The sequence below is a fragment of the Salvelinus namaycush genome, unplaced genomic scaffold (assembly GCF_016432855.1).
Source record: "Salvelinus namaycush isolate Seneca unplaced genomic scaffold, SaNama_1.0 Scaffold46, whole genome shotgun sequence".
NCBI classification, from domain to species: Eukaryota; Metazoa; Chordata; class Actinopteri; order Salmoniformes; family Salmonidae; genus Salvelinus; species Salvelinus namaycush.
In genome coordinates, this window is record NW_024061153.1 from 281376 (window position 1) to 342323 (window position 60948).

The following is a 60948-nucleotide window of genomic DNA, read 5'->3' on the forward strand; positions in this document are numbered from 1 at the left end:
TCCTCTTTTACTCGAAAAGGTTCTTCCTCTTCTTTCAATTTTACGGCATCTTCCTCCTTTTTGATTCTGAAAGCTTCTACCTCTTTTTCCACTTTGACAACCTCTTTCCCATCTTCCTCTTTCACTGTAATATCATCCTCTTGTTTCTCCTTTTTCATTCTTCAAGCTTCTTTGCCTCCTTTCACCAGTTTCTTTCTCCGTCTAGATTTGTGCGTTTATGCTAAGGGAAATTAACCTAGTGCAGTATCAATGTAACACATTTGCTAATTTAACAAGTAAATTACGTTTATAAATGAACCAGTAGATAGGTAAACAGAATTATGTTCGAAACACTAAGAGTAATATACACAAGAATGGTCTAAAGAGTTTTCGGTTTCCTAGCAAAGCACCGCGTGGTTAAACCAGAAGCCTTTTGTCGCTGTTGAAGAAGCCTCCTGTCCCGTCCACTAGATTATACGTCACGCAAGAAGCATCACCTGAAAAACTCGCCTTCTGCTGACTGGAGTGGGTAACGCAGTTTGGAAACAATAGTTACTTCACTTTTGTATTGGAAAGAACGTCATAATAATTTAACAATAAGCTGATATATTTTCTCTTACGTCTTACAAATAATACCGTCCTGTATACAGACGTAGAAGCTCAATAGTGTAATAATAATAGCGACCCTGGGTTTATAATCGCGAAAATCGACCCAGCCGCACGAGCATGCTTTTGCGGCACAGTCGATAGCGCGCCGGACCTCTGGCTAGAAGGTCGAGGGTTCGAGACCTGCTCGCTACTGTTTCATTACAATATGAATATGTAAATGTTGAATAAATACTTATATGATTAGGTAGTGTTTTAATACACATTTGCTCTGTTCATTTTTTACATTCGTTTTTATTTAGATGTGACGGTACTATTCCCTTAAAGCTACGCTCTTTAAGATACAAATCATCCTGTAAACCAGGGGTGGGCAACTCCAGTCCTCGGGGCCTGATTGATGTCACACTTTTTCTCCCTCCCTAGCAAACACAGCTGATTAATCAAACTGCATTCTAAACTGAAGATTATGATTAGGTGGTTATTGGAATCAGGTGTGTTAGCTGGGGCTGGGGCAAAATTGTGACACTAATCAGGCCCTCGAGGACTGGAATTTCCCAACCCCGCTGTAAACAACAATGCATCACATTCAAATAGCACTTGATTATCTGTAGTGCTATACACTGAGTCTACAAAACATTAAGAACACCTGCTCCTTCCATGACATAAACTGACCAGGTGAATACAGGCTAAAGCTATGATCCCTTATTGATGTCACTAGTTAAATCCACTTCAATCAGTGTAGATGAAGGGGAGGAGATGAGTTAAATAAGGATTTTTAAGCCTTGAGACAACTGAGACATGGATTGTGTATGTGTATCATTCAGAGGGTGAATGGGGAAGACAAAATATTTAAGTGTCTTTGAACGGGGGATGGTAGTAGGTGCCAGGTGCACCGGTTTGTGTCAAGAACTGCAAAGTTGCTGGGTTTTTCCAGCTCAACAGTTTCCCATGTGTACCAAGAGTGGTCCACCATCCTAACAGTGCCGTTTAAGATGAGGCAGAACGATTTGTTTTTTCATGAGCATGGCCTTATTTCTATTACCGCATATTAGATGACTGCCAATCATATTCCATTCACCCTGTTCAATGTAACAGGTTTAGGTTTAGACTACTACATGATACTAACATTTTCCCTATACCTATCATGAGGTTTCTACAACCTGCCTATGAATTAAAGTTTACAACGTAGGTACACACAGGGCGAGAGAAAAAAATTGAGGTGACAGACAGTGACACATTCAATACCGCCTTGCACACTCTTGCCTGCATCTAGCTGATATACGGTGTAATCATTAGTCCAACAGTTGCAAAAGAGAGTTTCTATTGGACAAATTCAGGTATGTTTATCCCCGTTTTGTTCTGTTTAAGAAACGTTTTTCAACAACAATCGGAGGAATGTGTGATCTAAGTTGAACTTTAAGTATCCTATATTTGATGTGATATATTCCTTTCGAGACAGGATTGTGTCACGGCACAGATCTGGGGAAGTGTACCAAAACATTTCTGCCACATTGAAGGTCCCAAAGAAGACAGTGGCCTCCATCATTCTTAAATGGAAGAAGATTGGAACCACCCTTCCTAGTGCTGGCGGCTCAGCCAAACTGAGCAATAGGGGGAGAAGGGCCTTGGTCAGAGAGGTGACCAAGAACCCGATGGTCACTCTGACAGAGCTCAAGAGTTCCTCTGTGGAAATGGGAGAACCTTCCAGAAGACCAACCATCTCTGCAGCACTCCACCAATTAGGCCTTTGTGGTAGAGTGGCCAGACGGAAGCCACTTCTCCGTAAAAGACAAAAGAAAGCCATCTTGGAGTTTGCCAAAAGGCACCTAAAGGACTTTCATACCATGAGAAACAAGATTCTCTGGTCTGATGAAACCAAGATTGAACTCTTTGGCCTGAATGCCAAGCGTCACATCTGGAAGAAACCTGGCATCATCCCTACGGTGAAGCATGGTGGTGGCAGCATCATGCTGTGGGGATGTTTTTCAGTGGCAGGGACTGGGAAACTAGTCAGGATCGAGGGAAAGATGAATGGAGAAAAGTACAGAGAGATCCTTGATGAAAACCTGCACCAGAGCTCTCTCCAGTGATGTTCGATCCGGTTCAAGTCCGAGCTCTGGCTGGCCCACTCAAGGACGTTCCGAGACTTGTCTCGAAGCCACTTTTGCGATGTCTTGGCTGTGTGCTTAGGGTCATTGTCCTGTTGGAAGGTGAACCTTTGTCCCAGTCTGAGGTCCTGAGCAGGATTTTATCAAGGATCTCTCTGTACTTTGCTCCGTTCATCTTTGCCTTGATCCTGACTTGTCTCCCAGTCCCCTTTTAAATTATACGAGAAAAGAATATTCAATTGTATTTATATCAGCAAGCAAGACTAAATTAAATAGGACTATTTATATAATGAATATGAATTCGGAGGGCAGAAATTATTAATTATTAAAGCATTAGATCTCTAACAAAAAGCTTCAATCATACAAAAGTTATACTTTTATTCCGACCTGGTTCTCTATCAGATTAGTAAGAATGTCTCACCCGATGTTCAAGAATGGCCTTTTTCTCTTTATTCAGATTACAACCTCTCACTTTCAGTTATTTGAAAATGAAATCATCTCCAAAAGATCATTATTTTTTAAAACAAGCCTTAGAAAGTTGGTTGCAATTTCAGTTTAATCCACCAGAAAAGACCAAACAAATAATTTTAAAAAATGGTTAAACTCAAATATAGTAACTGATCAAAATAAATAAATAAAATTCATTACATAAAAAAGGTATAATCTTTGTAAATTATACCATCAATAGGACTGGTGGAGTTGTCACATATGCAGCTCATAAAAATATATGGAAATGTCTGCTCTACCCAAAATTACAACCAACTAATTGCAGCATTACCACAAAAATGGAAGAGACAAGTGGAAGGGGGGAAAAGGAAGAATCTTGTCTGTCAGCCCTGCTTTAAAGACCAAACTTGGTTCATGAAAATTGTGAATGACACCAGATTCAAAACTTTGAATTTTTCAATTGAAATTATTACACAAAATATATATGGGGATACAACGAACCTCTGCAGATTTAGCTGCGAAGAGACAGAATCATTAGATCATTTGTTTTGGTACTGTCCATATGTTGCTTGTTTTTGGTCGCAGGTCAAGGAATGGCAACATTTACCTGGAGCTAACTCTGCAGACAGCACTACTGGGTGATTTGAAAAGTCAGAGTCAATTGATTAATAAAATAATAATACTTTTAGCAAACATGTTTATTTTTAATTTACAATCTGTAGCAACGATGAGAATATAAAGGTCAATAACTTTTGTGAAACAGCACAGTTAAAAATATATGGCAAATAGAAATCAAACGGGGTGGTCTTCAGAGATAGATGGGAGAGGTTTAGGGTAACTGAAGGATAGGACTGGATGGTCTTCAGAGATAGATGGGAGAGGTTTAGGGTAACTGAAGGATAGGACTGGATGGTCTTCAGAGATAGATGGGAGAGGTTTAGGGTAACTGAAGAATAGGACTGGATGGTCTTCAGAGATAGATGGGAGAGGTTTAGAGTAACTGTAGGATAGGACTGGATGGTCTTCAGAGATAGATGGGAGAGGTTTAGGGTAACGGTAGGATAGGACTGGATGGTCTTCAGAGATAGATGGGAGAGGTTTAGGGTAACTGAAGGATAGGACTGGATGGTCTTCAGAGATAGATGGGAGAGGTTTAGGGTAACGGTAGGATAGGACTGGGTGGTCTTCAGAGATAGATGGGAGAGGTTTAGAGTAACTGTAGGATAGGACTGGATGGTCTTCAGAGATAGATGGGAGAGGTTTAGGGTAACTGAAGGATAGGACTGGATGGTCTTCAGAGATAGATGGGAGAGGTTTAGGGTAACGGTAGGATAGGACTGGATGGTCTTCAGAGATAGATGGGAGAGGTTTAGGGTAACTGAAGGATAGGACTGGGTGGTCTTCAGAGATAGATGGGAGAGGTTTAGGGTAACTGAAGGATAGGACTGGATGGTCTTCAGAGATAGATGGGAGAGGTTTAGGGTAACTGAAGGATAGGATTAAAAACAAACTAAATGTAACTATTGTAAAATACATTGTGTCCGTAAAATGTACATAGTATGTAGAAGCTGGACGTAGAAGGCTAATAGTTGTTGTGCATTAGTTTACTCTAATTAGGGGATGGATGGTAGGGTTAGTGGAAAACATGTTTTTATATACACACAGTGCCTTCGGAAAGTATTCAGGTTTTTAGAAATGTTTGCAAATTATAGAAAATCAAAAGAAATACTTTATTTACATAAGTTTTCAGACCCTTTGATATGAGACTCGCTCAGGTGCATGCTGTTTCCATTGATCATCCTTGAGATGTTTCTACAACTTGATTGGAGTCCACCTGTGGTAAATTCAATTGATTGGACATGATTTGGAAAGGCACACACCAGTCTATATAAGGTCCCACAGTTCACAGTGCATGTCAGAGCAAAAACCAAGCCATGAGGTGGAAGGAATGGTGTGTAGAGCGCCGACACAGGATTGTGTCGAGGCACAGATCTGGGGAAGGGAGACACATTTTTTTGCAGCATTGAAGTTCCCAAAGAACACGGTGGCTGTCGCCAAGACCATAAGCAAATAGTTCAACTGGGATATGACTACTGAGGTTTGTGCGTACAGCCCAGTGCATCACTGGGGTCAAGTTTCCTGCCATCCAGGACGTATATCAAATCCAATTTTATTGGTCACATACACGTTATTAGCAGATGTTATTGCAGGTGTAGCGAAATGCTTGTGTTTCTAGCTCCAACAGTGCAGTAATATCTAACAAGTAATATCTAACAAATTGCACAACATATAGCCAATACACACAAATATAAGTACGAATAATATAAGACTATATACATAAGGACGAGCGATGTCAGAGCGGAACGGACTAGGATACCGTAGACTAGTATAGAATACAGTATATACATATGAGATGAGTAATGCCAGATATGTAAACTTATTAAAGTGACTAGTGTTCCATTCCTTAAAGTGGCTAGTGATTTCTAGTCTATGCCTATAGGCAGCAGCCTCTAATGTGCTAGTAATGGCTATTTAACAGTCTGATGGCCTTGAGATAGAAGTTGTTTTTCAGTCTGTCAGTCACAGATTTAATGCACTTGTACTGACCTCGCCTTCTGGATGATAGCGGGGTGAACAGGCAGTGGCTCGGGTGGTTTATGTCCTTGATTATATATTTTTGGGCATCGGGTGCTGTAGGTGTCCTGGAGGGTGGGTAGTTTGCCCCCGGTAATGCGTTGGGCAGACTGCACCACTCTCTGGAGAGCCTTGCAGTTGTGGGTGGTGCAGGTGCCGTACCAGGCGGTAATTCAGCCCGACAGGATGCTTTCATTGTGCATCTGTAAAACTTTGTGAGTGTTTTAGGTGACAAGCCAACTTTCTTTAGCCTCCTGAGGTTGAAGAGGCTCTGTTGCGCCTTCTTCACCACACTGTGTTCTTGGGGTCCTTCTATGCTGCAGAAGTGTTTTGGTACCCTTCCCAAGATCTGTGCCTCAATCCTGTCTCGGAGCTCTACGGACAATTCCTTCTACTTCATGGCTTGATTTTTGCGATGACAGTCTCATAGCAAAGGGTCTGAATACTTACTGTTATGTAAATAAGGTATTTCTGTTTTTTATCTTTAAGAAATTTGCTAAATTTTCATAAAACCTGTTTTTGTTTTCTCATTATGGGGTATTGTGTGTAGATTGCTGAATATGTAATTTTTTTAATCCATTCTAAAATAAGGCTGTAACTTAATACTTTCCGAATCCACTGTACAAACATCACATTGAATATTCACCTCACTTTTGAAAAGCTCCATGAGGAAGAAAGGATTCCCAGATTATCTTTTAGATGTTCTGTCTTCAGGATGTTCTGGGTTGATGGCTGCTGGAGAGGGGAGGGGCAGTTGAGTGAGCTGGGGCCTTTTATTGCCCTGCCTCTGGGAGCCTGTCAGCTTGTGACATGATGAGAGAGTGAAAGAGGGTCTACCTGTAAGATAGTTAGGCAAATTTAACAATGACTTGCAGACAGTGAATATAGAATAACTATGAGAAAAAATGAATACAGATTATACCACCACCCAAAACGGCACTTCAGAGACTGTAAGGGCAAAGGGGCATGTGCTCTACAAAGGGAGAGCCCTATCTGTTCACGTCCTGTCTGTCCTTAAACAAAGTGGGCACTGCATCATGTGGAAACAGCAACACTCACCTAAATAGCCCATATGCCACTGGGTGAGAGAAGTTTTCATTATTTTTGGTCAGCATTATGTGATGTGTTATTATGTGTTCTTAGCGATGAGCCTTGGTCAATTTAGCTCGGAATATGCCACCCTCTTCAATCTGTCACCTAATCCTGCCTAATGGGCAGGTCAGCCCTGGAGGAAAGTATTGGCTGTAAGAAGGAAGAGAAAACATAACATCTGGTTGTTTTTAAATGACTTCTTATGACATTGCTTGCCAGAATAAACATTGTAATGGAGATTTTTCTCCAGTCTGCGTTACCCACTCCAATCAGCAAATGGCAATATGAGTATTTCAGGTGATGCTTCTTGCGTGACGAATAATCTAGTGGACGGGACTGGAGTCTTCTTCAACAGCGACAAAAGGCTTCTGATTCAATCAACGCGGTGGTTTGCTAGCGAACATAAAACTGAAACATTGAAGCGTTTAAAGATAAACTTCTCCTTTAAACTTCTTAAGGCTAGGAACCCCTAGACAACATCAACTAAAATGGCAGAGCGCGAAATTCAAACATATTTTGGGGAATATTTAACTTTCATACATTCACAAGTGCAATACACCAAATTAAAGCCGATTTCAAAAAGGTTAAAGGTCACTTCAGAATACAGCTGTTACTCTACACTATCCCTAGACAATCCAGTAATGAGAGAAAATGTATAGAATATTTAGGGCTCTATAACATCTCTATCTAATTTTTTAAAACCTAATTCAATTTTCTCCATTTAGGTTTTCCAGGTTTCTGATTTGTCCCTGTTTTTCTGTTTTTCTCTCTAAATCACACTGTTAATAGAAAAACAACAACATTGGATGTTCTAAGTCCACAACAATCCTTAAACCACATCAAGAGACCACATTTGAAGTCTGAGAAAAATCTAAGAAATTTTCATTTTTGGGTGTAGATACCCTTTAATGCAAGTGTCACCAGCAAGAGCCTTGCTTGGTTAGTGGTGTCTCTGTAGCACACATGTGATTGCAGAGTCTGCTGAACAAATCACAACTGGATTGATGCAAATAGTCATGATATCATTCTGCCAGGTAGGCATAGACTACTTTGTCGTTAACATTTAATTGACAAGGTTTGTGGGAAAGCTTTTTAATCAACCAGAAGATGGTTGTCATTAGCATCATCGCTAACAGCTACACATAGTGGTAGACAAACACTCATGATGGGCATTTCTGTGGTGTTTCCTCTTCAGAAAGTTGAAGGAAAATACAAAATCATTTAGGTCAATTTAACGACGACTTGCGGGCAGTAGGTTCAGAATAACTATGACAAAAAATGAAAACTCTTCAATCTGTCACCTAATCCTACCTAATGGGCAGGTCAGCCCTGGAGGAAAGTATTGGCTGTAAGAAGGAAGAGAAAACATAACATCTGGTTGTTTTTAAATTACTTCTCATGACATTGCTTGCCAAAATAAACATTGTAAATATTACTTTTCCAATCTGCATTACCCACTCCAGTCAGTAGATGGCGATATGAGTATTTCAGGTGATGCTTCTTGCGTGACGTGTATTCTAGTGGACGGGACAGGAGGCTTCTTCAACAGCGACAAAAGGCTTCTGATTCAACCAACGTGGTGGTTTGCTAGCGAACATAAAACTGAAACATTGGAGCTCTTTAGACCAATCTTCTGTATATTACTCTTAGTGTTTTGAATATAATTCTGTTTACCTTTCTACTAGTTCATTTAAACGTAATTTGCTTGTTAAATTAGCAAATGTGTTACATTGATACTGCACTAGGCTAATTGCCCGGAGCATAAACTAAACTAAACTAGACGGATAAAGAAACTCTGGTGAAAGGAGAGGAAAACGCTTGAAGAATGAAAAGCGAGGCTATCACATTGAAAGAAGAAGAGGATGATATTACAGTGAAAGAGGAAGATGGGAAAGAGGTTGTCAAAGTGGAAGAGGAGGAGGTAGAAGCTTTCAGAATCAAAAAGGAGGAAGATGCCATAACATTGAAAGAAGAGAATGTAGTGAAAGAAGAGGAAGAACCTTTTAGAGTAAAAGAGGAAGAGGAGGCTATCTCAATAAAAGAGGAGGAAGACGTTTTGGGAGTGAAAAAGGAGGAGGCTGAAGATCAGATTACCACCAGTGAGTACTGTCTTAAAAACGGGGGCACAAACTATGCAGTTTTTGAAATAATGTATTGTTTTAACGGGGCATTCTACTTCAGTTCTACACTTGAATATGTTGTTCAGTACTGTAGGAATTGTTTAAGGGGCAATCTGCCATTGGTACATATGTTTTTGGGACTTTGATTATTGAATTCACATTCTCTATGTGGTCTACATTAAAGTTCACCTCATCTAATATAACAGGCTTTTAAAATCTACTTAAAATATCAAAGGGATGTTAAAGGCACCCATTTTTTGTAATTGACCCTATGCATTTGCAACACAAACAATATTTGACAAAATCATGATGAAAGTGGCCATTTTAGACATATTCATGCCTCTTGATTGTAATAGATGGTCATAAGTTTACGTCTGTTTGCTGTTCTCGTTCACACAGGAGAGAGACATGACTATCGTGGATCCTTTGGGGAGCCTCAACAACATCCTGATGCTGACGAGTCAGAGAAGAGTCTCTCCAGATCAGAACACCAGATGGTACAGCATGGTCTGGTCTAGCATACAGCTTGCTCTATCTGGGTCTGGGCTGGGTTTCTGTAAAGCACTTCATGTCAACAGTGACATCAGCATCCATAATGATATGTGTCTGTGTCCCCTCTTTATGGTTACCAGGACAACGCTAGCCCTTCCTCCCTCCCGGAGTCCCCATGTCGTGCCTCTCCCGGTAGCGCCTTACTGCTGGGTATGAAGAGGTTGTCTGTGCAGCTGGTGGACTGCAGGAAAACAACGGGGCTGAATGGAACTGTGAGAGGAGGAGAAGAGAAGAAAGGATCAGATTTGACACATCAAAGTAAGTGCTGTAGTTTAGTTTGAACAAATACAATAGATCTGCCCACTGGTATCTGTTACCAGGACAACCAGCAGAGTTCTGTTAGTTGACAGGAAGATGGACTGGTATCTGTTACCAGGACAACCAGCAGAGTTCTGTTAGTTGACAGGAAGATAGACTGGTGGATGTGGATGTTATGAATATCATAACACTGAAAAAGGATTCTGCCAATGAAAAGAGAGAAACCAATAGACCTTATAAAACCTTGATGAAAGTTAGCTTTAGAGAGACAGTTATAAGATGATCCTATGTAAGGTGCTCGTTTTTCAAAAACATTTTCTCAAAATATTATGGATGTTACATTGTCTGTCCCAGTCAACCCCCCTATCTTTACAAGACTGTAGAACAGGAAAACTAAACTCCAGACACTGTTAATTAATTAACTAATACTGGGGGAAAGCTGTGATCAGGCTGACCACTCAAGAGAAAGCTTCAAACTGTAACCAGTGCCGTCAACCTTGTTCAGGTTATCAATCAACCTACCAGGGTAGTTAAAAACAGTACAGAAATTAAATCATCAACATATTTTGATCATATCTTTACTAATGCTGCAGAAATGTGTTTTAAAGCAGTTTCCAGATCCATCAGATGTAGTGATCACAATATAGTAGCCATATCTAGGAAAACCAAAGTTCCAAAGGCTGTGCCTAATATTGTGTAAAAGAGGTCATACAATACGTTTTGTAGTGATTCCTATGTTTTTGATGTAAATAATATTTGTTGGTCCGTGGTGTGTAATGATGAGCAACCAGACGCTGCCCTTGACACATTTATGAAATTGCTTATCCCAGTTACTAATAAGCATGCACCCGATAAGAAAATGACTGTAAAAACTGTTAAATCCACGCAGATTGATGAGGAATAGAAAAATGGTATGGTGTATATGCAGTGGTTCCCAAACGTTTTATAGTCCGATACCCCTTCAAACATTCAACCTCCAGCTGTACCCCATCTAGCACCAGGGTCAGCGCACTCTCAAGTGTTGTATTTTGCCATCATTGTAAGCCGGTCACACACACACACTATACGATACATTTATTAAACATAAGAATGAGTGTGAGTTTGTCAAAACCCAGCTCTTCCTATAAGAGTTCTTATAGCACCAGCGCACAAATAATATAATAATAATAAATGATTTTCCTCTTTATTTAACAATCTTACATATTAAACCTTATTTGTTCTTTGACATTTGTAAATAACTCACCACAGGTTAATGAGAAGGGTTTGCTTGAAAGGATGCACATAACTCTGCAATGCTGTATTGGAGAGAGTCTCAGTCTTAAATAATTTTCCACACAATCTGTGTCTGTATTTAAAATGTGTCAATACTTTGCGCCCTTGATAACCAGCGCGCTTCTGTATTTTGTAAAAGCGTTACATGGTCGCTGCCCATATCATTGCATCGTGCAGAAAATACAAGGGAGTTCAGTTAACCATTTTCACTGTAGTGTCCTAAACGTCTTTTAAGCAGTCAGGTATTCCCTTGGCAGCAAGAGCCTCTCGGTGGATGCTGCAGTGTACCCAAGTGGCGTCGGGAGCAACTGCTTGCACGCGCGTTACCACTCCACTATGTTTCCCTGTCATGGCATTTGCTCCATCAGTACAGATACCAACATCAGCAGCAGCTACGTTTGGATACATTTGGACCGTTAGTGGAATTCCAGCAAGAGAGTAACGGTTAATGTGATTGGATGTTTAAGTATTTGATTAGGCTACCTGTATTTGACATTGTGTTGTTATTTCGCTGAACACTAGATGGTTTAATTTGATTTTTGGCAGTGAAATGAGGCTACTCGGGTGAGAAAAAAACCTCACCCAAATGTATAGCCCCGTTGGAAAATATAAATGGACTGTTTGAAAATGTGAATCACATTTTTATTTGGCGTATCCCAGTTTGGGAATACCTGGTGTAGATGGAGGCAAAAAAAGAGATGGCAAATAGGTCTGACTGCACAACTGATTGGCAAACTTATTGCAAATTGAGAAATCATGTGACTAAACTGAATAAAAAGAACTACTACACTATAAAACCAAGATAAATGTAAAGTAAGTGTGGAAGAGGTGAAACAATTGTTTATCAACAATGACAAGTCACCGGGGTCTGACAACGTGGATGGAAAACGATTGAGGATAATAGTGGATGATGTTGCCACTCCAATTTGCCATATCTTCAATTTAAGCCTACTAGAAAGTGTGTTCCCTCAGGCCTGGAGGGAGGCAAAAGTCTTTCCGCTACCTAAGAATAGTAAAGCACCCTTTACTGGCTGAAATTGCTGACCAATCAGCCTGTTACCAACCATGACACTTTTCAAATCAAATCAAATTTTATTTGTTACATACACATGGTTAGCAGATGTTAATGCGAGTGTAGCGAAATGCTTGTGCTTCTAGTTCCGACAATGCAGTAATAACCAACAAGTAATCTAACCTAACAATTCCACAACTACTACCATAAAGATATATGAATGAGTGATGGTACAGAACGGTATAGGCAAGATGCAGTAGATGGTATAGAGTACAGTATATACATATACATATGAGATGAGTAATGTAGGGTATGTAAACATTATATTAAGTGGCATTGTTTAAAGTGGCTAGTGGTATATTTTTACATAATTTCCATCAATTCCCATTATTAAAGTGGCTGGAGTTGAGTCAGTATGTTGGCAGCGGCCACTAAATGTTAGTGGTGGCTGTTTAACAGTCTGATGGCCTTGAGATAGAAGCTGTTTTTCCAGTCTCTCGGTCCCTGCTTTGATGCACCTGTACTGACCTCGCCTTCTGGATGATAGCGGGGTGAACAGGCAGTGGCTTGGGTGGTTGTTGTCCTTGATGATTTTTATGGCCTTCCTGTGACATCGGGTGGTGTAGGTGTCCTGGAGGGCAGGTAATTTGCCCCCGGTGATGCGTTGTGGAGACCTCACCACCCTCTGGAGAGCCCTGTGGTTGCGGGCGGTGCAGTTGCCGTACCAGAAGGTGATACAGCCGGACAGGATGCTCTCGATTGTGCATCTGTAGAAGTTTGTGAGTGCTTTTGGTGACAAGCCACATTTCTTCAGCCTCCTGAGGTTGAAGAGGCGCTGCTGCGCCTTCTTCACAACGCTGTCTGTGTGGGTGGACCAATTCAGTTTGTCCGTGATGTGTACACCGAGGAACTTAAAACTTTCCACCTTCTCCACTACTGTCCCGTCGATGTGGATAGGGGGGGTGCTCCCTCTGCTGTTTCCTGAAGTCCACAATCATCTCCTTTGTTTTGTTGACGTTGAGTGTGAGGTTATTTTCCTGACACCACACTCCGAGGGCCCTCACCTCCTCCCTGTAGGCCGTCTCGTCGTTGTTGGTAATCAAGCCTACCACTGTAGTGTCGTCCGCAAACTTGATGATTGAGTTGGAGGCGTGCATGGCCACGCAGTCGTGGGTGAACAGGGAGTACAGGAGAGGGCTCAGAACGCACCCTTGTGGGGCCCCGGTGTTGAGGATCAGCTGGGTGGAGATGTTGTTACCTACCCTCACCACCTGGGGCGACCCGTCAGGAAGTCCAGGACCCAGTTGCACAGGGCGGGGTCGAGACCCAGGGTCTCGAGCTTGATGACGAGTTTGGAGGGTACTATGGTGTTAAATGCTGAGCTGTAGTCGATGAACAGCATTCTCACATAGGTATTCCTCTTGTCCAGATGGGTTAGGGCAGTGTGCAGTGTGGTTGCGATTGCGTCGTCTGTGGACCTATTGGGTCGGTAAGCAAATTGGAGTGGGTCTAGGGTGTCAGGTAGGGTGGAGGTGATATGGTCCTTGACTAGTCTCTCAAAGCACTTCATGATGACGGAAGTGAGTGCTACGGGGCGGTAGTCGTTTAGCTCAGTTACCTTAGCTTTCTTGAGAACAGGAACAATGGTGGCCCTCTTGAAGCATGTGGGAACAGCAGACTGGGATAAGGATTGATTGAATATGTCCTTAAACACACCAGCCAGCTGGTCTGCGCATGCTCTTAGGACGCGGCTGGGAATGCCGTCTGGGCCTGCAGCCTTGCGAGGGTTAACACGTTTAAATGTTTTACTCACCTCGGCTGCAGTGAAGGAGAGCCCGCAGGTTTTGGTAGCGGGCCGTGTCAGTGGAACTGTATTGTCCTCAAAGCGAGCAAAAAAGTTATTTAGCCTGTCTGGGAGCAAGACATCCTGGTCCGTGACGGGGCTGGTTTTCTTTTTGTAATCCGTGATTGACTGTAGACCCTGCCACATACCTCTTGTGTCTGAGCTGTTGAATTGCGACTCTTTGTCTCTATACTGGGACTTAGCTTGTTTGATTGCCTTGCGGAGAGAATAGCTACACTGTTTGTATTCGGTCATGTTTCCGGTCACCTTGCCCTGGTTAAAAGCAGTGGTTCGCGCTTTCAGTTTCACGCGAATGCTGCCATCAATCCACGGTTTCTGGTTTGGGAATGTTTCAATCGTTGCTGTGGGTACGACATCGTCAATGCACTTTCTAATGAACTCGCTCACCGAATCAGCGTATTCGTCAATATTGTTGTTGGACGCAATGCGGAACATATCCCAATCCACGTGATCGAAGCAGTCTTGAAGCGTGGAATCAGATTGGTCGGACCAGCGTTGAACAGACCTGAGCGAGGGAGCTTGTTGTTTTAGTTTCTGTTTGTCTTCTTATGGACAGAAGTCTGTGTCTGGACGGTAGCGTCCCACCTGGCCAACATCCGGTGAAATTGCAGAACGCGAAATTCAAACTACAGAATTATCAATATTTAACTTTCAGAAAATCACAAGTGTAATACATCAAAATAAAGCTTAACTTCTTGTTAATCCAGCCATTGTGTCAGATTTCAAAAAGGCTTTATGGCGAAAGCACACCATGCGATTATCTGAGGCCAGCACCCCGCGTACAAAAGCATGAAAAACATATTTCAACCAGGCAGGTGCGCCACGAAAGTCAGAAATAGCGATATAATAAATGCCTTACCTTTGATCTTCTTCTGTTGGTACTCCAAAAGGTCCCAGATACATCACAAATGGTCATTTTGTTCGATAATGTCCTTTATATCCATAAACACTCAGTTTAGCTGGCGCGCTTCAGTCAATAATCCACCCAGTTTCCCTCCATCAAAATGCATACAAAATGAATCCCAAACGTTACTAATGAACTTTTCCAAACAAGTCAAACAACGTTTATAATCAAACCTTAGGTACCCTAATACGTAAATAAACAATACAATTTAAGACGGAGAATCGTTATTGTCTTTACCGGAGAAAAATACCAAAGAACGCGATCTCTTCCACGCGCTTGGAAACACTACAGCCAAAATGGGAGCCACCGAGAAAAGCTACAATTTCTGTCTCATATTTCCAAAAACCAGCATGAAACTCTTTCTAAAGAAGATCTGTAGCTCTTAAACTGACAGCGCATGGTGAAGGCTCCATGCAGGATTTCGCCACAATTTCTCTGTATAAAATGGCCCATAACTTTAACACTAGCAGAGATCCTGGAACTTACAGTATATTATATTCAACAATATATACAAAAATCAACATTTATATTTTCAATATTCATGTAAGAAATGTTTGAATGAAATCCCGAATACTACTCATATTACAGAGCAAGTGGTAAAGATTCATATTACACCAATTGTTGATTTGTAGCCTGTAGCATCTAATGATGAAACATTATGGAGTCTTAAAGGAGGACTGTAGCATCTAATGATGAAACATTATGGAGTCTTGAAGGAGGACTGTAGCATCTAATGATGAAACATTATGGAGTCTTGGAGGACTGTAGCATCTAATGATGAAACATTATGGAGTCTTAAAGGAGGACTGTAGCATCTAATGATGAAACATTATGGAGTCTTGAAGGAGGACTGTAGCAGCTAATGATGAAACATTATGGAGTCTTGGAGGACTGTAGCAGCTAATGATGAAACATTATGGAGTCTTAAAACTTCTTATGGCTAGTGGAACCCCTCGACAACATTCCTCCTGAACAGGCAGAGCGCTAAATTCAAAAATAGTTTTTAGAAATATGTAACTTTGATGCATTCACAAGTGCAATACACCAAATTAAAGCTTAACTTCTTGTTAATCTACTCATCGTGTCCGATTTCAAAAATGCTTTACAGCGAAAGCACACCATATAATTATGTTAGGTCAGAGCCTAGTCACAAAAACACACACAGCCATTTTCCAGCCAAAGAGTCACAAAAAGCAGAAATATAGATTAAATTACATTTATCACTAACCTTTGATGATCTTCATCAGATGGCACTTTTAGGACTTCATGTTACACAATACATGTATGATTTGTTCGATAAAGTTCATATTTATATCCAAAAATCTGTTTACATTGGCGCTTTATGGTCAGTAATGTTGTGCATCGAAAACATCCTGCAAATTTTATGAGGCATCAATTTACAGAAATACTCATAATTAACTTATAAAAGTTGATACAAGTATTATGCACAGAAATATAGATATACTTCTCCTTAATGCAACCGCTGTGTCAGATTTCAAAAAGGTTTACGGAAAAAGCAAACCATGCAATAATCTGAGTACGGCGCTCAGACACAAGCCATGCAGATACCCGCCATGTTGTTGAGTCAGAAATAGCGTTTTAAATATTCGCTTTGATGATCTTCATCAGAATGCACTCCCAGGAATCCCAGTTCAACAATAAATGTTTGTTTTTGTTCGATAAATACCTCCTTTTGTTAGCGCGTTTGGTAAACAAATCCAAACTCACGAGGCGCGGGCAAGTCCAGGCGAAAGTTCAGATGAAAAGTTCAAAAATGTATATTACAGTTCGTAGAAACATGTCAAACGATGTATAGAATCAATCTTTAGGATGTTTTTAACATAAATCTACAATAATGTTCCAACCAGAGAATTCCTTTGTCTTTAGAATTGCAATGGAACGCAGGTTGCTCTCACGTGTAGGCGCGTGATCAGCTCATGCCACGGCGCTCAGACACAAGCCATGCAGATACCCGCCATGTTGTTGAGTCAGAAATAGCGTTTTAAATATTCGCTTTGATGATCTTCATCAGAATGCACTCCCAGGAATCCCAGTTCAACAATAAATGTTTGTTTTTGTTCGATAAATACCTCCTTTTGTTAGCGCGTTTGGTAAACAAATCCAAACTCACGAGGCGCGGGCAAGTCCAGGCGAAAGTTCAGATGAAAAGTTCAAAAATGTATATTACAGTTCGTAGAAACATGTCAAACGATGTATAGAATCAATCTTTAGGATGTTTTTAACATAAATCTACAATAATGTTCCAACCAGAGAATTCCTTTGTCTTTAGAATTGCAATGGAACGCAGGTTGCTCTCACGTGTAGGCGCGTGATCAGCTCATGCCACTCTGGCAGACCTCTGGTTGAAACAGCTCTCATTCCCCCCTCCTTCACAGTAGAAGCCTCAAACAGTGTTCTAAGACTGTTGACATCTAGTGGAATTCTTAGGAAGTGCAATGTGACCCCATAGACACTGTATATTCGATAGGCAATGAGTTGAAAACTACAAACCTCAGATTTCCCACTTCCTGGTTGGATTTTTCTCAGGTTTTACTATTTATTACTAATGATATGCATATATTAGCTTCTGGGCCTGAGTAGCAGGAAGTTTGCTCTGGGCACACTTTTCATCTGAACGTGAAAATGCTGCCCCCTTATCCCAAACAGGTTAAGTACTGCAGTGCATCTCCTCCTCATGGACTGCACCAGATTTGACAGTACTTGCTGTGAGATGTTACCTCACTCTTCCACCAAGGCACCTGGACATTTCTGGGGGGAATGGCCCTAGCTCTCACCCTCCGATCCAACAGGTCCCAGACGTGCGCAATGGGATTGAGATCCGGGCTCTTCGCTGGCCATGGCAGAACACTGACATTCCGGTCTTGCAGGAAATCACGCACAGAAGGAGCTGTATGGCTGGTGGCATTGTCATGCTGGAGGGTCTTGTCAGGATGACCCTGCAGGAAGGGTACCACATGAGGGAGGAGGATGTCTTCCCTGTAACGCACACCGTTGAGATTGCCTGCAATGACAACAAGCTCAGTCTGATGATGCTGTGACACACCGCCCCAGACCATGACGGCCCCTCCACCTACAAATCGATCCCGCTCCAAAGTGCAGGCCTCGGTGTAACGCTCATTCCTTTGACGATAAACGCGAATCCGACCATCTCCCCTGGAGACAAAAAGGCGACTTGTCAGTGAAAAGCCAGTCCTTTCTGGTCCAGTGACGGTGGGTTTGTGCCCAGAGGCGACGTTGTTGCCGGTGATGTCTGGTGAGGACCTGCCTTTCAACAGGCCTACAAGCCCTTAGTCCAGCCTCTCTCATTCAATTGCGGACAGTCTGAGCTAGAGGTCGACCGATTAAGCGGAATGGTCAATTAATTAGGGCCGATTTCAAGTTTTCATAATCGGAAATCGGTATTTTTGGGCGCCGAATTATTATTATTATTATATAAAAAAAATTATACCTTTAATTAACTAGGCAAGTCAGTTAAGAACACATTCTTATTTTCAATGACGGCCTAGGAACGGTGAGTTAACTGCCTTGTTCAGGGGCAGAACGACAGATTTTCACCTTGTCAGGCCGGGGGATCCAATCTTGCAACCTTACAGTTAACTACTACAACGCAATAACGACCTGCCTCTCTCTCGTTCCACTCCACAAGGAGACTGCCTGTTACGCAAATGCAGTAAGCCAAGGTAAGTTGCTAGCTAGCATTAAACTTATCTTATAAAAAACAATCAATCATAACCACTAGTTAACTACACATGGTTGATGATATTACTAGGTATTATCTAGCGTGTCCTGCGTTGCATATAATCTGACTGAGCATACAAGTATCTAAGTTTCTGACTGAACGGTGGTAGGCAGAAGCAGGCGCGTAAACATTCATTCAAAAAGCACTTTCGTGCGTTTTGCCAGCAGCTCTTCATTGTGCGTCAAGCATTGCGCTGTTTATGACTTAAAGCCTATCAACTCCCGAGATGAGGCTGGTGTAACCGAAGTGAAATGGCTAGCTAGTTAGCGTGCGCTAATAGCGATTTAAAAGTCACTCGCTCTGAGCCTTCTAGTAGTTGTTCCCCTTGCTCTGCATGGGTAGCGCTGCTTCGATGGTGGCTGTTGTCGTTGTGTTGCTGGTTCGAGCACAGGGAGGAGCGAGGAGAGGGACGGAAGCTATACTGTTACACTTGCAATACTAAAGTGCCTATAAGAACATCCAATAGTCAAAGGTTAATGAAATACAAATGGTATAGAGGGAAATAGTCCTATAATTCCTATAATAACTACAACCTAAACTTCTTACCTGGGAATATTGAAGACTCATGTTAAAAGGAACTACCAGCTTTCATATGTTCTCATGTTCTGAGCAAGGAACTGAAACGTTAGCTTTCTTACATAGCACATATTGCACTTTTACTTTCTTCTCCAACACTTTGTTTTTGCATAATTTAAACCAAATTGAGCATGTTTCATTATTTACTTGAGGCTAAATTGATTTTATTGATGTATTGTATTAAGTTAAAATAAGTGTTCCTTCAGTATTGTTGTATTTTTCATTATTACAAGTTTAAAAAAAAAAAATCATCTGATTCATCGGTATCGGCTTTTTTTGGTCCTCCAATAATCGGTATCGGCGTTGAAAGATCATAATCGGTCGTCCTCTAGTCTGAGCACCGATGGAGGGATTGTGCGTTCCTGGTGTAACTTGGGCAGTTGTTGTTGCCATCCTGTACCTGTAAGTGTGATGTTCGGATGTACCGATCCTGTGCAGGTGTTGTTACACGTGGTCTGCCACTGCGAGGACGATAAGCTGTCCGTCCTGTCTCCCTGTAGCGCTGTCTTAGGCGTCTCACAGTACGGACATTGTAATTTATTGCCCTGGCCACATCTGCAGTTCTCATGCCTCCTTGCAGAATGCCTAAGGCACGTTCACGCAGATGAGCAGGGACCCTGGGCATCTTTTTTCTGTGTTTTTCAGAGTCAGTAAAAAGGCCTCTTTAGAGTCCTAAGTTTTCATAACTGTGACCTTAATTGCCTACCGTCTGTAAGCTGTTTGTGTCTTTACGACCGTTCCACAGGTGCATGTTCATTAATCGTTTATGGTTCATTGAACAAGCATGGGAAACAGTGTTTCAACCCTTTACAATGAAGATCTGTGACGTTATTTGGATTTTTACGAATATTCTTTGTAAAACAGGGTCCTGAAAAAGACCCGTAATTTTTTTTGCTGAGTTTATTTTGTATATGTTTTATGTTGAAAAGTGTTTTTTTCTCAGACATAAATAAACAACTCCAGGTGAAAGACTAAGGCCAAAGCTGTAATAAAATAACAAATTAACTGGCAAAGCAGCAGAGCGAGGCCCGCATCCAGCAACGTCACGAGTCACATTTTGCAGCTGTTTCAGTACAGCACTACAGGGAGAGAGAGAGGGAGAGGGCAAACTCCACTGGACTAGTTTCAATGTATGGAATCACTTATGAGTTTCTGGATTTTGGTTAAACTTCTCCTTTAAAGCATCAGACTCCATAGTAATTCATCATTAGAAGCTACAGTCCTCCTTTAATGCAGCTGGTGGCCACACCAGATACTGACTTACTTTTTATTTCCCCCCCCCCCCCCCCCACTTTGGTCAGGGACACATTATTCAATTTCAGTTAGTCACATGTCTGTGGAACTTGTTCAGTTTATGTCTGTTATTGAATCCTGTTATGTTCCAACAAATATTTACACATGTTAAGTTTGCTGAAAATAAAAGCAGTTGACAGTGAGAGGACGTTTCTTTTTTTTGCTGAGTTTAGATTGACGAGGGGGGGAAAACAATTGAATCAATTTTAGAATAATGCTGAAATGTAACAAAATTTGGAAAAGGTGATGGGGTCTGAATACTTAAAACCTCTCTGGGATATGTGGGACGCTAGCCTCCCACCTGGCCAAAAGCCAGTAAAAATGCAGTGTGCCAAATTCAACTAAAATACTATAAATATCAAACTTTCATTAAATCACACATGCAATATACCAAATTAAAGCTACACTTGTTGTGAATCCAGCCAACATGTCAGATTTCAAATGGGCTTTTCGGCGAAAGCAAACGATGCTATTATCTGAAGATAGCACCATAGTAAACAAAGAGAGAGAAGCATATTTCAACCCTGCAGGCGCGACACAAAACGCAGAAATAAAAATATAATTCATGCCTTACCTTTGACGAGCTTCTTTTGTTAGCACTCCAATATGTCCCATAAACATCACAAATGGTCCCTTTGTACGATTTAATTCCGTCGATATATATATCCAAATGTCCATTTATTTGGCGCGTTTGATCCAGAAAAACACCGGTTCCAACTTGCGCAACGTGACTACAAAGTATCTCAAAAGTTACCTGTAAACTTTGCCAAAACATTTCAAACTACTTTTGTAATACAACTTTTGGTATTTTTTTACGTAAATAATCAATAAAATTGAAGACGGGATGATCTGTGTTCAATACGGGAGGAAAACAAACTGTAGCTAGCTTTCTGGTCACGCGCCTCTATCTAACAGTACATTTCAAGTTACCCTCGTTCTGGATGGCCGTACTTCTTCATTACACAAAGGAAAAACCTCAACCAATTTCTAAAGACTGTTGACATCCATTGGAAGCGGTAGGAACTGTCCCTTAGAAATCTGGATTCAATGAAAAATAATTGAAAAGAGAGTGACCTCAAAAAAAACAATCTGAATGGTTTGTCCTCTGGGTTTCGCCTGCTAAATAAGTTCTGTTATACTCACAGACATGATTCAAACAGTTTTAGAAACTTCAGAGTTTGTTCTATCCAAATCTACTAATAATATGCACATCTTATCTTCTGGGGATGAGTAGCTGGCAGTTGAATTTGGATATGCTTTTCATCCAAACGTAAAAATGCTGACCCCTATCCTAGAGAAGTTTTTAACGAATGCACTGTGTGTGTGTATACTGAACCAAAATATAAACAAAGATTTACAGTTTATATGAGTCAGTGATTTTAAATAAATAAATGAGGCCCTAATCTATGGACTTTACATAACTGGGCAGGGGCGCAGCCATTGGTGGGCCCTGGAGGGCATACGCCCACCCATTGCGGAGCCAGGCCCAGCCAATCAGAATTCGTTTTCCCCCAACAAGGGCTTCATTACAAAGAGAAATAAACTCGGGTGGCTGGTCTCAGACGATGTGGAGGTCCTGGGCTGGCGTTGTTACATGTGTTCTGTGGTTGTGAGGCCAGTTGGATGTACTGCCAAATTCTCTAAAATGACGTTGGAGGTGGCTTCTGGTAGAGAATTTAACATTCAATTATCTGGTAACAGCTCCAGTGGATATTCCTGCAGTCAGCATGCCAATTGCACGCTCCCTCAAAACTTGAGACATCTGTGGCATTGTGTTGTGTGACAGAACTGCACATTTTAGTGGCCTTTTATTCTCCCCAGCACAAGGTGCACCTGTGTAATGATCATGCTGTTTAATCAGCTTGATATGCCACACCTGTCAGGTGGATGGATTATCTTGGCAAAGAATACATGTTAACTAACAGGGATGTAAAAAATTCTGCAATCTTTTTTTTCAGCTCATGAAACATCCAACACTTTACATGTTGCGTTAATATTTTTGTTCATTGTAGTTACTTTTAGGAACATCTTCCCAAATATTTCACTTTATTTTTTACTTTTCCCAAAATATGACATCAGCGATAGTCAAAATGTTGAAAATCTGTGAACGTCTAAATAAGAAATTGGGCCATTTAAACAGCAGGCGTCGAACCCTTTCGACAACGGGGAGATTTTACTGATGTGCTTTGTGTCTTCGACGTAAAAACAAGTTTTGGACTTCCACTTAAAATTACTTATTTACTTGTTTTATGTTTAAGGAAGTGTGTACAGTTGTGGCCAAACGTTTTGAGAATGACACAAATATGAATTTTCAGTCTGCTGCCTCAGTTTGTATGATGGCAATTTGCATATACTCCAGAATGTTATGAAGAGTGATCAGATGAATTGTAATTAATTGCAAAGTCCCTCTTTGCCATGCAAATGAACAGAATCCCCCCCAAAACTGGAAGCTTCAAAAGGAGGGTGGTGCTTGGAATCATTGTTCTTCCTCTGTCACCCATGGTTACCTGCAAGGAAACACGCGCCGTCATCATTGCTTTGCACAAAAAAAGGCTTCACATGCAAGGATATTGCTGCCAGTAAGATTGCACCTAAATCAACCCTTTATCGGATCATCGATAACTTCAAGGAGAGCGGGTCAATTGTTGTGAAGAAGGCTTCAGAGCGGTTTAATTGTTGTGAAGAAGGCTTCAGGGCACCCAAGAAAGTCCAGCCAGCGCCAGGACCGTCTCCTAAAGTTGATTCAGCTGCGGGATCGGGGCACCACCAGTACAGAGCTTGCTCAGGAATAGCAGCAGGCAGGTGTGAGTGCATCTGCACACAGACTGATATTCTGCAAAAGGTACAGGGATTGGACTGCTGAGGACTGGGGTAAAGTCATTTTCTCTGATAAATCCCCTTTTCGATTGTTTGGGGCATCTGGAAAAAAGCTTGTCCGGAGAAGACAAGGTGAGCGCTTCCATCAGTCCTGTGTCATGCCAACGGTAAAGCATCCTGAGACCATTCATGTGTGGGGTTGCTTTTCAGCCAAGGGTGTGGGCTCACTCACAATGTTGCCTAAGAACACAGCCATGAATAAGGAATGCTACCAACACATCCTCCGAGAGCAACTTCTCCCAACCATCCAGGAACAGTTCGGTGACGAACAATTCCTTTTCCAGCAAGAAGGAGCACCTTGCCATAAGGCAAACGTGATAAGTGGCTCGGGGAACAAAACATCAATATTTTGGGTCCAGGGCCAGGAATCTCCCCAGACCTTAATCCCATTGAGAACTTGTGGTCAATCCTCAAGAGGCGGGTGGACAAACAAAAACCCACAAATTCTGACAAACTCCATGCATTGATTATGCAAGAATAGGCTGTCATCTAAGGTTGTGGCCCAGAAGTTAATTGACACCAGGGTGGATTGCAGAGGTCTTGAAAAAGAAGGTCAACACTGCAAATATTGACTCTTTGCATCAACTTCATGTCATTGCCAATAAAAGCCTTTGACACTTATGAAATGCTTGTAATTATACTTCAGTATTTCATAGTAACATCTGACAAAAATATCTGAAGACACTGAAGCAGCAAACTTTGGAAATTAATATTTGTGTCATTCTCAAAACCTTTGGCCACAGCTGTAGCTCGCATTCTGTATCATACAGCTATGAAAGTTATATATTTAGAACCACCTGCTCGATTGGAATTAAGCGACGTCTGTGTCTTGAGTGTCCAAGAACGGTTTAGTTTTTTGTGTTCTGACTTGTAAAGCAGAATGAATAAAAAAGTAATGTTAACATTATCAGTAATTACCAGGAAACTCTACAACATTTGTTTTAAAATCACACCAAGATTGTTAAAACTGGCCTTAGGTTATTGAGCGATCTGATTAGGATTTACCCTCGTAGCAAGGCCTATTTATCATGTGGAGATTTCATTCAGGTCTCTTTTTTTAAAAACACATTGTCTTTGGCAGGAGAAAGACCAGACTCAGAGGAACCAGAGCCAGGGACGTCCAAACCAACAAGAAGACACCAGTGTTCCCACTGTGGAAAGTGTTTTAAAACACTTGCCACACTGGGAGCAGTGATAAGGCTTCTCCCCTGTGTGTATTATCTCATGAACTTTCAGGTTACTTAAATGGTTAAAACTCTTTCCACACTGGGAGCAGTGGTAAGGCTTCTCACCTGTGTGTATTCTCTCATGTTGTTTCAGGTCCCTTAACTGGTTAACCAGTTAGGGAACCTGAAACAACATGAGAGAATACATACAGTTGAAAAGCCTTACCAGTGTTCCCACTGTGGAAAGTGTTTTAACCAGTTATGGGACCTGAAACAACATGAGAGAATACACACAGGGGAGAAATCTTACCACTGCTCGCAGTGTGGAAAGAGTTTTAACCGGTCAGGGTATCTGAAAAAGCATGAGAGAATACACACAGGGGAGAAGCCTTACCGCTGCTCGCAGTGTGGCAAGTGTTTCAGCCAGTCAGGGGAGCTGAAACGGCATGAGAGAATACACACAGGGGAGAAGCCTTACCACTGCTCCCAGTGTGGAAAGAGTTTTAAAGATTTAGGGAGCCTGAAAAAACATGAGAATGCACACAGGGGAGAAGCCTTACCACTGCTCCCAGTGCGGAAAGAGTTTTAACGATTTAGGGAACCTGAAAAAACATGAGAGAATACACCGGGGAGAAGCCTTACCGCTGCTCCCAATGTGGAAAGTGTTTCAACCAGCTGGGGGTGCTGAAATGGCATGAGAGAATACACACAGGGGACTTGCTGTCTTGTATTGTTGACTGATAATGATTACCTGTTTTTACCATATGAACTTGAATTGTACAAAGTATACTAAAACATATATTTGTATGTTTTTATTAGAAAACATGAATTGAATATGGAGTTTGAATATAGAGTAGGTCAGATTCCATGTGTTTAAATGGTCCTTTTTTAAACTCTGTGTTTGTGTTTATCTGGGTGTCTTTCCTCCAGCACTACAGATATAAAGTGATATTTGGATGTGATGCATTTGTTCCGTTGTTTACATTTGCAATGTTGGCCCACTGATGATTTAATGAAATGAAAATGTTCACAGACTCTGCAATGCAAAATGTTAATTGTATGTGTCCACATATCTGAGTATGTGACTTGTGGTGGATGAATCAGAATTAGTTGGGTAACATAGATAATTAAGATGTCTTATCTGCATAATATGCTTATGTGATATACTTGTTATTAGAATGTATCCCTTCGGACTCTGGTGTTGGCAGTTGCACTTCTTCCCTCAGCTGGGGCTCAGTCACCTGGGGCCCAGAGAGGTGAGAGGTCAGGCTTGTCTCTCACATGTCCCTGGTGCTATGCAGAATTTCAGGAAGGGAAGAGGACAGGAGGGAACATTGTCTTCATATGTGAATGTATCTGTTAAACTATGTGAAGGGATGGTGTGATTAATGGGGAACCAATTACTGGTTTCCACAATGTCTGTGCGCAAGTCACTCCCTCCTTTGGCATTGGGGGGAGGTGTATGGCAGTGTCTGGAACCATTGTATGTCCTCTCTGATGTTGCACTTATCCTGGGATAGTGTATGACCTAGAGGCTCACTCCCCTCAGTGAGCTTGTCCAGGAGTGGGGTCAAGAAGGGGTTTTACTTCAGATGGGAGTATCTAGAGTTGACAATTGATAGAGTTGACAATTGAGTTATGCCATTGGATGAGTTGGTGTTTTTGTGCAATGAAGTACCAGGAACGAGATTAGAACCTCGTCTTAGGGACCAAACTGAATGATAAATTATGGGGAATGCTATCTGGCTACGGGATACTCCTTTCTCATTATAAAGTCTCACTTTGTGAACTGTTCCTAATATCTGTGGTTTGTTATGTCGACTAGGGGGGTGGATCTTTGCTATAACAGATCTCAGTAGCCATTGTCTTACCACTCTCAACGGTTCATTAGAAATAGTGAATTGTTGAAAGTCATTGCAAAGATCTTATGATTAAAGATGTAGTTTAAGTATAACTCTGATTGGTGTGTGAAGTTTGTCTCTCCTCATTTGGTAATACAGAAATTAACCACCACAGACGAACCTTGTGAAACTGACCTATTATAATCTCCTGTTCCTGGGAGTATCATCCTGCGTTGCAAACTAGCTGCCCCTGTGTCTTTGTATGAATAAAGTCCCTCCCAGGAACAGGAAACTATAAAGATATGTGCTCATCACCTAATGCTTCAGGAATTCAAACTGTCTACACTGCGCTGTGTAACTGTTATTCTCTCTGAGCTCAGAAATAAAGAATCTTGGTTTGACTTGGACTCCAGCAGATCCTTATTTTATAATATCCACCACAACTCTCCCACGGATTGCTGTTTCATCATTGTCTCAAAGAAGAGTTCCTCGTTCCACTTTCCTGGGTGCAAGCTTCCACTGGTTGAATAAACGTTTCCACGTCATTTCAACAAAACACCTTTTGTTTCATGGACTTGCAACCTAAATCCAATGACAGGTGACATTTTATGTTGATTTCATGTTGAATTGACTTTAGTTGACGACTCTAAGAAATGTAAATAGAAACTAGATGTTGAACTGATGTTTGTGCCTAGTGGGCTGGTTTGAATAAGCTGCAGGTGTTGGATCAATATCCACCTTAGTAGCTAAGTTTCCATGTAATTTGCAACAGTTGTTCATGTGAATATTCTAAAATCAGCATTAAACAATATATGCATTTTTCCACAAGAAATGTTTTTATCAGACAGACTTATTGCTGATCAAAGGCTTTACGAGACCAAAAAAATACTTTTGCTGTTGAATTCCCATGTGCCGAATGGAAAAATACAAGTTAAAACCTCTTTGGGATAGGGGGGCGCTGTTTTCACTTTGTAAAAAATCGTTCCCAAATTAAACTGCCTCGTACTCAATTCTTGCTCGTACAATATGCATATTATTATTACTATTGGATAGAAAACACTCTCAGGTTTCTAAAACCGTTTGAATTATATCTGTGAGTAAAACAGAACTCATTTTGCAGCGAACTTCCTGTCAGAAAGTGAAAAATCTGAAATCGAGGCTGTGTTCCAGGGCCTCCCTATTCATTTGCTTGAAATCTATGGATAAACATGCACTTCATACGCCTTCCACTAGATGTCAATAGGCAGTGAGAGGTGAAATGGAGTGTATAGCTTGATCTGAGGTCAAAAGAGAGCTCTTGGAATGACATGACCCCAATTTCCTTTGTTCAGGAAGGCGCGGGAAGGAACTCTGGATTGCCTTCTGAAAAGCTTTCGTTATAGACGGCTATTATCTCCGGCTTTGATTTTATTTGATAAATGTGATAATATCATCGTAAACTATGTTTTTTCAATATAGTTTTATCAGATTATTGAAAGTTTATCGGGAGTTTTGGCGTGTTCCGTTCTCTGCGTTTGGTGACGATGGACAGCTTCACTTGGCTAGCTTTGGTTGCTAATTCGACAGACGAAGAGGACATTCTAAATCCAAACACCGATTATTCTGGACAAAGGACCCCTTGTACAAGATTCTGATGGAAGCTCAGCAAAAGTAGGACCCATTTATGATGTTATTTCGTATTTCTGTCAAATGTTTAGTATTATTTTCCGCCCTGATTTTGGGCGCTGTCTCGCTATAACGTAAGCTGTATGTCGTACTAAAGTTATTTTTAGAATTCTAACACGGCGATTGCATTAAGAACTAGTGTATCTATCATTTGCTTTACAACATGTATTTTTTAGTAAAGTTTCTGATGAGTTATTTGGTCAGAATAGGTGAGTGTCAGAAAATATCCGGAGATTCTGGAAAAAAGTTGCTACGTTTTCACAATGTATAACCACGGATTTCAGCTCTAAATATGCAAATTTTCAAACAAAACATAAGTGTATTGTATAACCTGATGTTATAGGACTGTCATCTGATGAAGCTTGTCAAGGTTAGTGAAAAATTATATATCTTTTGCTGTTTTTTTGCGATCGCTAACTTTTGCTGCTGATAAATGGGTTGTGTTTTTGGCTATTGTGGTAAGCTAATATAATGCTATATTGTGTTTTCGCTGTAAAACACTTAAAAAATCTGAAATATTGGCTGGATTCACAAGATGTTTGTCTTTCATTTGCTGTACACCATGTATTTTTCATAAATGTTTTATGATGAGTATTTAGGTATTTCACGTTGGTCTCTGTAATTGTTCTAGCTGCTTCGGTGCTATTTGTGATTGTAGCTGCAATGTAAAACTATGATTTATATCTGAAATATGCACATTTTTCGAACAAAACATAGATTTATTGTATAACATGTTATAAGACTGTCATCTGATAAAGTTGTTTCTTGGTTAGTTTGGTTGGTTCTTGGTTAGTTTGGTTGGTTTTGTGCAAGCTACCTGTGCTGTGAAAGAAACGTCTGTGCTTTTTTGTATTTGGTGGTGAGCTAACATAAATATACGTGGTGTTTTCGCTGTAAAACATTTAAAAATTGGACATGTTGGCTGGATTCACAAGATGTTTATCTTTCATTTGCTGTATTGGACTTGTTAATGTGTGAAAGCTAAATATTTCAGTTTTTATTTTTTTGAATTTCGCGCGCTGCCTTTTCAGTGGAATGTGGGCGGGGTTCTATCTGATGTCATAATACACCCCTCTGATAATCAAGTGATATTTGGAATGTCTGAGTAGTTCTATCTGATGTCATAATACACCCCTCTGATAGTGATACATTTGCTCCATTGTTTCCATGTCAGTTGGTTTCCCACTCTGATGATTTATATCTGACAGAGGGGCTTTAAAGGAATAGTATGGTGACATCTTAGCGGGGCTTTAAATAAATAGGATTATTCATTAATTTAATACTCCTATAGCAACAATACACTGCAGCTTTGACATCAAGAAGAGATTGGGCTGATGGGTGTTGGGTGCTACTATACAGGTAAGGCTGTCCAATATGAATGTGAATGTTCAATACACACAATAGGTTGATCAGTAGCCAGTTAGTTAGCTGCTACGTTTTTAGCAACACAACTCGCTATCAACAAAGTCAAAATGCCCTCCAGGCCTGGTGGTGGCAGCAGTGTACTACATCAACTGTTTACCAGAGCTTCCTGAGGGGAAAACAATTAGGCTGTATATAGCTTGATTTTGGAGCCAGCAGCATACCACCCTACTTCCCACAGCTGGCTTGCTTCTGAAGCTAAACAGGGTTGGTCCTGGTTGGTTATGCAAACATTTGTTTATTAGATTATGTTTATCATTAAGAATATTGTTTTATTTCTAAATGGTCACGCCTTGCTTTGGTCATGTGTTCTCTTATGGGTCAATCATTTTAATTAGAATATAGCAATTACGGTGTCTCCTCAATCACTTCCAGTGCCTTTGGAAAGTATTCAGATTGGGGACATTGCCTTGTGTCGGGTGCCATCTTTCAGATGGGACGTCAACTGAGAACAGCATGCATGGGAGGAAACTGTTTACAATTTGGCTCATGCATCCCCCCTTCTCTCCCCTGTAACTATTCCCCAGGTTGTTGCTGTAAATGAGAATGTGTTCTCAGTTGACTTACATTGTTAAATAAATAATAACCATGTTTCCATCAAAAGTTGTTTAATTAGGATATATACAAATATGATGATGTCATAGTGAATTCATGACATGTGAATGAACAAGCCTTTTCATACTTTATAACATGGCTATATACAATGCCTTCAGAAAGTATTCAGACCCCTTGACTTTTTCCACATTTTGTTACATTACAGCCTTATTCTATTGTGTATTAAATCATTTTTCCCTCTCATTAATCTACACACAATATCCCATAATGACAAAACAAAAACAGGTCTTTAGAAATTGTTGCTAATGTATAAAAAAATGAAAAATAACATTTACATAAGTATTCAGACCCTTTACTCAGTACTTTGTCGAAGCACCTTTGGCAGCGATTACAGCATTGAGTCTTCTTGGGTATGATGCTACAAGCTTGGCACACCTGTATTTGGGGAGTTTCTCCCATTCTTTTCTGCAGATTCTCTCAAGCTTTGTCAGGTTTCAGGTTGGATGGGGAGTGTTGCTGCACAGCTATTTTCAGGTCTCTCCAGAGATGTTAGATCGGGTTCAAGTCCAGGCTCTGGCTCGGCCACTCAAGGACATTCAGAGACTTGACTCGAAGCCACTACTGCATTGTCTTGGCTGTGTGCTTAGGGTTGTTGTCCTGTTGGAAGGTGAACCTTCGCCCTCAGTTTGAGGTCCTGAGCGCTCTGGAGCAGGTTTTCATCAAGGATCTCTCTGTACTTTGCTCAGTTCATATTTCCCTTGATCCTGACTAGTCTCCTAGTCCCTGCAGCTGAAAAACATCACCACAGCATGACGCTGCCACCACCATGCTTCACCCTAGGGATGGTGACAGGTTTCCTCCAGACGTGACGCTTGGTATTCAGGCCAAAGAGTTCAATCTTGGTTTCATCAGACGAGAGAATCTGGTTTCTCATGGTCTGAAAGTCCTTTTGGTGCCTTTTGGCAAACTCCAAGTGGGCTGTCATGTTCATTTGACTGAGGAGTGGCTTCCGTCAGGCCACTCTACCATAAAAGCTTGATTGGTGGAGAGGTGGAGAGATGGTTGTCCTCCTGGAAGGTTCTCCCATTTCCACAGAGGAACTCTAGAGCTCTGTCAGAGTGACCATCAGATTCTTGGTCACTTCCCTGACCAAGGCCCATCTCCCCCGACTGCTCAGTTTGGCCGTGCAGCAAGCTCTAGGAAGAGTCTTGGTGGTTCCAAACTTCTTCCATTTTAGAATGATGGAGGCCACTCTGTTCTTTGGGACCTCCAATGCTGCAGAAATGTGTTGGTACCCTTCCCAAGATCTGTGGCCCGACCCAATCCTGTCTCGGAGCTCTACAGACAATTCCTTCTACCTCATGGCTTGGTTTTTACTCTGACAGTCTCATAATAAAGGGTCTGAATACTTACTGTTATGTAAAGAAGGTATATTTTTTATCTTAAATAAATGTTTCTATAAACCTGTTTTTCCTTTGTCATTTAAATGTTTTATATTTAACTAGGCAAGTCAGTTAAGAACAAATTCTTAATTCTTAAGCCCATAACCATGTGTGTGAAGTGTAAACAACAAAGGGCACCCCCCCCATAAAAAGATCCCGCAACAGAAAGCTGCACAATATGTTGAGTAAAGTATTTTGCTTACCATGACAATATCAAACCCTACTTCATGTGTTTCCACTATCATGTATCCTACCATGACTATATCCAACCCAACTCCATGTGTTGCCACTATCATGTATCCTACCATGACTATATCCAACCCAAATCCATGTGTTGCCACTCATGTATCCTACCATGACTATATCAAACCCTACTCCATGTGTTTCCACTATCATGTATCCTACCATGACTATATCAAACCCTACTTCATGTGTTTCCACTATCATGTATCCTACCATGACTATATCAAACCCTGCTCCATGTGTTATCACTATCATGTATCCTACCATGACTATATCCAACCCAACTCCATGTGTTGCCACTATCATGTATCCTACCATGACTATATCCAACCCAAATCCATGTGTTGCCACTATCATGTATCCTACCATGACTATGTCCAACCCAACTCCTTGTGTTATCACTATCATGTATCCTACCATGACTATATCAAACCCTACTCCATGTGTTTCCACTATCATGTATCCTACCATGACTATATCAAACCCTACTTCATGTGTTTCCACTATCATGTATCCTACCATGACTATATCAAACCCAACTCCATGTGTTGCCATTATCATGTATCCTACCATGACTATATCAACCCCTACTTCATGTGTTTCCACTATCATGTATCCTACCATGACTATATCAAACCCTGCTCCATGTGTTATCACTATCATGTATCCTACCATGACTAAATCCAACCCAACTCCATGTGTTGCCAGTATCATGTATCCTACCATGACTATATCCAACCCAAATCCATGTGTTGCCACTATCATGTATCCTACCATGACTATGTCCAACCCAACTCCTTGTGTTATCACTATCATGTATCCTACCATGACTATATCAAACCCTACTCCATGTGTTTCCACTATCATGTATCCTACCATGACTATATCAAACCCTACTTCATGTGTTTCCACTATCATGTATCCTACCATGACTATATCAAACCCAACTCCATGTGTTGCCATTATCATGTATCCTACCATGACTATATCAACCCCTACTTCATGTGTTTCCACTATCATGTATCCTACCATGACTATATCAAACCCTGCTCCATGTGTTATCACTATCATGTATCCTACCATGACTATATCCAACCCAACTCCATGTGTTGCCAGTATCATGTATCCTACCATGACTATATCCAACCCAAATCCATGTGTTGCCACTATCATGTATCCTACCATGACTATATCAAACCCTACTCCATGTGTTGCCACTATCATGTATCCTACCATGACTATATCAAACCCTACTCCATGTGTTGCCACTATCATGTATCCTACCATGACTATATCAAACCCAACTCCATGTGTTGCCACTATCATGTATCCTACCATGACTATATCAAACCCTTCATGTGTTTCCACTATCATGTATCCTACCATGACTATATCAAACCCTACTCCATGTGTTGCCACTATCATGTATCCTACCATGACTATATCAAACCCAACTCCATGTGTTGCCACTATCATGTATCCTACCATGACTATATCAACCCTACTCCACATGTTACCACTATCATGTATCCTACCATGACTATATCAAACCCTACTCCATGTGTTGCCACTATCATGTATCCTACCATGACTATATCAACCCTACTCCACATGTTACCACTATCATGTATCCTACCATGACTATATCAAACCCTACTTCATGTGTTTCCACTATCATGTATCCTACCATGACTATATCCAACCCAACTCCTTGTATTATCACTATCATGTATCCTACCATGACTATATCAAACCCTACTCCATGTGTTTCCACTATCATGTATCCTACCATGACTATATCAAACCCTACTTCATGTTTTTCCACTATCATGTATCCTACCATGACTATATCAAACCCACCTCCATGTGTTGCCACTATCATGTATCCTACCATGACTATATCAACCCTACTCCACATGTTACCACTATCATGTATCCTACCATGACAATATCAAACCCTACTCCATGTGTTGCCACTATCATGTATCCTACCATGACTATATCAACCCTACTCCACATGTTACCACTATCATGTATCCTACCATGACTATACCAAACCCTACTTCATGTGTTTCCACTATCATGTATCCTACCATGACTATACCAAACCCTACTTCATGTGTTTCCACTATCATGTATCCTACCATGACTATATCAAACCCTACTCCATGTGTTGCCACTATCATGTATCCTACCATGACTATATCAAACCCTACTCCATGTGTTATCACTATCATGTGTCCTACCATGTCTATATCAAACCCTACTCCATGTGTTGCCACTATCATGTATCCTACCATGACTATATCCAACCCAACTCCATGTGTTGCCACTATCATGTATCCTACCATGAATATATCCAACCCAACTCCATGTGTTATCACTATCATGTATCCTACCATGACTATATCCAACCCTACTCCATGTGTTGCCACTATCATGTATCCTACCATGAATATATCCAACCCAACTCCATGTGTTATCACTATCATGTATCCTACCATGACTATATCCAACCCTACTCCATGTGTTGCCACTCATGTATCCTACCATGACTATATCAAACCCTACTCCATGTGTTGCCACTATCATGTATCCTACCATGACTATACCAAACCCTACTCCATGTGTTGCCACTATCATGTATCCTACCATGACTATATCAAACCCTACTCCATGTGTTTCCACTATCATGTATCCTACCATGACTATATCAAACCCTACTCCATGTGTTGCCACTATCATGTATCCTACCATGAATATATCCAACCCTACTCCATGTGTTTCCACTATCATGTATCCTACCATGACTATATCAAACCCTACTCCATGTGTTTCCACTATCATGTATCCTACCATGAATATATCCAACCCTACTCCATGTGTTGCCACTATCATGTATCCTACCATGACTATATCAAACCCTACTCCATGTGTTGCCACTATCATGTATCCTACCATGACTATATCAAATCCTACTCCATGTGTTGCCACTATCATGTATCCTACCATGACTATATCCAACCCAACTCCATGTGTTACCACTATCATGTATCCTACCATGACTATATCAAACCCTACTCCATGTGTTGCCACTATCATGTATCCTACCATTACTATATCCAACCCTACTCCATGTGTTGCCACTATCATGTATCCTACCATTACTATATCCAACTCAACTCCATGTGTTGCCACTATCATGTATCCTACCATGACTATATCCAACCCAACTCCATGTGTTGCCACTATCACGTATCCTACCATGACTATATCCAACCCAGCTCCATGTGTTGCCACTATCATGTATCCTACTTGGCTGAAGCTTTGATCCAGTGGAAGAAGTATTGAGGAGCAGGGAGGTTAAAGGTCACTTCAGGACACAGCTGTTACTCTACACTATCCCTAGATAATCCAGTAATAAGAGAAAATGTATAGAATATTTAGGGCCCTATAACATCTCTATCTATATATAACATCTGTATAAAATCCGTTTTCTTTTCTTTTTTTAACCTAATTACATTTTTTCCGTTTTTCCAGGTTTCTGATTTGTCCCTGTTTTTCTGTTTTTCTCTCTAAATCACACTGTTAATAGAAAAACAACAACATTAGATGTTCTAAGTCCACAACAATACTTAAACCACATCAGGAGACCACTTTTGAAGTCTGAGAAAAATCTAAGAAATGTTCATTTTTGTGTGTAGATACCCTTTAATTCAAGGGGCACCAGCAAGAGCCTTGCTTGGTTAGTTGTGTCTCTGTAGCACACATGTGATTGCAGAGTCTGCTGAACAAATCACAACTGGATTGATGCAAATAATCATGATATCATTCTGCCAGGTAGGCATATACTACTTTGTAGTTAACATTTAATTGACAAGGTTTTGGGGAAAACTTTTCCATCAACCAGAAGATGGTTGTCATTAGCATCATCGCCCAACAGCTAAACATAATGATAGACAAATGCACTCAGACAGGGGCATTTCAGGGCTTTTTCCTCTTCAGAAAGTTGAAGGAAAATACAAATCACTTAGGCTAATTTAGACGACTTGCAGTGGGTTCAGAATAACTATGACATAAAAATGAAAACTCTTTAATCTGTCACCTAATCCTACCTAATGGGCAGGTCAGCCCTGGAGTAAAGTATTGGCTGTAAGAAGTAAGAGAAAACATAACATCTGTTTATTTTTTATTTTTATTACCTCATGACATTGCTTGCAAGAATAAACATTGTAATTAATATTTTTCCAAACTGCGTTACCCACTCCAGTCAGCAGATGGCGATTTGAGTCTTTCAGGTGATGCTGCTTGCGTGACGTATAATCTAGTGGACGGGACAGGAGGCTTCTTCAACAGCGACAAAAGGCTTCTGATTCAACCAACGTGGTGATTTCAGTGTCAGAGAAGAGTCTCTCCAGATCAGAACACCAGATGGTACAGCTTGTTCTGGTCTAGCATACAGCTTGCTCTATCTGGCTCTGGGCTGGGTTTCTGTATAGCACTTTATTACAACAGTGGCTTCAGCATCCATAATGATATGTGTCTGTGTCCCCTCTGTATGGTTACCAGGACAACGCTAGCCCTTCCTCCTTCCCGGAGTCCCCGTGTCGTGTCTCTCCCGGTAGCGCCTTACTGCTGGGTATGAAGAGGTTGTCTGTGCTGCTGGTGGACTGCAGGAAAACAACGGGGCTGAGTGGAACTGTGAGAGGAGGAGAAGAGAAGAAAGGATCAGATTTGACACATCAAAGTAAGTGCTGTAGTTTAGTTTGAACAAATACAATAGATCTGCCCACTGGTATCTGTTACCAGGACAACCAGCAGAGTTCTGTTAGTTGACATGAAGATAGACTGGTATCTGTTACCAGGACAACCAGCAGAGTTCTGTTAGTTGACAGGAAGATAGACTGGTGGATATGGATGTTATGAATATCATAACACTGAAAAATGATTCTGCTAATGAAAAGAGAGAAACCAATTGAACATATAAAACCTTGATATAAGTTAGCTTTAGAGAGAACGTTTCAAGATAATCCAATGTAAGGTGCTTGTTTTACAAAAACTTTTCCTTAAAACAGTATGGATGTTACATTGCCTGTCCCAGTCAACCCCCCTATCTTTACAAGACTGTTGAACAGGCAAACTAAACTCCAGACACTGTTAATTAATTAACTAATACTGGAGGAAAGCTGTGATCAGGCTGCCCACTCAAGAGAATGCTTCAAACTGTAACCAGTGCCTACAACCTTGTTCAGGTTATCAGTCAACCTACCAGGGTAGTTACAAACAGTAGAGGAATGAAATCATCAACATGTTTTGATCATATCTTTACTAATGCTGCAGAAATGTGTTTTAAAGCAGTTTCCAGATCCATCAGATGTAGTGAGCACAATATAGTAGCCATATCTAGGAAAACCAAAGTTCCAAAGGCTGGGCCTAATATTGTGTAAAAGAGGTCATACAATATGTTTTGTAGTGATTCCTATGTTGTTGATGTAAATAATATTTGTTGGTTCGTGGTGTGTAATGATGAGCAACCAGACGCTGCCCTTGACACATTTATGAAATTGCTTATCCCAGTTACTAATAAGCATGCACCCGATAAGAAAATGACTGTAAAAAATGTTAAATGTTAAATAAAAATGTTAAATGTTAAATCCACGTGGATTGATGAGGAATAGAAAAATGGTATGGTGTATATGCAGTGGTTCCCAAACGTTTTATAGATACCCCTTCAAACATTCAACCTCCAGCTGTACCCCCTCTAGCACCAGGGTCAGCGCACTCTCAAGTGTTGTATTTTGCCATCATTGTAAGCCGGTCACACACACACACTATACGATACATTTATTAAACATAAGAATGAGTGTGAGTTTGTCAAAACCCAGCTCTTCCTATTAGAGGTCGACCGATTATGATTTTTCAACGCCGATACCGATTATTGGAGGACAAAAAAAGCCGATACTGATTAATCGGCCGATTTAAAAAAAAAAAAAATATATATATATATATATATATATATATATATATATATATATATATATATATATATATATACACTGCTCAAAAAAATAAAGGGAACACTTAACCTTTTACGGGGGCAGCCCGACACCGGTACACTTATGACAACATCCAACTCAAAGTGCAGGGCGTGAAATTCAAAATCTATTTTTTTTAAATATTTAACTTTCACACATTAACAAGTCCAAGACACCAGATGAAAGGTGCACATCTTGTGAATCAAGCCAACATGTCCGATTTTTAAAATGTTTTACAGGGAAGACAAAATATGTAAATCTATTAGCTAACCACGTTAGCAAAAGACAACTTTTCACAACTCCATCAGTTTCTTACTCCATCAGGTGCTATCACAAATTCGACCAAATAAAGATATAAATAGCCACTAACCAAGAAACAAATTCATCAGATGACAGTCTGATAACATATGTATTGTATAGCATATGTTTTGTTCGAAAAATTTGCATATTTCATGTATAAACCATAGTTTACATTTCAGCTACAATCCGAAATTGCACCAAAAGCAGCCATAATATTTACAGACACCAACGTCAAATAGCTAATTACTCATCATAAAACATTTCTGAAAAATACATAGTCTGCAGCAATTGAAAGACAGGCATCTTGTGATTCCAAACAATATTTCCGATTTATTAAATGTTTTACAGCGCAAACAAAATGTATCGCTATATTAGCGTAGCTACAATAGACAGAAATAATTGGGCGCCCACGGCCAGTCCACATGCACGACAGATATATGAAATAACATCATAAAATGGGTCTTACTTTTGCTGATCTTTCATCAGAATGTTGAAGAACGTGTCCTCTGTCCAGATGAGTCGTTGTTTCGATTCAGAATGGCAAATTTCCCTCTTCAATTAGCATTGGCACTAGCCGAGTAGCATAAATTTCTCCAACGTAAACACAGTCAGAGGACGGAACACGGCAAAACTCCCGAATAAAGTTTCAATAATCTGATTAACCTTTTATGGCTGCAGCCCGACGCCGGTACACCTATGACAACATCCAGCTCAAGTGCAGGGCGCGAAATTCAAAATCTATTTTTTTTAAATATTTAACTTTCACACATTAACAAGTCCAATACAGCATTTGAAAGATAAACATCTTGTCAATCCAGCCAACATGTCCGATTTTTTAAATGTTTTACAGAGAAAACACCACATATATTTATGTTAGCTCACCACCAAATAAAAAAGAGGACAGACATTTTTCACAGCACAAGTAGGATGCAAGTAGCATGCACAAGCCAACCTAACTAACCTAGAACCAACCTAAATAACCTAGAAAAAACTACCTCAGATGACAGTCCTATAACATGTTACACAATAAATCTATGTTTTGTTCAAAAAATGTGCATATTTTAGCTATAAATCAGTTTTACATTACTGCTACCATCATAGCTACAGTCAGAAATCGCACGGGAGTAGCCAGAGTAAATACAGACACCAACGTCAACAACCTAATTACTCATCATAAAACATTTCAGAAAAATATATGGTGTATAGCTAAATGAAAGACAAAGATCTTGTGAATACAGACAATATTTCCGATTTTTTAAGTGTTTTACAGCGAAAACACAAAATATCGTTATATTAGCTTACTGCAATGGCTAACACACAAAAGCATTGATTCCAAGTAATCGGTAGCGATAGCACAGCTCGACAGATATATTAAATAGCATCCCAAATTGGGTCCTTATCTTTGTTGATCTTCCATCAGAATGTTGTAAAGGGGTCCATTGTCCAGTACCGTCTTTGTTTTGGATCCAGAACGAACTATTTCCCTCTTGAATTAGCAAGCACACTGGCCGTGCGGCGCTAACCTCTCCTTCATGAAAGAATTCTTCCAAAGCATCACGTCTAAAGTCCCGAATAAATTTCAATAATATAATTAAACTATATTGAAAAAACATACTTTAGGATGATATTGTGACATGTATCAAGTCAAATCGAAGCCGGAGATTATATTCACGTATAACGACAGTTTTCCAGGAGGCAATACAAAGTCCAACTTCGCGCCTCGGAGAAAAAAAATTATGGCGGTCCTCTCACTCCAAGAGGCTGTATTCAATCCCTGAACGAGATATTCAAGTCCTTTCTGCTCTCACTTCCGCATGACACCCAGGGGAAGGCGTATGACGTGTTTCTATGGTCCCAAGTGACATGCCCTTTTATAGACAAGCTCTTGAAAAGAGACCTCGCATTTGGAAATCTCACTTCCGGATAGGAAATGGGCTGCAGAAAGAGTTCTGGTTCACTTAGAGAAATAATTCAAACGGTTTAAGAAACTAGAGAGTGTTTTCTATTCAATAGAAATGATAATATGCATATTGTACGAGCAAGAATTGAGTAGGAGGCCGTTTGAAATGGCCACCTATTTTCAGGTTACTCAGTGCTGCCCCTTGCAGCCATAAGAAGTTAAACTATATTGAAAAAACATACATTACGATGATTTGGTCACATGTATCAAAAAAAATTCGGGCCGGAGACGTTAGCCGTTCGTTACCAAGGCAAAACAGAAGTCCATCCCACTTCCTCCAGAGTACCGGAAGTGGAGGGTCACGTCAAAGAAATAGGTTTTTTTCCACCACAGAACAAGATGAGCAGAAAAATTTCTTCTCTGACATCCTCTTTACACCAATAGGAAGGCGTATAGAGTGTCAGCAGACTCCTAAGTGTTAAGACCATGTATAGGCATCAGGTTGAAAAGAGCATCGATTTCTGACATTTTACTTCCTGGTCAGGAAAAGTGCTGCAGAAGGACTTCTGTTTCACTCAGAGAAATAATTCCAACTCTTTTAGAAACTAGAAAGTGTTTTCTATCCAAAAAGAATAATAATATTCATATTGTACGAGCAAGATTTGAGTAGGAGGCCGTTTGAAATGGGCACGATTTCACTGGCTACTCAACACTTTGCCTTGCAGCCATAAGAAGTTAAACAACACAATGTAACTCCAAGTCAATCACACTTCTGTGAAATCAAACTGTCCACTTAGGAAGCAACACTGATTGACAATAAATTTCACATGCTGCTGTGCAAATGGAATAAACAACAGGTGGAAATTATAGGCAATTAGCAAGACACCCCCAATAAAGGAGTGGTTCTGCAGGTGGTGACCACAGACCACTTCTCAGTTCCTATGCTTCCTGGCTGATGTTTTGGTCACTTTTGAATGCTGGCGGTGCTTTCACTCTAGTGGTAGCATCAGACGGAGTATACAACCCACACAAGTGGCTCAGGTAGTGCAGTTCATCCAGGATGCCACATCAATGCGAGCTGTGGCTAAAAGGTTTGCTGTGTCTGTCAGCGTAGTGTCCAGAGCATGGAGGCGCTACCAGGAGACAGGCCAGTACATCAGGAGACGTGGAGGAGGCCGTAGGAGGGCAACAACCCAGCAGCAGGACCGCTACCTCCGCCTTTGTGCAAGGAGGTGCACTGCCAGAGCCCTGCAAAATTGCCTCCAGCAGGCCACAAATGTGCATGTGTCAGCATATGGTCTCACAAGGGGTCTGAGGATCTCATCTCATTGACACATTTGTTGGTGCGCCTGGCAGGTATTAACCCTAGTTATTAAAGTTAGTTATTACTTATTATAACATTATTATTATTAAATATTATTATAACCGAAAGGATAAGAGTAGAATAGATAGAGTAGCGCTTCCAGACACATTCTAAACATGATGGAGTCATAAAGGAAGGCTGTAGCATCTAATGATGAAACATTATGGAGTCTTGAAGGAGGACTGTAGCATCTAATGATGAAACATGATGGAGTCTGAAAGGAGGACTGTAGCATCTAATGATGAAACATGGAGTCTTGAAGGAGGACTGTAGCATCTAATGATGAAACATTATGGAGTCTTAACTTCTTATGGCTGCAGGGGCAGTATTGAGTAGCTTGGATGAAAGGGGCCCATTTCAAACGGCCTGCTCCTTAGTCATAGTTCCTAATATTTGCATATTATTATTAATATTGGATAGAAAACACTCCAAAGTTTCTAAAACTGTTTGAATTATTTCTCTGAGATTAACAGAACTCATATTGGCAGGCAAAATCCTGAGTTGAAATCAAAACCGGAAGTCAGAAATCTGAGTGTCTGTATTCAACAGAGTCCCTAAAGAAGTCCAAATGACGTAGGACTGGGGTTGCACTGCCTAGGGGTTCCACTAGATGTCAGCAATCAATAGAAATTCCAATGAGATTTCTATGGTGTTGTGGGAGAGAATGAGAGCAGAATCAGTCAGGTGTCCATCAAGCAGCCACTCGCGTAACAGCCCACTTCCTCATGCAAGCCACTGCCGTTCCATGGCTCACGAAGAGAACAAAGAATACTCCGGTTGGAACTTTATTGAAGCTATATGTTAAAAACATCCTAATGATTGATTCAGTACTTAGTTTGAAATGTTTCTTTGACCGGTAATATCACATTTTGAAGTTTTTGTCCGGTATGAAGCTGACCAGAATTAGCGTTTGGACATGTTTACCAAACGCGCTAACAATTGGACATAAAAACTGTTTTTTTTCGAACAAAACAAACATTTATTGTGGATCTGGAGTTTCTGCTGTATTTTCTGATCGAAACCAACAAAGGTAATGAAATATTTATAATATATTTTGTTGTTTATAGTGACGGTATCTTTGCAGCTGTGATATGCTAATTTGAGCGCCTTCTCAGATTATAGCGTGCAGTTATTTTTCCTTAAAGTTTTTTTAAAATCTGACATAGCGGTTGCATTAAGGAGAGGTATATCTATAATTCAATGTGTATAACTTGTATTATCATCTATATTTATGATGAGTATTCATGTTGAAACGATGGGCTATGCAAAGTCACTTGATGTTTTTGCATTTAGTGATTCTTGTAGCCTCAATGTAAACTCAGATTTTTTGATATAAATATGAATTGAATCAAACAAAACACGCATGTATTGTGTAACATGAAGTCCTATGAGTGTCATCTGATGAAAATAATCGAAGGTTAGTGATTCATTTTATCTCTATTCTGGTTTTTGTGATGCTATCATTAGCTGGGAAAAATGGCTATGATTATTTTTAGTTTTGTGATGACCTAACATTAAAGGAGGACTGTAGCATGGAGTCTTAAAGGAGGACTGTAGCATCATGAGGTAGTCACCTGGAATGCATTTTAATTAACATGTGTGCCTTTTTAGAAGTTACGGTGTGGAATTTCTTTCCTTAAAACCTGTTTGGGATTGGGGGCAGTATTTTCACATCCAGGTTGAAAGCGTGCCCAAAAGTAAACTGCCTGCTACTCAGGCCCATAAGCTAGGATATGCATGTAATCGGTAGATGTGGATAGAACACACTCTAAAGTTTCTAAAACTGTTAAAATAATGTCTGTGAGTATAACAGAACTTATTTGGCAGGTGAAACCCCGAGGACAAACCATCCAGGAGGATTTTTTTTTGTTGAGTTGACTCTTTTCAATTGGTTTTGTGTGGCACTTTTCTGTGGCACTTGGTTGCAGTTCCTATTGCTTCCACTAGATGTCAACAGTCTTTAGAAATTGGTTGATGTTTTTCTTTAGAGAAATGAAGAAGTACGGCTATTCAGAACGAGGGTCCAGCCTAGTGCTCTCTAATGTTTTGATGCGCGCTCCAGGTCACACGCTTCACGTTGTTTTTATCCGGTATTGAACACAGTTTATCCCGTCTTAAATTTTATCGATTATTTACATTTTAAAATACCTAAAGTTGGATTAGGAAAGTTGTTTGAAATGTTTGGACAGCGTTTACAGGTAACTTATTAGATATTTTGTATTCATGTTGGGCGAGTTGGAACCGGTGTTCCAAATAAATGGACATTTTGGAGATATAACGACGGAATTAATCGAACATTTGTGATGTTTATGGGACATATTGGAGTTCCAACAGAAGAAGCTCTTCAAAAGTAAGGCATGAATTATATTGTTATTTCTGAGTTTTGTTTCGCGCCTGGCGGGTTGAAATATGATTGTCATGTGTTTGTTTGATGGGGTGCTGTCCTCAGATAATCGCATGGTTTGCTTTTGCCGTAAAGCCTTTTTGAAATCTGACACGGTGGCTAGATTAACAAGAAGTTAAACTTTAATTTGGTGTATTGCACTTGTGAATGCATGAAAGTTAAATATTTCTAATAAAAAATATATATATTTCGCGCTCTGCAATTTCACCGGATGTTGTCGAAACGTTCTGCTAGCGGAACCCCTAGCCATAACAGGTTTTAATGTGTTTGAGCCAATCAGTTGTGTTGTGACAAGGTATGGGTGGTATACAGAAAATAGCCCTATTGGGTAAAAGACGAAGTCCATATTATGTCAAGAACAGCTCAAATAAGCAAAGAGAAACAACAGTCCATCATTACTTTAAGGACCATCACAGGAATGGAAGACCCAGAGTTACTTCTGATGCATAAGTTCATTAGAGTTACCAGCCTTAGAAATTGCAGCCCAAATAAACGCTTCACAAAGTTCAAGCAACAGACATCTCAACATAATCGGTTCAGAGGAGACTGCGTGAATCAGGCCTTCATGGTCGAATTGCTGCAAAGGAACCACTACTAAAGGACACCAATAAGAAGAGACTTGCTTGTGCCAAGAAACACGAGCAATGGACATTAGACCGGTGGATATCTGTCCTTGGGTCTGATGAGTCCAAATTTGAGATTTTTGGTTCCGAGCGTCATGTCTTTGTGAGATGTGAGGGAGGTGAACGGATGATCTCCGCATGTGTGGTTCCCACCGTGAAGCATGGAGGAGGAGATGTGATGGTGTGCGGGTGCTTTGCCGTTGACAATATCAGTGATTTATTTATTCAAGTCACACTTAACCAGCATGGCTACCACATCATTGACCTTGGTCAACACACTTCCAGGCTGTGTAAGAGCTATTTGACCAAGAAGGAGAGTGATGGAGTGCTGCATCAGATGACCTGGCCTACTCAATCCCCCGACCTCAACCAAATTGAGATGGTTTGGGATGAGTTGGATTGCAGAGTGAAGGGAAAGCAGCATACAAGTTCTCAGCATATGTGGGAACTCCTTCACAACTATTGGAAAAGCATTCCAGGTGAAGCTGGTTGAGAGAAAGCCAAGAGTGTGCAAAGCTATCAAGGCAAAGGGTGGCTACTTTTAAAGAATCTAATATATATTTTGATTTGTTTAACACTTGTGGTTACTACATGATTCCATGTGTTTTTTAATAATTTTGATGTCTTCTCTATTATTCTACAATGTAGAAAATAGTAAAAATAAAGAAAAACCCTTGAATGAGTAGGTGAGTCCTAACTTTTGACTGGTACTGTACATTAAATTCCCTGGCAACAGCTCCAGTGGACATTCCTGCAGTCAGCATGCCAATTGCCCGCTCCCTCAGAGATCTGTGGCATTGTTGTGTGACAAAACTGCACATTTTCGAGTGGCCTTTTATTATCCCCAGCACAAGGTGCACCTTTGTAATAATCAAGCTGTTCAATCAGCTTCTTGATATGCCACACCTGTCAGGTGGATGGATTATCTTGGCAAAGAATAAATGTTAACTAACAGGGATGTAAAAAATTCTGCAATCTTTTTTTATCAGCTCATTAAACATCCAACACTTTACATGTTGAGTTTATATTTTTGTTAATTGTATTAACTGTCAGTTTTAGGAACATCTACCCAAAATATTTCACCTTATTTTTTACTTTACCAAAAATATGACATCGGCGATAGTCAAAATTTTGAAAATCTGTGAACGTCTAAATAAGAAATTGGGCCATTTAAACATCATTTGTCGAACCCTTTCAACAACGGAGAGATGTTACTGATGTGGTTTGTGTCTTCGACGTAAAAACAAGTTTTGGACTATCACACAAAATTAACTATTTAGTTATTTTATGTTTAAGGAAGTTTGTAGGTCACATTCTGTATCATACAACTATGAAGGTTATATATTTAGAACCACCTGCTGATAGGAATCCAGCGATGTCTGTGTTAGTGTCATAGAACTGTCTAGTTTTTTGTGTTCTGACTTGTAAAACAGGATGAATAAAATAAGTAATGTAAACATATCAGTAATTACCAGGATGCTCTACAACATTTGTTTTAAAATCACACAAAGATCGTTAAAACTGGCCTCAGGTTATTGAGAGATCTGATTCAGGATTTACCCTCGTAGCAAGGTTGTTTTATCATGTGGAGGTTTCATTCAGGTCTCTATTTTTTTTTTTTAAACACTGTCTTTGGCAGGAGAAAGACCAGACTCAGAGGAACCAGAGCCAGGGACGTCCAAACCAGCAAGACGACACCAGTGCTCCCACTGTAGAAAGGGTTGTGACCGGTTATGTGACCTGAAACAACATGAGAGAATCCACACAGGGGAGAAGCCTTACCACTGCTCCCAGTGTGGAAGGAGTTTTAGCCATAAAGGAAACCTGAACCAACACGAGAGAATTCACACAGAGAAGCCTTATCACCGCTCACAGTGCGGAAAGAGTTTCAACCTGCCGGGGGAGCTGAAATGGCATGAGAGAATACACACAGGGGAGAAGCCTTACCACTGCTCCCAATGTGGAAAGGGTTTCAGCGAGGCGGCGAAGCTGAAACGGCATGAGAGAATACACACAGGGGAGAAGCTTTACCACTGCTCCCAGTGTGGAAAGAGTTTTAACGATTTAGGGAACCTGAAAAAACATGAGAGAATGCACACAGGGGAGAAGCCTTACCACTGCTCCCAGTGTGGAAAGGGTTTCAACCGGCCTGCGGAGCTGAAACGGCATGAGAGAATACACACAGGGGAGAAGCCTTACCACTGCTCCCAGTGTGGAAAGAGTTTTAACGATTTAGGGAACCTGAAAAAACATGAGAGAATACACACAGGGGAGAATCCTTATCACTGCTCCCAGTGCGGAAAGAGTTTCAACCAGCTGGGGGAGCTGAAATGGCATGAAAGAATACACACAGGGGACTTGCTGTCTTATATTGTTGACTGCTAATGATTACCTGTTTTTACCATATGAACTTGAATTGTACAAAGTATACTAAAACATATATTTGTATGTTTTTATTAGAAAACATGAATTGAATATGGAGTTTGAATATAGAGTAGGTCAGATTCCTTCTGTTTTAAATGGTCCTTTTTTAAACTCTGACACTGTGTGTGTGTTTATCTGTGTGTCATTCCTCCAGCACTACAGATAATCAAGTGTTATTTGGATGTGATGCATTTGTTCCGTTGTTTACATTTGCAATGTTGGCCCACTGATGATTTAATGAAATGAAAATGTTCACAGACTCTGTAATGCAAAATGTTAATTGTATGTGTCCACATATCTGAGTATGTGACTTGTGGTGGATGAATCGGAATTAGTTGGGTAACATAGATAATTAAGATGTCTTATCTGCATAATATGCTGATGTGATATACTTGTTATTAGAATGTATCCCTTCGGACTCTGGTATTGGCAGTTGCACTTCTTCCCTCAGCTGGGGCTCAGTCACCTGGGGCCCAGAGAGGGGAGAGGTCAGGCTTGTCTTTCACATGTCCCTGGTGCTATGCAGAATATCAGGAAGGGAAGAGGACAGGAGGGAACATTGTCTTCATATGTGAATGTATCTGTTAAACTATGTGAAGGGATGGTGTGATTAATGGAGAACCAATTACTGGTTTCCACAATGTCTGCGCAAGTCACTCCCTCCTTTGGCATTGGGGGGAGGTGTATGGCAGTGTCTGGAACCATAGTATGTCTTCTCTGATGTTTCTCTTATCCTGGGATAGTGTATGACCTAGAGGCTCACTCCCCTCAGTGAGCTTGTCCAGGAGTGGAGTCAAGAAGGGTTTTACTTGAGATGGGAGTATCTAGAGTTGACAATTGAGTTATGCCATTGGATGAGTTGGTGTTTTTGTGCTATGAAGTACCAGGAACGAGATTAGAACCTTGTTTTAGGGACCAAACTGAATGATAAATTATAGCGAATGCTATCTGGCTACGGGATACTCCTTTCTCATTATAAAGTCTCACTTTGTGAACTGTTCCTAATATCTGTGGTTTATGTCGACTAGGGGGTGGATCTTTGCTATAAAAGATCTCAGTAGCCATTGTGTTGCCACTCTCAACGGTTCATTAGAAATAGTGAATTGTTGAAAGTCATTGCAAAGATCTTATTATTAAAGATGTAGTTTAAGTATAACTCTGATTGGTGTGTGAAGTTTGTCTCTCCTCATTTGGTAATACAGAAATTAACCACCACAGACTAACCTTGTGAAACTGTTCTATTATAATCTCCTGTTCCTGGGATTATCATTTTCCTTCGCCAACCAGCTGCACCTGCGTCCTTGTATGAATAAAGTCCCGCCCAGGAACAGGAAACTATAAAGATATGTGCTCATCACCCAATGCTTCAGGAATTCAGACTGTCTACACTGCGCTGTGTAACTCTGTTATTCTCTCTGAGCTCAGAAATAAAGAATCTTGGTTTGACTTGGACTCCAGCAGATCCTTATTTTATAATATCCACCACAACTCTCCCACTGATTGCTGTTTATCATTGTCTCAGTGAAGAGTTCTTCGTTTTACTTTCCTGGGGGCATTTACAAGCAACCCACTGGTTGAATAAACGTTGTTTCCACGTCATTTCAACAAAACAAATCCATGTGATGATGTTTGATCAATGTGGGAAACTGATTGGATTTGTAAAAAGCCATGAACATCAGGTATTTTTTATTTTTCACCGAACTGGCAACCTAAATCCAATGACAGGTGACATTTTGTGTTGATTTAATGTTGAATCCACTTTTGTTGACGACTCAAAGAAATGTAAATAGAAACTAGACGTTCAACACGTCTGTGCCCAGTGGGCTGGTTTGAATAAGTAGCAGGTGTTGGATCAATATCCACCTTAGTAGCTAAGTTTCCATGTAATTTGCACCAGATTTCCATGTGAATATTCTCAAATCTGCATAAAACAATATACACATTTTCCCATCAGAAATGTTTGCATCAAACAGACTTATTGCGGATTAAAGGCGTTGCGTTATGACGTAGTGCACAAGAAAAATAACGTTTGCTGTTAAATTCCCATGTACAGAATGAAAAATACAAGTTAAATTGGTTTCCATCACATTTTCAACTCTCCTGATGGTTTTAAAAACTTGTGTAAAATAGAAAACGTGCTCTTGTCCCGTGCACTGTAGCCTGCAGCTCACATATACAGTGTTGGTAGGCTACCTACATGATGAGATTATTATGGATAAGAGCGATATTATTTTATTTGTCAAATGGCAGCCAAGCATCAATCATCATGTCACCAGAATAAGACCAACAAAATGTATTGGAAAGGAGCATCAAGCTCATCACATGCAGTTTCACCACCCTGTGAAGATCATAACTTATTTTGTCTGTAGCCTAATAAACTGCATGGTTTCCCAAGTCGTAGAGGGAGGACCACACAACATATCATCACGTGACTCCAAGTTAAATAAGATGTGATGGTTAATATATAAATATTTGTGGATAAATTAGTTTCCACCGCCATTTCTTGCTCATACATTTTTACTGACACAAAAAGACCCCACCATGTCAAACAAACTAACAAATTGTCTGTCTGCATTAATAAAAGTGTACAGGTATATCCTGTTTTCGTCAGCCCGGTCATTACTTTTGAATTGGTTGGATCAATATCCACCTTCATGATATGGATGAAGCCTGATTTGGAATGTCTGAGTAGTTCTATCTGATGTCATAATACACCCCTCTGATAATCAAGTGATATTTAGAATGTCTGAGTAGTTCTATCTGATGTCATAATACACTCTGATAGTGATCCATTTGCTCCATTGTTTCCATGTCAGTTGGTTTCCCACTCTGATGATTTATATCTGACAGAGGGGCTTTAAAGGAATAATATGGTCACATTTACAGGTTGTGGCTCAGTATTCTTAGTATGATGTGAAAAAAGAACAATCAACTATTTATTGATAATGTATATTCCTATTCAGCTTCTACATCTGCATAGAGGCAAACAGTATCTTAAAGTTGATTAAATATATATATAAATTGTACACTTCTATCTTCACAATTTGAATTATTATTCATCAAAAACTATACCAACAATACACTGCAGCTTTGACGTCAAGAAGAGAATGGGCTGATGGGTGGTGGTGCTACTCTACAGGTAAGACAGTCCAATATGAATGTTCAATACACACAATAGGTTGATCAGTAGCCAGTTAGCTAGCTGCTACAGTCCAATATGAATGTTCAATACATACAATAGGTTGATCGTTAGCCAGATAGCTAGCTGCTACAGTCCAATATGAATATTCAATACACACACTAGGTTGATCAGTAGCCAGTTAGTTAGCTGCTACAGGCCAATATGAATGTTCAATACACACAATAGGTTGATCAGTAGTCAGTTAGCTAGCTGCTACAATCCAATATGAATGTTCAATACACACAATAGGTTGATCAGTAGCCAGATAGCTAGCTGCTACAGTCCAATATGAATATTCAATGAACACAATAGGTTGATCGGTAGCCAGTTAGCTAGCTGCTACAGTCCAATATGAATGTTCAATACACACAATAGGTTGACTGTTGACCAATATGAATGTTCATAATGAGGGAAAAATAAAGGTGGGCTCTCCTGTCAACATGGGGCTCCTGCTGCAGGTAGCCTAGCGGTTACTAGTGTTGGGCCAGTAACCGAAAGATCTCTGGTTTGAATCCCAAAGACAACTAGGTAAAAAATCTGTCAATTTGCCCTTGAGGACAGCAGCAGCAGGAGCCTCATGTTTCTCCCATTCTTCTCTGCAGATCCTCTCAAACTCTGTCAGGTTGGATGGGGAGTGTCACTACAAAGCTATTTTCAGGTCTCTCCAGAGATGTTAAATCGGGTTCAAATCCAGGCTCTGGCTGGGCCCCTCAAGGACATTCAGAGACATCTCCCAAAGCCACTCCTGCGTTGTCTTGGCTTTGTGCGTAGGGTCGTTGTCCTATTGGAAGGTTAACCTTTGCCCCAGTCTGAGGTCCTGAGTGCTCTGGAGCAAGTTTTCAAAAATTATCTCTCTGTATTTTGCTCTGTTCATCTTTCCCTCGAACCTGACGAGTCTCCCAGTCCATGTCGCTGAAAAACATCCCCACAGCATGATGCTGCCAACCCCATGCTTCACCGTAGGAATGGTGCCAGGTTTCCTCCAGACGTGACCCTTGGCATTCATCAGACCAGAGAATTGTGTTACTCATGGTCTGATAGTCCTTTAGGTGCCTTTTGGCAAACTCCAAGCTGGCTTTCATGTGCCTTTTACTGAGGAGTGGCTTCCGTCTGGCAACTCTACCATAACGTCCTGCTTGGTGGAGTGATGCAGAGATGGTTGTCCTTCTGGAAGGTTCTCCCATCTCCACAGAGGAGCTCTGTCAGAGTGACCATTGGGTTCTTGGTCACCTCCCTGACCAAGGCCCTTCTCCCCCGATTGTTCAGTTTGGCCGGGCAGCCAGCAGTAGGAAGGGTCTTGGTGGTTTCAAACTTCTTCCTTTTAAGATGATGGGGACCTTCAATGCTGCAGAAATGTTTTGGTCCACTTCTCCAGATCTGGGCCGTGACACAATCCTGTCTCGAAAGGAGTATATAACATCAAATACAGGCTACTTAAAGTTCATGAGAGGTCACACATATGCTCGTACACTTGTCTCATTTTTACAAAAATAGAATTGTGCTTTTGGTCATGCAATATTTTCTTTATATATATATATATACACTGATCATACCAAACGTTTGGAGAGAAATAAACATCCTAATATGGACTAGGAACCTCCTCCTTTTCCCTCAGAAGAGCCTCAATTTGTCGGGGCATGAACTCTTCAAAGTGTCCAAAGCCTTCCACAGGGATGCTGGCACATGTTGACTCCAATGCTTCCCACAATTGTGTCATGTTGGCTGGATGTCCTTTGGGTGCAGTGGAGGCTGCTCAGAGAAGGATTGTCTTCCCCTTCCTCCTCTGAGAAGCCTCCACTGCACCCAAAGGACATCGAGCCAACATGACATAATTGTGGGAAGGGATTTTCAGTGAGTTTCAGAAGAAAATAAATTGGTAAAACATTAAAATAAAATCATTTTTGGATAAAACTATACTAAATATAATCACATCACCAAATAATTGAATAAAACATATATTTTGCGTCCTCCTCTGGGTACATTGACTTCAATACAAAACCTAGGAGGGTCATGGTTCTCAAGGCTTCCATAGATTTAAACAGTAATTATGACAACTTCCGGAGGACATCCTCCAACCTATCAGAGCTCTTTCAGCATGAACCTTCTCCACTGTGCAATATGGTTTCCGAGCTGGTCATGGGTGCACCTCAACCCCGCTCAAGGTACTAAACGATATCATAACCGCCATCGAGAAGAGACAATACTGTGCAGCCGTATTCATGGGTTGGCACCCCCCATTGGGTTGTGCCATGGCGAAGATCTTTGTGGGCTATACTCGGCCTTGTCTCAGGATGGTAAGTTGGTGGTTGAAGGTATCACTCTAGTGGTGTGAGGGCTGTGCTTTGGCAAAGTGGGTGGGGTTATATCCTGCCTGTTTGGCCCTGTCCGGGGGTATCATCGGATGGGGCCACAGTGTCTCCTGACCCCTCCTGTCTCAGCCTCCAGTATTTATGCTGCAGTAGTTTATGTGTCGGGGGGCTGGGGTCAGTCTGTTATATCTGGAGTATTTCTCCTGTCTTATCCGGTGTCCTGTGTGAATTTAAGTATGCTCTCTCAAATTCTCTCTTTCTTTCTCTCTTTCTTTCTTTCTCTCTCTCGGAGGACCTGAGCCCTAGGACCATGCCTCAGGACTACCTGGCATGATGACTCCTTGCTGTCCCCAGTCCAGATGGCCGTGCTGCTGCTCCAGTTTCAACTGTTCTGCCTGCGGCTATGGAACCCTGACCTGTTCACCGGACGTGCTACCTGTCCCAAACCTGCTGTTTTCAACTCTCTAGAGACAAACGTTTCTTAAACAGAAAAAAACGGGATAAACATACCTGAATTTGTCAAATATAATCAAACTTTATTTGTCAAATGTGCCGAATACAACAAGTGTAGACCTTACAGTGACTTGCTTACTTAAAAGCCCTTAACTAACAGTACAGTTCAAGAAGAGTTAAGAAAATGAGCAAATGACCAAAAGTAAAAAATAATAAAACGTAACACAATAAAATAACAATAACAAGGCTATATACAGGGGGTACTGGTACCGAGTCAATGTGCGGGGGTACAGGTTAGTTGAGGTAATTTGTACATGTAGGTCGGGGTGAAGTGACATTTCATAGATAATAAACAGCAAGTAGCAGCAGTGTACAAAACAAATGGAGGTGGGGTCAATGTAAATAGTCCAGGGGGCCATTTGATTAATTGTTCAGCAGACTTATGGCTTATGGGGGTAGAAGCTGTTAAGGAGCCTTTTGGTTCTAGACTTGGTGCTCCGGTACCGCTTGACGTGCGGGAGCAGAGAAAACAGTCTATGACTTGGGTGACTGACAATTTTTGGGTCTTTCTTTATATAAGTCCTGGAAGGCAGGAAGCTTGGCCCCAGTGATGTTCACTACCCTCTGTAGTGCATTACGGTCAGATGCCGAGCAGTTGCCATACCAGGCGGTGATGCAACCGGCCAGGATGCTCTTGATGGTGCAGCTGTAGAACTTTTTGAGGATCTGGGGACCCATGCCAAATCTTTTCAGTCTCCCGAGGTGGAAAACTTGTTGTTGTGCCCTCTTCACGACTGTCTTGGTGTGTTTGGACCATGATAATTAGTTGGTGATGTCTTCACGACTGTCTGTCCATGTGTCACTGTCTGTCACCTAAAAAACCTATCTCGACCTGTGTGCACCTACGTTCTAAACTTTCAGTCATAGGCTAGGTTGTAGCAATCTCATGATGGGTATAGGGAAAATTATAGTATCATGTAGTAGCCGAAACCTATTGCTGTTACATTGAACAGGGTGAATGGAATATGAATGACAGTCATCTAATATGCTGTAATAGAATTAAGGCCATGCTCATGAAAAAACAAATAGTTCTGCCTCATCTTAAACGGCACTGTTTGGGTGTTGGATGATTCTTGATACACATGGGAAATGGTTGAGCTGGAAAACCCCAGCAGCGTTGCAGTTCTTGACACAAACCGGCGCCTGGGACCTAATACCATACCCTGTTTAAAGGCTCTTAACTATTTTGTCTTCCCCATTCACCCTCTGAATGGCACACATACACAATCCATGTCTCATTTGTCTCAAGGCCTAAAATGTCTTAAAGAGCGTAGCTTTAAGGAAATAGTACCGTCACATCTAGATAAAAACTAATGTGAAAAATGAATAGAAGTATGTATTCATCATTTACAAAATATATGCTTATTGTTAAATTATTATGACGTTGTTTTCCAATACAGAAAGTGTAGTAACTATTGTTTCCAAACTGCGTTACCCACTCAAGCCAGCAGATGGCGAAGTGCGTCTTTCAATTGATGCTTCTTGCGTGACGTGTAATTTACTGGACGGGACGCTTCTTCAGGAACAACAACACGGCTACTCTTTCAACCGCCTCGGTAGCTTGCTAGCCAACATAAAACTGAAAGATTGACGCTTTAGACCATGTTAATGTACATTAGCTAATCACAGTGTTGTAAACGCAGTTCTGTTGACGTATCAACTGGTTAACTTTAACCTAATTTGCTTGTTCAATTTGCAAAGTTGTTAAACATTGATACTGAGCCTAGCGTTAGGCTAGTCGCTAATTCTAACATCCCAGACCATGAGCTCACTAAACTACTCATCCCCCGTTAAAGAAGAGGTCTGCTGTATGCAGAATGAAGCTCTGAGGCTGAACATTGTCGTGAAAGAAGAAGAGGATGTTATAGAGGAAACAGAGGAAGAACCTTTTAGAGAGGAAGAGGATGCTATCTCAATAAAGGTGAAGGAGGAAGACGTCTTGGGAGTGAAAGAGGAGGAGACAGAATATCAGATTAACTCCAGTGAGTACTGTCTTAAAAACAGAGTCACACACTATGCCGTTGTTTAACTAATGTGGGGTTTTAAAGGGGCATTCTACTGAAGTTCTACACTTGAATATGTTGTTCAGTACTGTAGGAATTGTTAAAGGGGCCATCTGCCTTTGTTAGTTTTAATCTGCCGATGGTACATATATTTTGGGGACTTTTAAAATAGATTTATTAAATTATCCATGTAATTTATCCATGTAACTAGTATAACAGGCTTTTAAAATGCAATGTTGGAGCATAATTTATACTTAAAATATCAAAGGGATGCAAAAGGCACCCATTTAGTGGAACGACCCTTCAACATTTGCATTTTAGGCTGTTTAGAGAGATTAATGCCTCTTGTAAGACCCTATGATTATAATAGAAGTTCATAAGTTTACCGTCTGTTTGATGTTGTCATTCACACAGGAGAGAGACATGACTATTGTGGATCCTCTGGGGAGCCTCAACAACATCCTGATGCTGACGAGGCAGAGAAGAGTCTCTCCAGATCAGAACACCAGATGGTACAGCTTGGTCTGGTCTAGCATACAGCTTGCTCTATCGGGGTCTGGGCTGGGTTTCTGTAAAGCACTTCATGACAACAGTGACATCAGCATCCATAATGATATGTGTCTGTGTCCCCTCTTTATGGTTACCAGGACAACGCTAGCCCTTCCTCCCTCCTGGAGTCCCCATGTCGTGCTTCTCCCGGTAGCGCCTCACTGCTGGGTATAAAGAGGTTGTCTGTGCAGCTGGTGGACTGCAGGAAAACAACGGGGCTGAGTGGAACTGTGAGAGGAGGAGGAGAGAAGAAAGGATCAGATTTGACACATCAAAGTAAGTGCTGTAGTTTAGTTTGAACAAATACAATAGATCTGCCCACTGGTATCTGTTACCAGGACAACCAGCAGAGTTATGTTAGTTGACAGGAAGATAGACTGGTATCTGTTACCAGGACAACCAGCAGAGTTCTGTTAGTTGACAGGAAGATAGACTGGTATCTGTTACCAGGACAACCAGCAGAGTTCTGTTAGTTGACAGGAAGATAGACTGGTATCTGTTACCAGGACAACCAGCAGAGTTCTGTTGACATGAAGATAGACTGGTATCTGTTACCAGGACAACCAGCAGAGTTCTGTTAGTTGACAGGAAGATAGACTGGTATCTGTTACCAGGACAACCAGCAGAGTTCTGTTAGTTGACAGGAAGATAGACTGGTGGATATGGATGTTATGAATATAACACTGAAAAAGGATTCTGCCAATGAAGAGAGAAACCAATAGACCATATAAGACCTTGATGAAAGTTAGCTTTAGAGAGAAAGTTTCAAGATGATCTGATGTAAGGTGCTTGTTTTACAAAACCTTTTCCTTAAAACATTATGGATGTTACATTGCCTGTCCCAGTCAACCCCCCCTATCTTTACAAGACTGTAGAACACACAAACTAAACTCCAGACACTTCAATGTGGTCTGTATTGCTTCATTAACGTTGAAAAGTTTACTATGTCTCATTGGTTAGAAGACATTAGTTTGTGTATTATTCCAATAACCAACCTGGAAAGGTAGTGTATCAATTTAATGTATGTATTAAATTGAATGAGACAATGATATCCAATCAGTTGAGACTGGATTTATATCCTGCAGCGTAACCTGAATTATTTCATGAAAAATGACTGCCGATTCTTCGCCAGAGGTTACTGATAGCGCAAGCAGAGATCTCACATGATTCCCACCCGGCGCGGGAATTCACTATGAACAAAGGGGAAAACAAAAATGGCTGCTCCCCTTTGTTAGCTTAGCATCTGGCGCAATGCTTAGCTTTCCTTGCGCGGGGTTTCCACTTCGCGGCGCAAGGGAAGTCCCCCCAACAAGGGAACGGGTTTACTAGGTGACGTCTCACGTTCAACCCTTAGCATCTGGCGCAATGCTTAGCTTTCCTTGCGCGGGGTTTCCACTTCGCGGCGCAAGGGAAGTCCCCCCAACAAGGGAACGGGTTTACTAGGTGACGTCTCACGTTCAACCCTTAAACTCTTCACGTGACCAAATGCGAGAGGTAGAAAGATAACGGCTTCGCTTCGGTCAAACGAATATACCTACTCAAATTTCCGTAATGGCTGGCTCATATGTCCTCTGCTCTAGGAATTGCTTATGACCGAGTCAGATCACTCCTGAAAGTGACCTACTAGTTGGGCCACTAGTATTATTCTCAGAATGTCTGCATCGGCTGGTACATATGCCCTAGCTCGTAGCATTCAGTAGACCCTCCGACACACTGGCTTTCGTCAGATGTACCACAGGGGTGGTTCTCTCCCGATCAGTATCTGGGTGAAATGGAACGACACACACACGCTTCTCCCACACCAGTCCTGCCTATAGCTATTAATGGTATATATGTATCTTGCTACACAATTGGTATGGAATTAACCCAAAAGTGCGGCCATAGTTTTATCTTCGATGCCTCCCACGGGGTGCCAATATGTTGTGACGTTGTATTAGTTAATGTTAATGTGACGACTGCTGCTCATCGAATGATTAACGGTTTATAATTGCGTGATTAAATGAATCAGATTATAATCAATTATTAACTCATTAACCTGGGCACCATGGGAAAATTAGTTTTATTGAGTTTCTATTTCCCAAATTACCTCAAAGAATATCAGAACATCGATTTTACAACAGTCGCTAATTAATCAATTTCCTCTACAGTCTCATTTTGAACGTCGCATAATCCGGGAATCTGCACAAACCCGAGTCCCACCAATGAGTTCGTACCACACCAATTTTAGTTGATTATTTATTTACTAGAAATCTAAAATGATAATAAAATATATGCATAAACAAAAACACCGTCTAGGCTGTTGATTAGAACTTAGTACAACGGGCCAACACACTCTGACGCGTGTTACCCAAAATGGGGATTTAAAAGAGAGAAAAAGAGAAAGTACACGAGAGAAATATACATTTGGGTGCATTTGTCAGCTATGCTTATTTTAACCCTAGCCTTGCCCCGAACTGCCGCTCTTATGGGTCAGAATATAATGATGTAATTACGTGTTGAATGTCTCCGCTGTGGGTCTCTCCGCGTGGGCCGTTTAGGCTTCAAGAAATGATGCACTTCTCTGGTGCAACTCTCTGGTTGTCCTCACGATGTCAGTGTCCTTTTTGCTTAGTGGTCTGATTCCTCACCCTTGTTCTGAAAGGGTTCTTCTGAGGACAGCCAGCCCTGTAGCTCAGGGCTCACAGCGTAGGAATGAAAACAGTGTAGATACCACGATTCGATGGTGGGTGGAGACCGGGTGGTCCGGCTTGAATTCACCCGCTTAGACGCAGCTATTCATCCATAGCATGAGAAGAAAAGGATTCCTTTGTCTTCAACCTCGTGTTGCGTTTTGGGTTCGTTGACTACTCAGACCTTTGCTGCAGCTCGGGTCACTTAGTCTGATATGTTAATTCTTAACTCACATGTCTTATACCCTCGGGTCAGATGTGGGCGTAACCGCCTTTAGGGCAATTCTCTGGGCCTACCAAGTTATGAGGCAAGGTCTAGATTTTACTCAAATCCAATTTTAGACAACTAACTTCACATTTCATCTTTACCAAAACATTCTCTTTGATTTGAACATTTTCCACACAACGTACAATGTATAAACATCAAGCATATACTAGGAAAACTCTTAAAGTTACAATGTTTTCATAATGACGTCGTCCTTTAACCTTTAATAACAAAACAAAAATGACATAAATTTTCATATTCCATCTATCGTCATTACCACCATTGTGGCTGACGGAAACCATTGTTCCAAAGTCCATTTATTCCATGTTTAATGTTCTGAGGCCGGTTCTCCATAGTGAGAGGACAAAAGAATTTTGTCTGTTGCCTAAGATTTACAATGGGTGTGAGGGGTCAAAAACCCCCCACATCTTCATACCCCTAGATCTCTCCTAAGTTGGGGGTGAGAGATAATCGGTACGGTCATGACACCTCATACAAGGCAGCATTATCATGAAGAGGTTTCATTCAGGTCTCTCTTTAAATAAACACTGTCTTTGGCAGGAGGAAAACCAAACTTCGAGGAACCAAAGATGTCCAAACCAGCAAGACGACACCTCTGCTCCCAATGTGGAAAGAGTTTTAACCAGTTAGGAAGCCTGAAAGCTCATGAGCGAATACACACAGGGGAGTTGCCTTACCACTGCTCCCAGTGTGGAACTAGGTTTACCAAATTAGGAAGCCTGAAAAGACATGAGAGGATACACACAGGAGCGAAGCCACACCATTGCGCCCAGTGTGGAAAGAGTTTTAACAAGTTAGGAAACATGAAATCTCATGAGCGAATACACACAGGGGAGAAGCCTTACCACTGCTCCCATTGTGGAAAGAGTTTCAGAGAGTCAGGAAAGCTGAACGCTCATAAGCAAATACACACAGGGGAAAAGCCTTACCGCTGCTCCCACTGCGGAAAGCGTTTTAACCATTCAGAAAAGCTGAAAGAACACATGAGACTGCACACAGGGGAGAACCCTTGCAAATGCTCAGACTGTGGGAAGACATATTACTCATCACGGTCACTTAAACGTCATGTGAGAATCCACACGGGAGAATAATTACTTCTCCTCGTGTGTAAATTCATGTTTCACATCACATTGACTTAAAATTCATTAGAGAACATACTCAGTGCTCCAATTTATATTGTTGACTGAGAATGTGTTTACTTGTTTATACCATATTGAATTGTACAAAGTAGTCTTAAACATATATTTGTATGTTTTTACGAGAAAACATGAAGTGAATATGGAGTCTGTCAGTTTGAATATAGAGTAGATCAGATTCCATGTGTTTAAATGGTCCTTTTTTAAACTCTGACTGTGTGTTTATCTGGGTGTGTCATTCCTCCAGCACTACAGATAGTACAGTGATATTTGGATGTGATGCATTTGCTCCATTGTTTACATTGGGGGGGAAAACAATTGAATCAATTTTAGAATAATGCTGAAATATAACAACATTTGGAAAAGGTGAAGGGGTCTGAATACTTAACGAATGCACGTGTGTGTATACTGAACCAAAATATAAACAACAATTTCAACGATTTACAGTTCATATAAGTCAGTCATTGTAAATAAATAAATTAGGCACTAATCTATGGACTTTACATGACTGGGCAGGGGCGCAGCCATTGGTGGGCCCTGGAGGGCATACGCCCACCCATTGCGGAGCCAGGCCCAGCCAATCAGAATGAGGTTTTCCCCACAAAAGGGCTTCATTACAAAGAGAAATACAAGTCGGGTGGCTGGTCTCAGACGATGTGGAGGTCCTTGGCTGGCGGCGTTATATGTGGTCTGTGGTTGTGAGGCCAGTTGGATGTACTGCCAAATTCTCTAAAACGACGTTGGAGGCGGCTTCTGGTAGAGAATTGAACATTCAATTATCTGGTAACAGCTCCAGTGGATATTCCTGCAGTCAGCATACCAATTGCACACTCCCTCAAAACTTGAGACATCTGTGGCATTGTGTTGTGATAAAACTGCACATTTTAGAGTGGCCTTTTATTGTCCCCAGCACAAGGTGCACCTGTGTAATGATCATGCTGTTCAGTCAGCTTCTTGATATGCCACACCTGTCAGGTGGATGAATTATCTTGGCAAAGAATAAATGTTAACCAACAGGGATGTAAAAAATTCTGCAATCTTTTTTTTTAGCTCATGAAACATCCAACACTTTACATGTTGCAATTATATTTTTGTTTATTGTAGTAACTATCAGTTTTAGGAAAAATATTTCAACTTATTTTTTACTTTACTCAATATATGACTTCAGCGATAGTCAACATGTTGAAAACCTGTGAATGTCTAAATAAGAAATTGGGCCATTTAAACAGCAGGTGTCGAACACTTTAGACAACGGGGAGAATTTTTTGATGTGCTTTGTGTCTTCGACGTAAAAACAAGTTTTAGACTTCCACACAAAATTACTTCTTTACTTATTTTATGTTTAACCTGTTGAGGATAGAGGGTGCTATTTACACTTTGGGGAAAAGTCGTGCCCAATTTAAACGGCCTCGTACTCTATTCTTGCTCGTACAATATGCATATTATTATTACTATTGGATAGAAAACACTCAAGTTTCTAAAACCGTTTGAATTATATCTGTGAGTAAAACAGAACTCATTTTGCAGCAAACTTCCTGTCAGAAAGTGAAAAATCTCAAATCGAG

General features: G+C 40.8%; 1 protein-coding gene and 1 pseudogene across 1 annotated transcript; both read left to right on the forward strand.

The window, feature by feature from the left end:
• The first annotated feature begins 24800 nt into the window (after positions 1 to 24800).
• LOC120041408 lies at positions 24801 to 46656 on the forward strand (annotated as a pseudogene).
• An 8558-nt stretch (positions 46657 to 55214) lies between these two features.
• On the forward strand, positions 55215 to 59465 carry LOC120041406 (zinc finger protein 2-like). The gene is made up of 3 exons (XM_038986362.1): positions 55215 to 55255; positions 55391 to 55568; positions 58788 to 59465. Exons 1-3 carry the CDS (start codon positions 55253 to 55255, stop codon positions 59336 to 59338), a joined length of 732 nt encoding a protein of 243 aa, XP_038842290.1. The 5' UTR covers positions 55215 to 55252; the 3' UTR covers positions 59339 to 59465.
• Positions 59466 to 60948: the final 1483 nt, after the last annotated feature.

Bases quoted from the DNA above. Each gene is read 5' to 3' on its own strand.
- LOC120041406 (XM_038986362.1), top strand. The intron at 55,569-58,787 runs GTAAGTGCTGTA...TGTCTTTGGCAG, and splicing joins ATCAGATTTGACACATCAAA to GAGGAAAACCAAACTTCGAG.